General features: G+C 37.1%; 11 protein-coding genes, 1 non-coding gene and 2 pseudogenes across 13 annotated transcripts in view; 8 read left to right on the top strand and 6 right to left on the bottom strand.

Moving 5' to 3' along the window:
• Window positions 1–155, bottom strand: part of LOC125216447 (organic cation/carnitine transporter 4-like) — a 3,677-nt gene extending 3,522 nt beyond the window's left edge. The window contains exon 1 of the mRNA XM_048118161.2: window positions 1–155. This exon is cut by the window's left edge and continues 339 nt beyond it. Coding sequence (XP_047974118.1) covers window positions 1–34 — 34 coding nt within the window. The 5' untranslated portion in view covers window positions 35–155.
• A 2,134-nt stretch (window positions 156–2,289) lies between these two features.
• Window positions 2,290–4,800, bottom strand: LOC125200697 (scarecrow-like protein 21 pseudogene; annotated as a pseudogene). The gene is made up of 2 exons (XR_016135848.1): window positions 4,679–4,800; window positions 2,290–4,306 (listed from the first exon to the last, which is right to left on the bottom strand). The product of XR_016135848.1 is annotated as a scarecrow-like protein 21 pseudogene (transcript).
• Window positions 4,801–13,906: 9,106 nt separating this feature from the next.
• LOC125219675 (NAD(P)-binding Rossmann-fold superfamily protein) lies at window positions 13,907–16,471 on the top strand. The gene is made up of 6 exons (XM_048121723.2): window positions 13,907–14,097; window positions 14,894–15,064; window positions 15,252–15,472; window positions 15,566–15,725; window positions 15,865–16,075; window positions 16,152–16,471. Exons 1-6 carry the CDS (start codon window positions 13,986–13,988, stop codon window positions 16,303–16,305), a joined length of 1,029 nt encoding a protein of 342 aa, XP_047977680.1. The 5' UTR covers window positions 13,907–13,985; the 3' UTR covers window positions 16,306–16,471.
• A 2,938-nt stretch (window positions 16,472–19,409) lies between these two features.
• LOC125202430 (uncharacterized) lies at window positions 19,410–21,585 on the bottom strand. Its single transcript, XM_089063454.1, has 2 exons — window positions 20,611–21,585; window positions 19,410–20,222 (listed from the first exon to the last, which is right to left on the bottom strand). Exons 1-2 carry the CDS (start codon window positions 21,239–21,241, stop codon window positions 19,591–19,593), a joined length of 1,263 nt encoding a protein of 420 aa, XP_088919580.1. The 5' UTR covers window positions 21,242–21,585; the 3' UTR covers window positions 19,410–19,590.
• Window positions 21,586–30,081: 8,496 nt separating this feature from the next.
• Window positions 30,082–31,253, top strand: LOC125201534 (putative histone H2A.1). The gene is made up of 2 exons (XM_048099690.2): window positions 30,082–30,363; window positions 30,817–31,253. The coding sequence occupies exons 1-2, from the start codon at window positions 30,175–30,177 to the stop codon at window positions 31,027–31,029; spliced, it is 402 nt and encodes a 133-aa protein (XP_047955647.1). The 5' UTR covers window positions 30,082–30,174; the 3' UTR covers window positions 31,030–31,253.
• A 1,594-nt stretch (window positions 31,254–32,847) lies between these two features.
• On the bottom strand, window positions 32,848–34,852 carry LOC125213260 (uncharacterized; annotated as a pseudogene).
• A 1,262-nt stretch (window positions 34,853–36,114) lies between these two features.
• LOC125200643 (formin-like protein 5) lies at window positions 36,115–41,317 on the bottom strand. The gene is made up of 6 exons (XM_048098339.2): window positions 40,747–41,317; window positions 39,058–39,712; window positions 38,298–38,970; window positions 38,011–38,210; window positions 37,268–37,503; window positions 36,115–37,182 (listed from the first exon to the last, which is right to left on the bottom strand). The coding sequence occupies exons 1-6, from the start codon at window positions 40,891–40,893 to the stop codon at window positions 36,325–36,327; spliced, it is 2,769 nt and encodes a 922-aa protein (XP_047954296.1). The 5' UTR covers window positions 40,894–41,317; the 3' UTR covers window positions 36,115–36,324.
• An 814-nt stretch (window positions 41,318–42,131) lies between these two features.
• TRNAA-AGC (transfer RNA alanine (anticodon AGC)) lies at window positions 42,132–42,204 on the top strand. Its single transcript has one exon. It is a non-coding gene; the product is annotated as a tRNA-Ala (tRNA).
• Window positions 42,205–43,532: 1,328 nt separating this feature from the next.
• On the top strand, window positions 43,533–48,458 carry LOC125203049 (kinesin-like protein KIN-14C). The gene is made up of 17 exons (XM_048101351.2): window positions 43,533–43,708; window positions 44,081–44,341; window positions 44,496–44,640; window positions 44,745–44,854; window positions 44,939–45,058; window positions 45,144–45,347; window positions 45,561–45,770; window positions 45,848–45,922; window positions 46,036–46,182; window positions 46,308–46,446; window positions 46,526–46,635; window positions 46,745–46,906; window positions 46,989–47,197; window positions 47,293–47,374; window positions 47,466–47,570; window positions 47,661–47,765; window positions 48,150–48,458. Exons 1-17 carry the CDS (start codon window positions 43,664–43,666, stop codon window positions 48,330–48,332), a joined length of 2,412 nt encoding a protein of 803 aa, XP_047957308.1. The 5' UTR covers window positions 43,533–43,663; the 3' UTR covers window positions 48,333–48,458.
• An 832-nt stretch (window positions 48,459–49,290) lies between these two features.
• LOC125201809 (protein NDR1-like) lies at window positions 49,291–50,180 on the bottom strand. The gene has a single exon (XM_048100067.2). It carries the CDS (start codon window positions 50,082–50,084, stop codon window positions 49,416–49,418), a length of 669 nt encoding a protein of 222 aa, XP_047956024.1. The 5' UTR covers window positions 50,085–50,180; the 3' UTR covers window positions 49,291–49,415.
• Window positions 50,181–51,149: 969 nt separating this feature from the next.
• Window positions 51,150–56,491, top strand: LOC125201384 (Transducin/WD40 repeat-like superfamily protein). The gene is made up of 18 exons (XM_048099470.2): window positions 51,150–51,537; window positions 51,808–51,882; window positions 52,143–52,337; window positions 52,686–52,840; window positions 52,983–53,100; window positions 53,230–53,331; window positions 53,522–53,675; window positions 53,765–53,873; window positions 53,971–54,073; window positions 54,180–54,330; window positions 54,408–54,534; window positions 54,615–54,721; window positions 54,796–54,866; window positions 54,987–55,047; window positions 55,316–55,543; window positions 55,626–55,710; window positions 55,976–56,154; window positions 56,231–56,491. The coding sequence occupies exons 1-18, from the start codon at window positions 51,370–51,372 to the stop codon at window positions 56,314–56,316; spliced, it is 2,274 nt and encodes a 757-aa protein (XP_047955427.1). The 5' UTR covers window positions 51,150–51,369; the 3' UTR covers window positions 56,317–56,491.
• A 397-nt stretch (window positions 56,492–56,888) lies between these two features.
• Window positions 56,889–59,902, top strand: LOC125201387 (uncharacterized). The gene is made up of 10 exons (XM_048099472.2): window positions 56,889–57,023; window positions 57,191–57,241; window positions 57,311–57,441; window positions 57,668–57,740; window positions 58,088–58,170; window positions 58,289–58,327; window positions 58,939–59,009; window positions 59,079–59,193; window positions 59,288–59,396; window positions 59,701–59,902. Exons 2-9 carry the CDS (start codon window positions 57,193–57,195, stop codon window positions 59,354–59,356), a joined length of 630 nt encoding a protein of 209 aa, XP_047955429.1. The 5' UTR covers window positions 56,889–57,023; window positions 57,191–57,192; the 3' UTR covers window positions 59,357–59,396; window positions 59,701–59,902.
• An 886-nt stretch (window positions 59,903–60,788) lies between these two features.
• On the top strand, window positions 60,789–63,250 carry LOC125201386 (polyubiquitin). The gene is made up of 2 exons (XM_089065947.1): window positions 60,789–60,935; window positions 61,672–63,250. The coding sequence occupies exon 2, from the start codon at window positions 61,672–61,674 to the stop codon at window positions 63,043–63,045; it is 1,374 nt and encodes a 457-aa protein (XP_088922073.1). The 5' UTR covers window positions 60,789–60,935; the 3' UTR covers window positions 63,046–63,250.
• Window positions 63,251–64,000: 750 nt separating this feature from the next.
• LOC125201385 (COBRA-like protein 10) lies at window positions 64,001–66,526 on the top strand. Its single transcript, XM_048099471.2, has 2 exons — window positions 64,001–64,676; window positions 65,035–66,526. Exons 1-2 carry the CDS (start codon window positions 64,097–64,099, stop codon window positions 66,441–66,443), a joined length of 1,989 nt encoding a protein of 662 aa, XP_047955428.1. The 5' UTR covers window positions 64,001–64,096; the 3' UTR covers window positions 66,444–66,526.
• Window positions 66,527–68,073: the final 1,547 nt, after the last annotated feature.

Raw genomic sequence — 68,073 nt, 5'->3', positions numbered from 1 at the left:
GAAGCCCCGCCTCCGGTGCCGAGTTTTTTGACATTTTGTGTTTTTTTTTGTTTTGTTTTAATTTTGAGTTCAGGAGCGGCGGCTGAGGATAGGAACTGAGATTTTAAATGTGGGAATATATAAGAGAGATACTAATTGTATGTGTATCCACATAGACATGGAGTAGTTTTTAATCGTAGTAGTAAATTGGTAGGTACTCTCTCCGTCCCACTTTAGTTCTAGTCACTTTTTTTCTCTCATTTTATAGAAATAATAATAAATAATTAAAGTAGAGAAATAATAAAGTAAGAAAAGATCTTTCTTTTAATTTACTCTTTCTCTTTTTTAACTATTCCCTCCGTCTCATATAATTTGTCCCACTTTAATCGAGCATGGGTTTTAAAATATGTAATGAATAGTGGAATGTGGGTCCTATTTTTATATAATAAAATATTAATAAGAATGAGTTAGTGGAATATGGGGTCCATTACCAAATATAGTAAAAGTGAAATGAGACAAATTATGTGGGACAGGGTGAGTATTTATTACTCCCTCTATCCCTAAAAGTATGTATTATTTCTTTTTTCGTTAGTCCTCAGAGAGTATGAACATTTCAATTTTAGAAGCCCTCTTCTCTCTTAAAAAACTTTATCCACAAAACGTTCTCTATTTATCTCTCTTTTGCTTTAATAATAATGCATTATATAATATATGTCGAATCCAAGATTCATAGTATTTGAAATCAAAGGAGCTATAAAATGAGTGCGGACAAGTGATTGGAACTCCTAAAATTAGACTAATGGAGTAATTAATACTATATGGTGGTGTTCGGTTTGCAAGATAAAATAATGCGAAGATACAATCTAGGATTAAGTTGTGAGATTATTTTAGTCATAGGGGGTTGGCTATGACTAATTATCACATGATTATCCATCTAGGATTGAGTTGTGGGGTTTAATCTCATGAACCAAACACACAACAAATTTGATCTCGGATACAATCTTGCAAACCGAACACCCTCTATGAGTAGTAAATTGGATCATGACACTAGATTGGAATAAAAATTTGATGGTCAGGATAAGTATCTAGTAGTTAATAACAATTGTAAAAATTTGTATTTCTTTTTTATTATTATCTCATTTTGCAAATTGTGATTAGCTACGGGTGACTGTCAAATTTTACCAATCAAACAAAATTAAGTGATTCACAAATAATATCAACTAATAACAATTGCGTAACATTCTTTTTCACCTCCTTTTTTTTCACCCATGGGATGACATTTGATTAATATAGTGGACACGTGGAGGGATCATAGCAGTTCGATTTGCTAATTTTGTTTAGAGAAAATCTGAACCGCCGACTTTACCTGTCATGGATGTGTACAAACTCTATTAAAGTCAAAATTGATTATCGATTAAAACAAAACAAAAATACAGTAAGAATTGAGATAAAGTTCAGTACTTGATACCGAATATTCCGAATTCGAGTGGGAAAAGGGATGTATCAATTTGATATCTTAGTTTGTCTGTCAATTGGCAAGTGGGGGACTTTCATAATATATCACAAATTATATTCGTAGATCATATAATAAGACAACTATAAAGTGTCAAAAGAAACTACCCAAAATATTTAATTCTATTCAAAAGAAAATTATTCGAATAAAGGAATACACTCTCAAAAAATATGCATTTTGCATTCACCACGAATTTTAATGTAAAATCAAGAAAATAAGAGAAAAGTAGAAAATAAAAATAATAAAAATATTGTTAGTAGAAAATGAGTCTTGTGGGCCAAAGGGAGTATATAATGAGGGTCCCACTGTCGACCACCTGGCCCATACCAACACTATGCAACCCATATCTGCATCTTACCCGCAACCAAGCAGGACCCAAACCCGAAGTCTAGCACATAGCTCGAGTAAGCCCTCGCCCTCACCGGCTGATCAATCCACTAACCAAACTCTTGTATTATATCTCATCCACAACATATTTTATCTATGTCTTTAGAATTGAATAATCTCGGGATTTCTTTGTCGATTCTATTCCGAATGTGGATAAGGTTTCGCATATACTGAATCACTTGTAGTTATTCATACTCAGTGTAGTTATTCATAGCTAATCAATCAGCTACCAATTGTTGCTTCCATTGTGATTTCTTCCTCCGTTTACCATGGAAATGGAACTGGATTGCTTATCAATTGCTGGTTCAAACAAAAAAAAAAAAAAAAAAAAAAAAAAAAAAAAAAACTCACCATCAAAATCAAAACTTGGTGAAGAATATACATATAAATATAAAATGAGACGATGGGAATATTAAAAAGAATGAACTCACTATAGAATCGAATAAATATTACAAGTACATATATTATCGATGCATCAATAACTAAGACCACGACATCATCATCCAAATCCTAGAAAAAGAAACCTTCGTAATTTTCCTACGAACTAGAGGATCAACAATGGTTCCCCATTTACCCGATCATTCTCAGTGCCACGCCGACGCCGACACCAAATTCCGGTCTTTCCACCCTAACAACATAGCTCCATCCTTCTCCACCAAGGTGTAATGCTCCGAGTAGCATCTCAGCAATCCCCTAATCACAGAATTCACATAAGAGCTCAGCGGATACTGCCGGAATCCGGCCATCGTAAACCGCAGCCTCCACTTCCCGAACAGCTCGTGCCGCTCCACCCGCTCCCTCCCCTCGCACGCCACGATGTTCACGATGTCCCTCGCCAGGCACTGCTGCTCCACGTTGATCCGCTCCCTCCTGTCCCTCGGCATCGTCACGTCTATCGACTCGAACATGGCCGAGTAGTAGTCGAGCGTCTCCTTGAACCTCGTCGGGAACGAGGCCGTGTTCGTGTTCGACTCCTGCTCCACCAGAGTCACCACCTTCGGGTTCAGCGACCTCACCATCCTCAGCAGCCCGTCCCTCGGGTTTGACACATCGACGCTCTCGTCTGGAGTGTGGTGGAGCTGCAGCGGGAAGTTCACCGCGAGGCCCTCCCCAGGCCGGACGTCGAGCATCTCTTTCGTGATGTCCGGGGCGAAAACCGGGACCGCGTGGAACTCAACGGGAATGTTGAATTTCTCCGAGATCGCGGCGAGGCGCCTCTCCACCGCGGATAGACCGTCCCCACGGGCGTGCTTCGAGACCGGATCGTCTATCCCGGTGATACGGACGTGCGGAGGGCCGCTAGGCCGGGCAGCGAGCGCTTGCAAGAGAGTCATCCACTGCGTGCCTTGCGAGATCTGGAAATCGATAATGTGGATACGATCCTCGTTCTTGCACGCCTCGGCTATCGCCCCGTTCGCGGCCATGTAGCCGAATTTCAGATACGGGCATATCTCGTACAGAATGTGCATATACGAGAGCAAGTCCTTGCTCTCTGGCTCGTTGCACTTGAGGGCGCGGTAGATGTTCGTGCCAGACGACTCTCTCCGTGCGACCAGCCCTTCCACCAAGTACGCGCCTAGGCGCTGTATCGGCTCTCCAGTGATAGACACAGCGCCACGAGCACGTTCCACGAGCTTCTCGAAATCCTCCAATCTGTTCTCATGGAGTGCTCTGGCACAGGCCATCAACAGCCCCTTCAGATCATTTGGGGGAAACCCTTGCAACGCGAAATCCTCCATCGCTCCCCCCATACGATTCTCAGCGTAAACACCATCATTCACCGAGGCAGCCATCCAAGAATCACGAGGCGATCCAGACACATACGAACGAGACCCCTGCGCCTCCTCCTGCCACGATCCCACCCTCTGCTCGGGCGTCTGCGACTGCCGGTAACTGTTTCCCCCCAAACACGGCTCCGATTTCACAACCTCCTCGTCCATAAGAACGCTCTCCAGTTCCAGCAACGCGTGTTCTATGCTGCGATTGCTACTTGCATTTGAGTGGAAAGCCGAGGCAGCGGACGGGCTCTCCTGGTGGCCGGTGGGAAAGGGCCTCGAGTGATGCAAGTTGACGCTGTAATCCACTGAAGAGTCCGACGAATGAGTGGCCTCAGAGAGGTAACCGGACGGACTAAACCGCTCCTGACTATCACTATACACGGTGGCGACAGAGTCGGCCTCGAACAGAGAGGCGAAGGGCGAGTTGGGTGAGCTTCGTGAGTCGAATTTCAGAGATTCGAACAGCCTTGTTGGTATAGAGGAAACAGTGGGATATGAAGAGTAGGATGATAAGTCTGCTTCACTATATCCATGATAACCAGAGCCCATTCTCAACAACAAGCATTTGCTTCTAAGATCTCAAGCAGATTTCTCAACTCTTTACCAAAATACAACTTTAAAAGGCAATTAATTCCCTCAAATTATCCACCTGAAAAAGCAGAGAAACCATAAATATCAACCAAATCCCAATTTTAACTGCACAAAATCCCAACAAAATTCCTCTTCATAAATCAACACAAGATTCAAACTTTCTACTAATTGAGTAAAAAAATAGAGACCCCATATCAAGAAAAACACCAAACCCCAAATCAAAAACATCATTAATTCTTACACAAAACATGTAATTGAAGATCTAGAAAAGCTCCAATCAAATCTAAATCACAATACCCCTTATTGTTTTTCGTTCTCCTCAAGCAAAAAAAAGCGAAACGTAAACTAAAAAACACTACATATTGATAATGAAATTGAATCAAGCAGCAAGAAATGAAGCAACAAATGCGAGAAAATGTGTGAAGGTTACCTGATATTGCGTGTATAGATGGGATTTTAGAATTTTTCAGTTGATGGGAGTTTGAAGAAGAGAGAAATTGATTTAAGATTGAGTCGAAAGAATGAGCTGACGGAAGGAGGAGAGTTTATATATAGGAGGAGAGATGGTGCGCGGAAACAAGGAAGAAGTTAACGGTGACGGTAACGGCGGGCTGACTGGGAGTGTCGGGTTTGGATTTATGTTGACGAAATGGCTGACGAATTATGGATGGCGTTCTCGCCGTCCACACGGTCAACGTTGGTCATCAACGTGTTCTTTTACTCGCCTATGCTTATTAGGATTACAGCTCTGTTATTTATTACTCCTATGTCTTTTAATTAGTACTACTAATATTATTTTAAATACAAAATATAAGGAGTATATATTTATATATATTCCCTCCGCCTTGCTCTAAGTGGTTATTCTATTCGGGCATCGAATTTTATGTAATACTACTACGTATTATTAATAAAGTAAGAGAAGGGAAAAAGGTAGAAAAAGTAATGTTTATACTTTTAGTGGTGTGTCATTTAGAGTGGGACATTCAAAAAAAAAATGATTCACTTAGAGTGAGACGAGGAGAGTATATATTAAGAATAAAGAACAAGAATTCATAGTACGTGTATTTCTTTTACAAAATTACAATAGTTGGAATTTAGCATTTGCATGGAACGCTCGGTTTTCGAGTTTGGCAAGAAGTTGTGGACTTCCACATTCTATGTGATTTCATGAACTATTTTGATAGTTGAGAAATAAAGTTATGTTTAAAAATATGGAATTATAGTGAAATATGGAAAAGAAGCTTATTCTTTGGAGATTGAATTCGTGGATCAAAGAATGGTGCTCAAATTTCTTTTTTTCGGAGAATAATTATTCAAAGTTAGAAAGTGGTGAAAAAGTAATATAAGAATTTGTCGGTTAGTACAGATGTGATCCTACTCTCACTTATGTGTAGAGAGTGCTTGTTCTTTATTAGTAGTAGTAGTATTTTTTTTCCTAGTTTTTACTATCACGAAGTATATGTCGATCTTATGCTTGTGTTTGCTTATTGTGCTTTACAATTTGAGTCTTTTCAATCTATCAAAAAAGTATCTAGAGACTATTCTAATTACGTAATACCTTCATATGACTGCTGAGATGTATAGTAGAAAAAAAAATTTAACATCAAATTTGTAGCGCAGACTAATTACTTTCCAAAAATGGGAATTGAATTATGGATAGCTAGAATATCAAGTTATATGGTATAATTTTGATGATAAATGAGAAGAAGTTAGTTAGATAATGAAATTTTATTGCAAAATAAATTTGATATATTTTAGAAAAATATGTATAGCAAAGGAGGGAAAATGACGGTAACATGACGGGACGTGACGGTTGGATGTTGTATAACTCACGAAAAAAGTTGACGGGTGTACCCGACAGTTTCGACACGTCAGCCTTAAATCTCTTCGACGTTGACCATTTTGACCTGACGTGGCAACGCGGTATGACTGGTCTTTCTCTCTCCTCTCCTCTTTGTGGGTAACCCTACTTCGAAACCACTTGACCCCCTCAACGTGATATTATTCTTCTAAATCCAAATCCAGACAAAGAAAAGTTGCTTTTGATTTTTTTATTTACAATATCAGTATTTTTTAGAATAATTTAGTGTACAAGTATACCACTCAGGAGTTTGGACCTAACATTTTATATTACTATACATTAATTTAAATGGGTCACCTTAAAAGTAATGAGAATATCGCTTTTTTGTCTAATTTTGAGATTTGGAACATGGAATTTTATTAGTACTATTAAAGAAGAAAAATAAGTGTTCACACTGTTGCAAGCATATACAACTAGATCAAACCGCCTAACTTTATTAAAATCGGATAAGGGTTGTTTAATTTTTATATCAGGTGTGTCTAGTTGTATCAGAACATGGATTTTTGAAGTACGACGGAAAAAAACTGGTTAGTCAATGAGATATATGGATGTGTGCGGCGCGGTGCGGAATTGACGGCGTCATGGTGGAGTGGCCATCGTCGAGTCGACAGTAGTGCAGCGCAACATCACTGTGAGTGTCGATTCACTTTTTTACATATGCACCTCGATCTATGTTTAATAGAGTTAGTGCGAAAGTATGAATAAATAATTTATCTGGAGTAATTAGATTAAGAGTTGTGGATAATAAACTTTTAAAATTTAAGTTGAGTATAAAATTTAACTCATTCCTCTTTGGTTAGCTAAATAAAAAAAAATAGTACTCCCTCCGTCCCATATAATTCGACCCTGTATTCTATTTCGGGTCGTCCCACATAATTTGTCCCACTTCACTTTTACCATTTTTGGTAGTGGACCTCATATTCCACTAACTCATTCATACTCACATTTTATTATAAAACTAATACTTTAAAAGTAGGACCCACATCCCACCAACTTTTTTAACTCATTTTTCATTAGATTTTTTAAAATCCGTGTCAGGTCAAAGTGTCCCAAATTATGGAAGTATATTATATAGAAATTTCGTAATTAGAGTTGGTGATAATTTAATTTGCAATTGCCAGGCTATGAAATATGCTGTCAGAAAATATACCATAGAATAGGTAAATGATTAAATGTTGTTGAAGCATCCATTGATAATGGTGATAATTATTAATGTTGGTTGAGTAGATCACAATCAAGTATGATTGTGAAATGAGTATTCATAGAAAAAGTGAAAATTAATATTTAGATTATAATTTTTGTTGATTTTTGAGCCAATCCTATAAACTTTAAATTAAAAATTACGGTTATAATTCTTGTATTCTTTTCTCAAATTTCTCATAGTAGTGAAAATAAAACTAATGTAGTAAAAACAAATTGATATTGTTTCCGATATATCTGCGTCTTTTGATTAACATTTAAAATATAATAAAGTCATTTTATAAAAAATAATGTCGTTTTTTTGTCATATCATATGATATTGCCATGTTAGTTTCAATTGATTGCTATTACATGACAATTAAGAAAATTTTAAAAATTATGAGATTGATCAGAAGTTAATGAAAAATAATTTAAATGATAACGATTCCAAAAAGAAATTGCAATGTATGATTTCATGATATTCGTCATAATATGTCTATTTTAACAAAAGAAAAAAAAAACAAATGGAGAAAATGCAGTTTCTTGAGAAAGACAAAAGTAATTGACATTTTGTAGAGTAACCTAACTAATATGTACAAATTGTAATTAGTTGCACTTGCAAGAATCTGTGGGTATATATGAACTATGCTGTAATGTCTTTACTGTAATTGGGTGCCCCAAATATGCAAGTCTATATAAATCCATCATTTCATACACAAAATGGTGTATATTTGGGTGCCCCAAATATACAAGTGTAAATCCATCATTTCAAACACAAAAAGGTGTCAAGTCATTCATCAGTAACAGTATCTAAGTATTCCAAGTATTTTTCTTCAATTCATCTTTCTTTCCCCTTTTTTCATTTTATGTACTCACTGGTATTTTCTGTTCTTATTAGCTAAAAATCATACTCCACTACTACAGTGTACATTAAATAAGTTTTTGTGTTCATTTGTTAGGTTCGGACTAGTAGAGATACTGATGGAAATTTAACCTGACACCTTTTGCTTCGTGCAATTGATGAGATGTATTCTTCAATTTCGTTTTTAAGAGTAAATGACATAAGTATCATATCGTACCTTTTAATTTGAGGCAAATTCGACCTCAAAATTATCCAAATTAAATTACATATATATTTGATCAAAGCTAGAGCATTTAATTAATTTTTTGTGATAAGCTTTTCCATTTCATAATATTCATTATAAAAGGATATTTTAGTGTATCACATTAGTTTTCCTATGGTTGAAAAGTTTTAGTAGTTCCATCACTATAATACTATTAACGAAGACTAGCATTATTGCAGATTGAGTTGAGATTAGCATTTGTAAATTACGCCTTAATTTCTCTCATTCTTGACTTCTTTATATTTCCGTACAGATTTAGGTTGGCTTGATTTGAACTTTGAACTATATACTACTTATACTATATTTATCCTTTGAACTATATATAATATACTATATTTATCCTCGTTGAAGTTGGTGGACAAAGAATGAATTTATAAAATAAATTGATTTGTAGTATATATATATTGTTTGTTTAAAAGTGAACAAGTCCACTAAGTTGGTAGTCGTAATTCTTTGGAAATTGCCATAAATATTTTATATTAAGTGGACTGAATATTGTCTAGTTTGAATTATCTTTGTTAATTATCATTTCGTAAAAGCAATAATCTAAATGCGTGATCCAATAATTCTATATTTTCTTAATTAGCTCTCAAAAAAAGTCCTCTTGTATCAGTTAATGTTCGATTTGATGGATCGAATAAAACTGAATCGTATGATTTATATATTAATCACAGTTAATTTCATATCAATTCAGTTTTCAGCAATTTCGAAACAATTTAATTTTAATAACGTGTTATTGTGACATGACACGTGGCCAGTGGGTGAGAAATTAGAGAGAGGAAAATCTTAACCCTATTTCAAATTTAAATATTTGAAATAAAAAGTCCTTGTTCTATCATATTTATTCTTAAAATTATTTCTTGACAATTTCTGTATATTCTAGTAATAAATTAAAGATGGATACCCACAGTTTTTCCTATTAAAGGCTGAGGAATTAAGATGGAAATTACAGTTGGCGTATTTAGAGTCTTAAAGGTTGACGTTTGACATTTGACCAAAATTAAATAAAATTCCTAAGTTCACTACCGCACTATGCTATTGATATACACCACATAATATATTATTTTCATCGAGACCAAATGCACTACAACAAAATATGCTGTTTGATATCGATCTGACTGGTCAACACAACTTGGGAACAAGTGTTAGGGCGTACTATTATTTAACATACATATTTTTAATAATATATTTTGAGAAACATGTATGTATGTATATACTAACAGTATAACGGTTGTAGGTCATGTGCTGCACGTCAAAATAATAAATTAATCATATATATATTGACTCAAATTAATCTTGGTACTACAAATCACAATCTTATGTAAAAATAAAAAAAGTGAGTGAAAAAGGACAAAAAGTGTAGACTTTTTGCATTTTTCATTTGCACTTCAGTGTTCAGTGTCATTGATTATTACTCCAAGAAATTGCCAAGAGAATTCTAATCAAGAATACTCCCATGAATTGCAATAACTGGTGTAAAAGTCGCGTAGTAGGTTACACCAACATATCATGTTACAGATTACAACAACATAACCAAGATAAATTGAATTTTAATTTAAATAATTAAATAAAGGTTATTCAAGTTACTTAATTAATGTTGTGGAGTACTAATTATTATATAACTACATATTAATTATTTTGTAATTATAGTACATATAATGGATTATTCTAAAATATTTTTAATGGAGTAGTATATATTAGTATAACCAAAAATGGTCCAATTGACTTTTTCATTAATAGAAAGTGGGATTTTAGCTGAAGGGATCAGCTAAGCCATTTTATCAAACATTTGCTGCTACACCAATACTAAATTGACATGTGTACAATCTTTAAAAAATAAAAAATAAATTAATTCTTGCGTGGCATCTCTTCCTCGGTCACTCACGCTTAATTCAACTTTTATTTCATCTTCCCTTGCAACTCTACGCATCTTCCTCACAAATCTCTTGCTGAATTCAACTTCATTTTGACATCTTCCCCACAAATCTCTCTAAACCCGGCGGTGCACCTGCGGCGGGGAGGGAAGTTGCAGTCCAAGCGTCAACTTCTAGAGAACAGACCAAAACTTAGGGGTTGTGATAGATCGGGGATCGGAGGAAGTCGTCGTTGGTGGAGGCGAGGAGGGCGAGCCTCTCCGGTGACGACGGAGGATTCCACGGGGATTCTCGGTGTGATGAAGGGTGCCGGAGGAAAAATCTGAGCAACCAGTCCAGGCGGGCGGTGGGGCGAGCTGCTGCTATTTGGTGGAGATCGAATCGGCGGGACGAATTGTAGGTGATTCGAGAGGTGGTGGTGGACTGGAGGAGGTTATCGGCGGGGAGACGTAGGGGAGAACGTAGTTTGGAAGGGGGGCGAGAGAGAGGCAGACGTGGTGGTGCTTTGGCTTTTTACCGGCGGCAATATGATGTTCAAAAGGTGGAGAGTTGTGGGGAAGTTGAAATGAATATTGAATTCAGCTAAGTGTATGAGAGGAGGAAGAGAAGAATTCAGCGCAATAGTGTGAGAGGAGGAAGAGATAATTTTTTAAAGATTGTACACATGTCAATTTAATATTGGTGTAGTAGCAAATGTTTGATAAAATGGCTTAGCTGATCCCTTCCGGGATTCTAGTGGGTCAACTACTTAAAAATAAGTTTGGTCTTGGTTCTGCATTAAGATATTATTAGTATATAGTTATGAGTCTTATAACCATATTGTTTGGAAAAATATTACTGACTCATGGTTTTTATAGTACTCCATGAGTTTTAATAGAATAAGTAAAAAGTTTGAGAGTGAATAAAGTGTGGATTAAGATTATTGGCCATAAAGATATTTATTAAATAATGAGTATTATGAGTGTAAATATGAAAACTCGGAATATTGCATATATTTATTTTGAACACCAAATAAAATAAGTGTTGCACGTTCCGAAATTGACATGTCAATTGTCAAACCTCATTACGTATTGATTTCACAAGCATTATCGAATACTAATGACTATTAGCACGTGATAAGCATGAGTAATTACAAAATTAACACATGTGAACATTTAATTACATATAAATATATATACGATTAATCACGTCGGCAAGAAACTATATTTCCAGAAAGTTCTTGGTCAAACCCAACCATGTCAAAATACAACCAATATATTTCCAGGTGGGAACACAATTATTTAATAAAGTATATTGCGTTCACACAAAAAAAAAGTCTATTTTTTTGTTGTTTGTGAATTACTAGTATTAATTACTATAAGTTTATATTTGACTAATCAGAACCACATGTATTAACAAAAACTCGAATGGATAAGGAAAAGTAGAAAAGATATTATCATGAATATATTGAAAGTAGGCAATCTAATCACTTTGGATTATTCCCAAGACTAGACTATTCGAGAAGTCGAATTCAAATATATCTATGTCACATACTTTATGGAGTAGTTTCTAGTTTCTACTTTCCAGATTGATTTCCCATTATCTATAATCCTTTTATGAGTTTTGATTATTTTTACAATTAGAAATTTAGAACATGGGTACGAAATAAGTAGTATGTTAATTATTTTAAAATACTGAAATTGGCTTCAATGATGATTGCAAATTAATCAAACAACTTTGCTTAATGGGAGATTCAATTATGATTTTCTATATTTCTATAAAAACGTTAAATTATGATAGTAGTACACTAGAACTCCATATTTGATTTATATTTTGAAAATATTGGATAAAAATGTAAATTTTAATACTCACTGGATATCTGAGTCTACTAAAGGGAAGGCCCAAAGCATAATCCTTAATAAAGCCCAATAGCAAATTTTATTTGTGACAAGAGCGTTTGAGCATCGGGTTTATGGTGTATTCTGTAAGTATTTGGATTTCGTATTCAATTTTTGCCTATTTCAAATTATTCCAAAAACTCATAGATTGAATTTTGCTATGGACCAAAATATTCAAAAATTTAAATAATTTTGTAAAATAGTTAAATCCAAACTGAATACATAAGCTCGACGAAGTGAACGAAATAGGTGATCTTGCACAGAAGTGCGTGAGTCGTGATGCCGTGGAAAGGCCATGGATAAGGGATGTTGTTTACTTATTGTCGATGATTCTTGTTGATTCAATTGATCTTTACATTACATTTTAGGTGGTCGATAAAAATATATACTAGTAATATTTTCATTTTTTTTTCTTTATTAATATAATTTCTTCTTTTGTAAGAAAATTAATAGAATTGAATATTGTCTAAATATAGGACTGCCCACTAATGTTTTAACTTCAAAGAAAGATCTCGAATATAGTAGTATTAAATATGGATTACTCTACCTAATTTCCAACAAACCTTTGTAACTTATCCAAATGCTTAACAGTGTTTTTCTAAAATGTTCATTCATTGCGCCTTCTAAATACACCAGAATTTCTTTTTATTTTGTAAAATACGTAGATTAAATAACTATAGAAGAAAAGCAAACGAATATGTTGGCGCATTAGCACCAACTTTGTTCACCATAGAGAATTGATCTCATAATTATAAAATATATGACAACACACATCAACCAAGCAAACTAAATTTTAAATTCCTGAATTTGTTTTGAATAAATTTAACAGATGGATGGAGTATTTAATAGAGTGGAGTATAACTATAATTACAATAATAATAATAATAATAATAATAATTGTATTATTATTATAATATTTATAATTGTGATTATAATTACTATTATCTTATTACATAAATATAATATAATTATTTAAATTGCATATCATATGGTAATAAATACTACTCCATTGTTATTAATAGTAAAATATTATTACTGTAATACTATAAATTAACATAATCAACAAAGCATTAAATGAAATTTCAGAATTATAAATTTTATTCAGTTATAATATTAATATATATTTATTTATGATTATAATAATATAAATAAATAAATAAAGAAAATCTTAATACAATTATTTAAATTATCTTTATAATAATAAATAAAATTATATATAGTATTATAATTAATTTTGGATAAGTAATTTATTAAGAGAATCTTATTATAATATTATTATTATTATCATTAAATAAAATTTAAAATCTTCATATTAAAGTTGTTAGAAATCATATTCCAAGATTCATTTTTTTAGGAATTATTTTTCTTGCTTTTACTTTCCCAGCAACTTAACTTACTCAAAAGCGTAACCATGTTTTTTCTAAAATGTTCATTCATTGCACCTTCTGAATACACCAGAATTTCTTTTTATTTTGTAAAATATAAAGATTAAATAACTATAGAAGAAAAGCAATTAACATGGTGGTGCTTTATCACCAACTTTATTCACCACATTAACCAAGCAAAATAAAAAAGAAATAATATAACACAAAACATTAAAAAAGAAGCACAATAGCACATTGAAAATAAAATAACTAAACCATATCAGCCTTCAGCCAACAGTTTTCAAGAATTTAAATACCTATGTGTGTTGACCCACCTGTCCTTTCATATCCCACTTCCAGATTAAGACATTACACATAAATGCATCTTTCCTTAAAAAAAACACAATCAAATTGAAGAGTACAAATGCAGTGGAAAAGAAATTGATGATCTTAAGAAGATGGAGCAGAAGACATACTGTGTGACTGGAGCAACTGGCTACATCGGATCATGGCTGGTCAGCTCTCTCCTCCAACGAGGCTGCACTGTCCATGCCACTTTCCGCAATCCCGGTTATCTTCTTCCTCAATCCATTCATCATCTCATCACCTTCACTTCTTACAAATAGTTGCAACTTATAGAAATGGAAAAATTTTGGATTGGGATTGTTTTATTACAACTATCAAATCATGTCTGAAACTGAGGATTTCATAGGTGTTTCTTGGATTGTGATTTATGGCATTCAAGATTTATTTGTGTGATATGTGTTTATGACTTATGATCATCATTTCTTTTTGGAGTTCTCTATATTGCCTATATATAGAGTTGTTCTCTCATTGTAACTTTCGATCGGAAATTATGGTAAAATTTCTGGCTTGGTACGCCCTGAGACGTAGATATACATAGTATCGAACTGGGTAAACAGTTTATGTGTCTATAACTTATAATCATCATCTCTTTTTGGAGTTCTCTATATTGCCTATATATAGAATTGTTCTCTCATTGTAACTTTTGATCGGAAATTATGGTAAAATTTATGGCTTGGTATCGCCCTGAGACGTAGATATGCATAGTATCGAACTGGGTAAACAATTTATGTGTTTGTTTTGTTTATGTTTGTGATTGCTTGTGTGTTTATTTTCCTAACATCTCTATCTTGTATACTTTTCTATTATTTCAAATTTTGTGTTTTTTGCAAAATTAAAATGTGTTTCATCTTAATAAAAGTGGAGAAGAGTAACAATTGTGCAAGAGGTGATGCCACATTGAGACATTCATTATGTAATATTAGTAAATACTACTATCATTTGTAAGGTTTTAATTAAGGTTTAGGTTTGATTTTTGGCAATTTTGATGTTTTCTTTGTAGAAAAGGTATCCCATTTCTTGAAGGTGTGGCCAAGCAGGGAGAGATTGAGGCTCTTCAAGGCTGATTTGCAGGAGGATGGCAGCTTTGATGAGGCGATACGAGGCTGTGATGGTGTGTTTCATGTCTCAGCCTCGATGGAGTTTCGGGTGTCGTCTGCTACACAAGATCTCGGTAATGTCTATCTGCCCCTTTCCGCCCTGTTTGGAGGCGTTTACTTTCGATTGACAATACATAGATTGAGTATTTGATGTATAACTTGTTCAATGTGGTGTGGACGCCCTTGTAGTCTCTACGTTGCTCGTACTTTTAGGCATACTTCATGACGCGTACACAACGCTGCATTTTTTCGTTCTTACAGATAACCACGTCAAGACACAGATCACAGATCCGGCTATTGAAGGCGCTCTCAATGTACTAAAATCTTGCTTAAAAGCCTCTGTCACCGTTAAGAGGGTTGTGTTCACGTCATCAATAAGCACATTGACCGCAAAAGACAGCTCGGGAAAATGGGTGTCCGTAGTGGACGAATCATCCCAGACACCCGTTGATCAAGTTCTCAAGACTAAAGCCAGCGGCTGGGTAATCATCCCGTTTTCAAACACTCGGATACACATCCTTTTTTCAGTTTCTGTTCACTTGCTTATTTTTGCGTTGTGAAAATTTTTCGTTCAGGTGTATGCGTTGTCCAAGCTTTTGTCAGAAGAGGCGTCGTTCCAGTTCGCGAAGGAGAATGGTATTCACCTGATATCGGTCATAACAACAACTGTTGGTGGTCCTTTCCTCACTCCCACAGTCCCATCGAGCCTTCGAGTCCTTCTTTCCCCTCTAACAGGTTATCTTTGAACAAATCTGATATCGAATATTGGCAACAAAAGATTCTCATGAACACTTCACAATAACATGTCTAAGATTGTATCAATATCAAAAACTATGTTACATAACTTTCCAACACGTTTTTGTGGTCCGTTTAGGTGATCCGAACTTTCTCCCTATTTTTTCTTCTGTTAACGCAAGAATGGGGTCGATTGCTTTGGTTCACATCGAAGACATATGCAATGCACATGTATTCCTCATGGAGCACGCGGATGCTGAAGGGCGATACCTATGCTGTGCTCGGAGTTGTGTAGCATCCGAACTGACCGAGCTCCTCAAAAAAGTGTATCCTTCTTCAACTACACTCAGGTTGCTCATTACTTATAGAGATCAGCCTAATATGTTTCTGGAACTTTCTAATTCATTCTGTTCGTTCGCGTTGTAGGGATGAGGGCGTCGCGAAGGACTCATCAGCCCCGAGCATAATCTCTTCGAAGAAGATTAGAGAGATAGGATTTGAGTACAAGCATGGCGTTGAAGATGTGATCAATGAAACTGTCAAGAGCTGTGTGGATTGTGGGTTTCTACCACCCCTTTGAAGGTGATGATACTAGAGGAAATTATATGTGCAAATGTAGAGAAACGGGATCAGTGGCCGAGTTGTGAATTCGTGATCGGTAACGTGTCGACACGATTCTAACGGTGCGTTTCTCTTTTGTTGCGAATTTATCATAAGAAAATATGGAAAAAATTTATGACATTTTAGTTTTCCTTGTCATCTTTACTATCTCATGTTCTTTGTCGTGGAAAAATTATAAAAATGGGGAATATGAGAATCGAAATGGAAAAGAGTACAATAAATGAAATTATTTAATTCAGTAGTATAATACGACGTCGTTTCGTTACCTACAACGTGACAGTCTTTTAGTTAACGTGCGACTGTACTTCCACATAACTAAATCACCAAATCATACATCAGAATCTTTTCATTGGTTGATGAATCAGAATAAGTCAATAAACCAATAGTTCAATAATTACATGCAAATTATAAAGTTTGCTTTTGACGAAAGTTTTAAAATTTAAAGACAAATATATAAAAATAATTAATATATTAAAAATAGTTGTTCTTGTAAAAACAAATTCTGTTTAAAAATGTATGAATACAAATATTTAGACCGGTGGTTCAATTTGCTTAAATTGACCGAACAACGCATCGGCTCACAGAATCGACGGGTCTGGTCGATATATGCAGGGGCGGAGGCACGGTGGGGCCAGGGGGCCCCTTGAGCCCCTCACCCATTTGCTTATTTAGTACTCCCTCCGTCCCACAAAGATTGTCCCATTTTAACCGGGCACGGGTTTTATGAAATGTAATGGAAAGTGAGTTGAAAAAGTTAGTGGAATATGGGTCCTACTTTTATATATTAGTTTTATTTTATAATAAAATGTGAGTAGGAATGAGTTAGTGGAATATGGGGTCCACTACCAAAAATGGTAAAAAGTGAAATGAGACAAACTTTGTGGAACGAACCGAAATGGAAAAATGGGACAATCTTTATGAGACGGGGGAAGTATATAATATAATTAAGTAGCTTTAACATTTTGTAACACTAGTGCAGTTGGGTAGAACTCTGCCTTCTTGTTCATGGGGTACCATGTTTGAACCCCACTTGGGCTTTTTTGATATTTTGGAATCTATTTTTTTTCTATTTTATACTCCCTCCGTTCCATAGTAATGGATATTTTGGAATCTATTGAGTGAACTTAAAAAATGGTCCCTGGACTATAGATTTATCTCGAAAATGGTCCCTGGAATTTAAAAATATCACCAGTAGTCCCTGGACTAAGGGTTAATATCAAAAACAGACATTTTGCACTGTTTCAAGACGAAAATGTCCTTTTGAGGGATTTTGGGGGATTTGGGCAATTTGGTCTTTTTACACTTTTAACATTTTAAATCTGATATTATTCCAGTTATGTACTAAATCTGATATTATTTCAAAATTATCATTTTTCTCCCCTTTTATCATTTAAAAACTGAAATCTAAAATTTAATTTTGTAAAATTAAATCTAATATTGAAATAAAGAAACAAAGTGAAGGATGACAAAAGGGAAGAAGAATGATAATTTTGAAATAATATCAGATTTAAAATGTTAAAAGTGTAAAAAGATCAAATTATCCAAACCCCCCAAAATCCCTCTAAAGGGCAATTTTCATCTCAAAACAGTGCAAAAGGACCGTTTTTTATATTAACCCTTAGTCCAGGGACTACTGGTGATATTTTTAAAGTACAGGGATCATTTTCGAGATAAACCCATAGTCCATGGAGACGTTTCTTTTCGGCATGAAGATTAAGAAAAATTGTGTTAGGTGAGTTACGTAAAGTGGAAAATTTTGATATTTTGGAATCTATCTTTTTCTATTTTATAAGTATTCGGTTATGTTTTATTTGATTTATACATTAGTAAAAATATTTCATAAAATATTAGTAGTAAAATATGTGCCATGCTCTAAAAATATATTCACTAATTAATTTTTCCATTATCCATTTGTCACGCGAGGCTTTTATGTTGCTCTTGTTCAAGTTGTTTCCGCATCGTTAGCACTGAACACACTTAACAAATTTTAATGGTAATTTGGGTCCCCCGTCGTTAAAATTCTGGCTCCGCCACTGGATATATGTGTGTGAGAGAAAAAGGGTAAATAGGGTGAGAGTTCAAAAAGGGTGAGTGAGACAAAAACAACATTGCATAGACAAGGGCCACATGGCAATACTTGTTCTTTTCTAGATTTTTGGTTCTATATTTCGAACTCGACCACCCAACTAATTCTACAAGGACCACATGCCTTTGCAATAACTATTTCATTTCCTTTTCCCCAATGCATTTGTTGCTCTATAGTCACTACAAACACATGACAAAAAATTAATTCTCATCGTTTTCAAGAGAGACCCATTTAATTATTAATCACATGGACTAACATCCAAAATTATATACGTCTCAAACTCTCAAGTAACGAGAGGGACAATGACTTGACTAGGCCAAGTTGGTTGGTGTGCATGTATAAAAGCTACATTAACTTTATGGATTTTTAGTACCTATGTTCATCCAATTTGTCTTCCTATTGTAAATGGTGTAATTTTCTTGGTAGAGAGAACTAGGGTTGGTGCTCACCTAGCTAGTACTGGACTTAGGCAATTCAATTCGGATTTACTTCGTGATATTTTGAGATCATTTTGTCTGTGACGGCATTCATCTATTCTCCGAGAATAATCTAACGTTTGATTTTTGCTATTCAAAGTGTTCAATTCTAATTCTATGTAAAACATCTAGTGTTTGTTTTATAGTGTCTAGACTCTAGAGAGTATTTGTCATAACAAATGAAAATATCACCGGAGTAGTCCTTTTTTAAAATTTGGCCAAATGAAAATTTGAACTTTCACTTTTTGAAAAGCAAATCCATAACAAATGAAAATGTCACCTGAGTAGTCCTTTTTTTTACTGTTCCGTCAAAAAATTAACGGTCAACGCTATTTACATAGTGGCATGACCATTAGTTTTTTTACGGAACCGTAACTCCGACAAGAATTTCATTTGGTATGAAACTGTTTTTCAAAAAGTGAACGTTTTGTTAAATTTGTATTTTGATTATATATTTAGGACAAAAATTAACGTGTAAACTTGGAAAAAAAAAAACAAAGGTAACAAATCCCAACTAGTTAGAAAGGCTTTTCAATGCAAGTGAATCCAACAATCATAACACAAGCTGCTGCTCATCACAACTATAAGCAGAATGCTATACACATATCATCAAACAATGCAACAAACCTCAAAACCAAAATCTTGCTAAACAACAATGTCAATTATGATATTTTGGGATTGCTCAGCTCTTGCAAATAACCACAAAACAAGGCAACAAAGCCTTGTGATTGAGCAAGTAAAGCTCCTCAATGTTGGAGTAGAGCCCAACTTTCCCCGCCAGCGAGTCGAACCCCGTCTGCCCGGCTATGTCCCCGATGTTCTCCAGAGGGCGGTGCACCCTCCCCGCGATCACCCTGCACACAATCAACGCCTTCCTAACACCAGGATCCTCATTCGGGATCTCAATGGACTCGAACGCCCTCCCACTCGTGGAGGTCGTGAACACTCCCACCCCACCCTTGAGCTCTCTCTTGGTCGAGAACCCCTCCCGGATGATGCGACACACACTGCACTTCTCGGAGATGCAGAGGCTCGACGAGCCGCTCAGGCCGAGGGAGCAAGTTAGTGTGGTGCCGTGGAACCTTAGGAGCTCGTTCCCGTCGGCCAGGCAGCGAGGGTGCTTCTTCGGGAGCTTGCTCGCCTTCGCCTTGACGCTCTCCCGGTAGTCCTCGAATCGAGCTAGGGTTTTCTGCATATTGTGGACTTTCAAAACCCTGTCGATTCTTACGCAGTGGCTCTCTGTTTTTAGCCAGCTTGATCTGCAGATTATCTCTACTATCTTCCTTGATGAATCCCCCTCTATTAGCTCTGTCACTGTAAAACACCATAGCTATGTTAATTACATTATGAAACAAATCCATTTTCTTTCCCCTCTTTTGGTTTCAGGTTATTGAAGAAAAAAATCTAGGGTTCCAACTTTTTAACGCAGACCTCTGCCTTTTCTTCAAAATTGAGAGCTAATTGAACAAAATTGTAACCCTAATTTCCAACATTCTGTGATTTTTCTACAAATTGAGGGCTAATTGAACAAATTGTAACCAAAATTTGGAACATTCTCTGCTTTTTCTTAAAATTGAGGGCTAAATCTCCAGTTCTCCTTCAAAAAGCAGACACACTTTTTGGGAGAGAATGAAGATAAAGAATAAAGAAAGCAGAAGAGAATTTAATTCAACACAGATTCGAAGAAGGAAAAGGGAATTACCAGCATGGTTGGAAAGGTGATGCGACTCAAGAGCTTCCCACTTCGAAAAATGCTCTCCACATTTGTGACACGTCACGCCATTTCCGCCGCCGTTGCCGCCGTCTTTCTCAAAAGAGGGCCGTTTCTGCGGCGGAAGCCCCTCCCTCTCCGCCGCCTTCCTCGGCGGCGTCGCGGAGTTCCTAAACGAAGGATTGAAGTAATGCATCGTGGGGTGGCCTCCGGGGCCAGGCGTCCCGGGCCTCAGCGTCCCAACATACGTCGACCCACCGCCGTTTTCTCCGGCGGCGGCGCCGCCACCGCCGCCGCCGAAGCCGGTGATCTTCAGCTCGCACCTCGTGTTGCTGAGAATGACCTCGTGAGCAATCGGGTTGAGAAACTCGCTGCTCCCGATGGATCTAGGGCTGCAGCTGGGGGGGCGGTCGAGGTGCCTCTTGCTGCCGTGAATCACATCCTTCAAATTCGCAATCGACCTCGAGCAGCCCGATCTGCCGGATTTCCTCGTCAGGATTGAGCTCAGCTGCTTCTTCGTCTTCGGATTGTGGACATCCGACGGCTCCGATTTGCAGTGGAGCGACTTCTTCAGGGAGAACCACACCGTCGCCGGCGTATCCTTCTTCTTCTTCTCCCCCATTCCGAAATCAATTCAATTCATCAACATTGCTGCAATTCACACGAAATTGAGGTGACCTAGAATTGAATTTGGGGGAAAATGAGGGGAGAAGTGAGAATCTTTGTAGATGATGACAGATGAATAAAAAGGGTTGGGCGCAGTAAATAACTGGATTGCAGAAAGAAGAGGTGCAGATACTACCTATGGTGGTGGGTCAGTGATGCAGGGTGGTGGGTGAAGTAGACTGTGGATTGTCTTTAATGCAGCTCACCTCAAATTTGAATTCAATGGCTCAGTGTAATGAATTTCACTCTTGCTTTTGAAGAACCAGTTACTCCCAGTTTTGGATTTGCATGGTGGGAGATCTTTGTCGTCCACTGGCCGCTCCGGTTCTCGTTTCAAAAATTTCTAACCCTCGCGGTTATTAGTTTCGTCTTTCACAGAACCAGAACCGGCGGTTTCTATTGTGCTCTATGGGGTAATTTATCTAGTTTGTGTTTTCTCTATAAAAATCTTTGATTTTAGGAAAATGTTGATTTATGTCGTGCTTTAATATGTTCTGGCGGTGGTGTACTGAGTTAGCTTTCGGGCTATGAGGTGGATAACCGAAAATTTAAATGATTAATGTAAAGAAAATTATCCTGAATTGGCATGGATTAGTATATTTGGGTTGATTATGTTAAGTCGGATGTTCTCGATTTTCGATGTTTGTAGAAAAAGTAATGTCGGTTTATATTTTTTCTTTAGAGATTTTTAATTTTGGGGAAATGTTGATTTATGTCCTGGTTGACATATACTAGCGACAAAATATTGAGTTATCGTCTGAATTGTGAGGTGGATAACAAAAAAGTTGACGTGATTAGTGTCTAGATATATTAAACGACTTTTCGTTGTAGAACTACGATATAACAATATAAATAGATATGAGACGGTGTACTAAATTTACGCTATATCGATATAGAAAAGGTTTTATTATTGAAAAACGATAATCCATTGTATATTATGTTTCATACAATACTATCTAAATTTTTTTATATTGAATGATTCTCTACATTATCATTTATCATTTTTAATTACTACTAAGTAGCGATCGAATAGCATGCATTCAACCACGAGAGGCAAATGCCCCCACTCACCACTCACCCCCGTCATCATTCTACTTCAAAAATATATATACTTATATTTTGTTTCTTTCAAATAGTACTCCATGATTAACATCAGAGACTTCGATAAATTAAGTTCATACTATATATTAATTGTAATAAATAAGCTAAAATTGGAATTTAAGCAATACTTAATTCAAACTCTAATGATTAAATTAATCCCCTGATGATTAAATTAATCAGATTCAAACTTATATCTATGACATAGTATAATTGAAGACACTGTGATGCATTGCTTCATCAAGTGGTCCATATTTATGGTACTACAGATAGATTAATAACACATGAGTTTTTTTTTTCTAATTTAAGTCTATTAATTTTTCCTCAAGATTTCCTACTATGGCATTGCCAATTGTAATCGTTGTCTTATAAAATACTCCATGTTACTTAGAGAAAATGTCATATTTTTATATTTATTTATTTCATGAAAGTATCACATTTTTATTTTTGAAACAAGTAAAGTAAATAATTATTAAAAATATCACTTAGAGAAAATATCACTTTTTTTTTTTGAAACAAGTAAAGTAAATAATTATTAAAAATATCACTTAGAAAAAATATCACATTTTTATTTTTATTTATTTTACAAAAAATATTGCATTTTCAGTTTTGAAATTAAGTAAAGAATTATTAATGCAACCAACCAAATTTTCTCTCTCAATTAATACATAGGTTCAACTAAGGTATGTATATCTCTATTTAATGAATAAAGAATATAATTTTAATTGTATGTCTATTCAATTTGCAGAAATAGTAGCTATCCTTTTCTTCTTCTCTTTTTTGTCATTTTCTAAGTGGTGATTGACTAGATATACTATGTAATAATGCATTTGGACTATTAATTTTTTTTTTCTTGTATTTTTATAGTACTAAAATATCATTTCTTAAAATCTTGTGTCATCCACTAAATGCAACATTTTCTCCGGAACAGATAAATGCAGTAATTTTTTGTTAAAGTAATGAAACCTCATTCAAAAAATATAAAAATATACTACGCAATATTCCCCACTTGTTCGCTATAATTTTCCTTAAGAAAAAATGAAAAATTTGCAGTGTCTCCAGATCGTCAGTGGAGCACAACTTTCACTTAGATTGGCTAAAAACACTACCTCTCTTGAATCTATAAAAAATAAATAAATAAATATCAAATATATCAATTTGAGATTTTTTTATAAAAAAAATCACATGATGAAAATACTATTTAGTCGATCCAAAATAGATCATAAATTGTCGAGCTTCGGTGGAAAAGAACAATGAATACCAAACTCCAAAAACAAATCGAAATGTGTGAAAAGGAAGTACTAATAATAACATTTGATTTGAACACCGATTTCCATGTAACTTTTTCAACTTTGGGATAAAAGAAAGAGTAAAAGTGGCAATGAAATTAATGGAGATAATAATATACTAAAATTACTGGTCCCACACTCATCGATTAAAGTTGGGATATTACATTAAATATTTTTTTTTTCTTGGGTTTCTTGCATTAAATTTATCAGAAGAAGTACTAAAAGATGGGCAAATACGTGAGTCATAAATGTAAGAACATAGCATGCATAGTTATTGCTGATAAAAAGATGATAAAAATGAGTTGAATTTTATGATTTTCGCGTCTCAATAAAAAGTGATATCTTTCATGTCCACATTAATCATTAAGAAGGATATCGATTATAAGTATAACTTATTTGCTTCCTCTTCAGTAAAAATGTAAATTAATTATTCTACGAATGACATATTTGATAAGTTAGTAATACCAAGATAGAGAATTACATATGGACATTTCTAATTGTTTGATATCATAGTTAAGCTTAACTCAAAGCCTAATATAAAACCAGGGCCCTATCTAATCTTACCAAAATTATAACATTAACCTTGTTTATATATCCCACCAATTTGTCAAGTTAAGCCATGTTATTTAATATACAATACAAATTTAGATAATTTATTTTCTATCAAACAATAACGGAAAAAAATCACATCTTTGCATATCTTAACATGAAGCCCGTATTTCTTATCTTGTTTTACATATCTTCTCATATCTCATCTTTTTTTATCAAACGAGTCCTTAAGTGTTAAGAAAAAAATCTTATTATTCACATCTTGGAATGTTTAAATCATCGTATAAGAATGTATGAATTTTTTTTAGACCCCAACAATTATAGTATGTTTGACTTTCATCAAATGTTTCATTTTGTAATTTTAAATGGTATGTTATTATATGTTAATGTTTCATTAACTTTTTTCACTCTTATTTCCTAAAATACATTTCGATTTTAAAATGGGACAGTTAATAATGGCGAACAAAGGATTAGTGAGTTAGTGTTGGGCTGAAAGCATAGTTTGCGTTAGGCCCAAAATCGGGAGTTCATTTTATTAGGAGTGTTCTGTTTGGACCTTAAAAAGATAATAAAACTTGGGCTAAGACTGGACTGACAGAGATGAGCTTAAGAAGTTTTAATTTAAACTGAAAATATCACTATTAATATATATTTTATAGAAACTAATTTTGTATTTTATAGAAACTAATTTTTATGGATGAACTAGATTGAAAAAGTAAGAGTAGGAGGCCTAGTTATGGACGAAGGTGGTAATTTCTTTTGTGATCATCGTGATTTGGAATGAAAGTCAAACATTAACTTAATCTAATTGTATTGAATATCGGGATTAAGTTAATCTAATTCTATTGAATATCGGGATTAAATATGTAGTGTGTTTGGTTAATAAAATTCAATTTTAAATGGATAATCATGGATAGTTAGTCATAGCTAAATCCCTCCAACTAAAATAATCTCATAACTCAATTCTAAATTACATCTTGTATACTATTTTATCTAGGAAACCAACCACCACCTTAAGCGATTAATCGTTATACTCTCTATGTATGCGAATAGTAGTCCTATTTTTCCATTTCGGTATATTTGCAAATACGAGTCTCGATTCACTTTTATTATAAATGATATATACGTCTCACATTTCACTAACTTATTTCACTCACATTTCATTCAAAACTAAGTACATGTAAGTGAGACATATATTCCACCGTCTTTTTCTCACTAGCTAATCTTAACATTTTATAAAATTCGCGCTGGAAATAATGAGACTCATATTTGCAGACGTATGCAGAACTTAGCTAGGGTCATTCAATGCCCAAAGATAGTGAAATCTCATGAGAAAGTTAATCAAAATACTCCGACAATCTCACTTTGACTCGTCGCGAGTTTTAATTGTATATGGAGTGTTAATCTTCCCGGAATTTAAGAAATATTGTTAAGTGGGTAGATAAGAGCATCCACAGTGGTGTAAGCTGGGACAGACGCCGTCCGTGCCGACGGCGCGGCACCGCTGTGTCCTCCGCTACACTCCCGCCGCTGGCACGGCGCTGCTCGTTGCATCGAGCTCGTCTGTGCCGCTGAGCATGCTGACGTGGCGGCACGAAATTGGTCAATTTCTTTTTTTATTATTTTTTTAAAAAAAATCCGATTTAAATTTAAAAAATCGTTTTTAAATAAAAAAAATATTTTCCTACTTTCCAATAAATTATATCCGTTTTCTCCCCACTTTTAATTTATTTTTCAATTTATTTTTCCCAAAATTCACATTTTTATCTATAAATACCCCCACTTCCACACAAAAAAATTTCCACCACACTATACAATTCTCATCTAAATTTTCTCATCAATTCTCAATCTTTCACTCTTACAAAAAAAATGTCTGGCTCTGGCGATCAGCCCTCCGATTCCGGCTGTTGGAACCACGAATGGTTCGGCTCACAACCATTCCCTAGTCTGGAAATGTAATTCTCGGCCCTCCTCAAAACCAAGGTTCTCAAGTTCTGGGTGGCTACCGACCTTACCGACCCTACTCCTACTCCTACTCGTGGTGTCCGCATCCCGTACACTTCAGCGGAGATGGAGTTGTTATTCAAAGCCTATTTGATTATCTCCGAAGATTCGGATGTTGGCACGAACCAAAGTGGGGATAGATTTTGGTGGCGCGTCACTTGTCGGTATAATGAAAACCGGCCGGATGGAACCATCTATCGCAATAATAGTATAGTGCGCAGTGCCATCTTCAGAGCCAACGACGAAATCTAAAAGTTCCAGAGGAATTACCTCTAGGAAGAACGATCGGCGGGGAACGGCAAGAGCGAGCTCGACATCATCACTACGTCCTTGGCGACCTACCAATCCTTTAATTACAAACCGTTTAAGTACCTCAGCTCTTGGCAGGAGGTGCGCCATCATCAGAAGTATAAGGGTGGGTAACATCCTCCTCCAGCTCCTCTAGGAAACGGTCGAGGTCGGTATCCCTATCTAACGCCGGCGAGGATGAGGTGGCTAGCCAGCTTGCCGCAACTAACCTAGGTAGCCCCGACGCCTGCCCGAGCAGTTCCCAACTTCGGCCGTTAGGAAGGAAGAAGGCGACAACCAATCGCCGTCGTGCCGCGACTCCATCCGCCCCCGCTCCCGCTCCCTTTGTGCCACCTTAACCCCCCACCAACTCGTGTGGACTCTCTTGGCTCAACTCAATATGGCTGATAGGTCTCGAATGACTCCCAATCAACTTGATTCACATGTTGCAATGGTACGGGGTCTCCGAAGAACATTAGGGATAGAGGACTAGTCTTTCAAGGGGTTGTTTTTTAGCCTTTAATTATGTAATTTTAATTTGTAGGATTTTAATTATTTATTTTTTTATTTTCTAGGATTTTAATTATGTATTTTTATTTTTAGGATTTTAATTATACGTTTTTTATTTTTTAGGATTTAATTATGTAATTTTTATATTTTAATGTATTTTCATATTGTAAAAATGTTTTTAGATACTCAAATATTTAAATTAAATAATGGATGGTGGGACCCTTGAGTTTGTCCTTGCGGAAGAGTATTTTTAAAAAAAAATAAAAAAAATAAACTCCTATATGTAGGAGGAAATTACAAATGATGTCAAGAGAACTCGAACTCGGCACCTCATATATTGATGTATAAACTCTTTGCCGCTAGGACAAGGGCTCTGGATGTTGGAACATATATACTAAAAAGCATTTTTCGAGTTTATTTTGAATTTGATAAATTGCTTGTATATTGTAAACACTCTTCATTTAATGAGAATAATAAATGTTTTCTTCATACTGTGTATTTTACTTTAATGGGCATTGACCGTATTTAATTATATAATTAAAGCGCCGGAAAGTAAAATCAATCTAAGTCTTCTACATTGAAGGTTGGATCGTGGAACAGGTCATCACAGTAGGTGGCCCAACCGGTACCTTGTAGAAGTAAAACTTTTTCACAACCTAGATAGGCTTTGGCTACCTATCATAAAAGGTTGCAGTATCCATCCGAAAAGTCGTCTTTACCTTGAGAATGACTAGTGACACTGGTGTGGTATAACATTGAATGGATCTAAAGTATAGACACGTCTTTGTTGCTATCTACTGTAAGACGATGTCTTGGAGATTTAATATTTCCTAATCTTTGTAATAATATAGGACACACGTTATTTAATCATACGCTGCTTTGACTTATCAATAGGTGCGAGTTTTTCGTAACCCAATATTCCTGATATCTTGGGTAGTAGTAATTAATAACTAGTATGGTGTCAGTTTTATTATTACATTGAATCGTGTGCCTGCGCGGTTTGACTATATCCCCAAGAGGTGTTCGAGAGAAGTTCTATTATTCGGAAACCCGGCCGGTTTGGATTTAATCCAAGAATAAATAGAAAAGGAAAAGTATATTTTTAATATACATCTCGTACTAGACAAACTCTTGGAAATAAAGATATTAATTAATTTTAAGTCTATAGCAGACTACAAATTAATTAATGGATATAGAAAGTCTTAGACACGGGAAATAATATATTAAAGAGGTTAACCCGGATTGCTTGTAATCACGGATTGGATGGGCGGTCAATATTTCTTCTATAGTGGCACAAGAAATATTTCATTGGCCTTATAAATTATGGGTTATAATTTAATTAGTAAAGAAGGTCTAATAGGGGAGGCCCAATCCAAGCCCCATAGATCCCTAACCTAGCCCATCATAAACTCTATAAATAAGAATGTAAGAAGATGAGACAAATGTTATCAAAACCCTAGCCTCCATACTTGGCTTTCTTGTCTTCTCCTTCAAGATTCTTATAATTTCTAAGAGATTCCTCCCACAAGGAATTTAGATCTATAAAGTTAAGGGTCATAGGTTAGAAGATCTTTGGCCTTGCATTCATAATCAAGCTTCAAGATCTACACATGGAGAAGTAGCAAGCCACTTCGATTCTTTGGAGAATCATTGTTGTAAGTATTCAATAACATAATTTAATTTAAATTATGTGATTAATTGCGCAATTATGTGTTTCTACATGTTCAAGCATGAAATTGAATCGACCCACATAATCACCTAAATAGATTCTTATGTGGATTTATTGTTTTGCAATTTCCGCTGCGATTATCCCCAACTCTGGACTCCTTGCGGAAGAGTATGGATGTGGATATTGTGCTCTTGCCTAAGAGTATGGAGTAAAAAGTAAATAAAAGTGGGTCCGGGGAGGGAGTACTCTTGTCTAAACTCCTATTATGATTTCTTATTATGATTTTAAAAAGTAAATAAATGTAACTCCAAATGTGGAGGGAGTACTATATAGTATTCCCTCCGTTTCTTCATAGTTGAGTCATTTTACCATTTTGGTAAGTTTTAGTTGAATCATTTCCTTATATGGTCTCTTTTTTCCTCTCTCTACTTTATTCTCTCTACTTTATTTACTTTATACTTTATTCTCTCTACCTTTTCATCTCTCTTACTTTTTTTATCTATTTATTTAACATATTCAACATTCATTTCTAACACTTCGTGCCGAAAAGTTCTGTCTCAACTATGAAGAAACGGAGGGAATACTATGTAACATCGAGTGCTGCCTCATGAGTACATCATTTGAATATACTAATACATTGAACATATGGACTATTAGCATTTGTACTGTGTTGGGATTGACATCCCATGCCATGAAATAATGAAACCTCGCGATTCAGTTGAAGAAATTTTGTTATTGCCCTCCGGTCAACGAACTTTAGCGGCTCTACAAAAAGAGATAATTCGAACGATGAAAGAGAAATTATATTTATTATTTTGTCGCCATCATCTAATTAGATAAAAAAACATTGTACATTATTTTTTATACCTAGATTTTTTCCACGTATTGTCACATGACGAAAGGATACAAGACGATATCAATACTCATACAAATAGATAATAATGGTGACAAACAACATCCTAGAAAGTGTGTTTTAGCATCATAAATGAAAAAAGTAAACAATTTTATGAAACCAACAAGAAAATCTAATTATAAATTTAATCTATCACTTCCTTGTTTCATTACTACTACTATAATTCTTTCTATTTTAAATCCGAGTAAAACTTAATGTACTTATATAAATTCATTTAAAATACTCCTAGTATTCTATTTTTAAACGGTTGAGGGCATCCCGCCGCGGATAGTAAACGCAAATCCAAAAATTTGAAAAAATACCAAATAAATTTATTCCAAAGGCGGTTAAATTTATCCCGCGTCACCAACCATCTCCAAATCCATCCGTCCATCCCAATGCTTATCGACGGTCACAATTCACGATCCGCTCACAGCTTATTGATTGGCTCATATGCATTTCCCCATCACTATATAAACCTCTCACACACCGCAAATTCTATTCATCGATTGGCTGAATCTCTTCTCCTCCGCCTAGCAAACCTCTCTCTCCATCTCTCCAATTCTCTCTCAAACCACCAAGATATTGCAATGGCGGGTCGTGGAAAGACGCTGGGATCCGGAGCGGCCAAGAAGGCCACATCTCGAAGCAGCAAGGCCGGTCTCCAGTTTCCCGTCGGTCGTATCGCTCGGTTTCTCAAGGCTGGAAAATACGCCGAGCGCGTCGGCGCCGGCGCTCCTGTCTACCTCGCCGCCGTCCTCGAGTACCTCGCAGCTGAGGTGATTATCTTCAATTTTCGATTCACCTCTGTTTCTGAATCTAGGGCTTTGAATTTTTATTTTTCCCCCTTTTCTCCCAGTTTTTAGCTGAAATTGCTTTACTACGGTTTGAAATCTGGCTCCTGGATCCTTCGATTTCATGATTTTTGTTACTCACCGTCTTTCCAGTGCAATCAATTTTCTCGATTTCTGAAAATCCCCAAATTTTAGGGTTTGAATTCTGTTTTACCTTCTTTCACCCGGCGTAAACTTTGGCTCCTGGATCCTTCGATTTCATGATTTTCATTACTCGGCATCTCTTTGGTGTATTCAATTTTCTCGATCTTTGAAAATCCCCAAAATTTAGGGTTTGAAACCATCCCTCTAAATGTTGAATTAAGCTTAACATCGTTCTAAATTCTGGGTTTGGAACATTCATGGCGTGATTTATGAATAATTTGCATTCGATTTCAGGTTCTTGAATTGGCTGGAAACGCTGCGAGGGACAACAAGAAGACGAGGATTGTCCCGAGACACATCCAGCTGGCTGTGAGGAACGACGAGGAGCTGAGCAAGCTTCTCGGAGATGTCACCATCGCCAACGGCGGAGTTATGCCCAATATCCACAACCTGCTGCTCCCAAAGAAGACTGGATCGTCGAAGCCCTCTGCAGCCGATGAGGATTAGGCTGGAGTTTAAGCGGAATTACTTTAGTAGCATTTCTACAGTGTGTTGGTTTTGTGTTTAGATGCAGTTGGTAGGGAGTGAACTGACCGGATCTTTCTTTGCATTCAGTCTTTGTAAATGGGTGGCTGGAATCCCAATCCCTTCTTTTCTTGGTTTAGCTAATAGTAATGGAGAAAAGTTACATTCTTGAAAGTTTATGAAATCAAATTCTGCTACATTTTTAATCCTCTTTTGGTAGTCTTTGTTTGCTTTGTTTTGGTTTTATTTTGACGTTGGTTACTAAAATGGTGGGGTGGGATTTGAATGACTTGTTTATAATGTTTTTGGTTTTAGCATTTATGAATGAATTTGGGAAATATCAAAATCAACTAAATATTCGACATTAAATGTGTCAAAGTTCTAATCTTCATCATCTTTCTAATAATATTTTTAAATGATAAAAATGTAAGTGCCATTCAATGATCACTCTTTTGTACTACAGACGTATATTTTGAAATTGAGAATTATCATTAAAATGATTAATATGTTGTCAAAATGTGTGAATAAATGAATATACATGACATCATAGAGAATTAACTCAATTAAGAATTAGAGATATATTCTAATAAATTATTGAAGAGAATATAGAGTTAGAGATATATAATTATTTTTGTAGATTCACTGAACTCCTATTGGATTTTGTGGAAATAAGTTGGATTAGAATAAACTATTATTAGAAGGTTTATAAATTGTTGGAGCTTATTTTGATAGCTTAGAAGTTTGTGTTCCAAATACTTATTGAAGAATTCATAATCTCCTAGATAGGAATATGACCAAATGCAAACTCTTACTCCAATCCTCCTAAATAACCTATAAACTACTTAAACTTAAAGAGCTTATAAAATCAACCGAATATTTTTGTACCCATATTATTAGGATATTTCAAACTTAAAGAGCTTATAAACTACTTAAACTTAAAAGAACTTATTGGATAAAGTAGCAACATAGAATACTGACACACTTTAGCTACTTAACAATTTTTCATTATACATTTATGAATAAAGTAGCAATAAAGTTATCCAATTTTAGAAGTGTCAAACGAATTGTGTCAGCTCGGCCCGATACAGGCTTACCTCGAGCCGATAATTTGAGGATCGGCTTGATCAAGCCAACAGACGAAGCAGGTTAGGTTGGGTTGGGTTGGGTTGGGTTGGGTTGGTTTGAATATCAATCAATAAACCTAGACCTAGCTCAACTAGGCCCATTTCATAAGTGAATTGAGCTGGACTACACATAAAATTAGTTCTTTTATTGCATTTTTTGAATTTCTTGAATATTTTAAAAACTTATTAAATATTACTCCTATAAACTTAAAAAAGTTCTCTAGCCGGAATAGTTTGACAGAATCAGAGTCATGTAGAAGCACAAAATGAGAATGAATTCTCACAGTTACCAAAATACAGAAATGCAGATAGAATCCTCAACAACTAACCGTTTAGCTCATCCAAATATAACAAGTTTTGAAAAATGAAAACAAATATACTCTGATAATAGTCGCATGTTCAATTGCATCACGCAACAGCAATAAGGAACTCATACAAAAAATTGAATCCGGCTTGAAGCTCCGAGACATAAACCTCTTAGGCTGCATCATTCCTCGCCCTGCACTAGAAACAACGAAGCATGCGTGGAATTGGAAACAATACATGTTTTAGATTAAAATCTCTTGAAATGTTAACTTTTTGGATGCCTCGATATGAATAGACAATAACTGAAATTTAGCAAAGGCATAAAGAGTGGTGAAATTTAAGTAACAAAGAAGTTAACTAAAATCAGCAGTTTCAATATAAGTTTCAGATTAAAATCTCTTGAAAAAGACAATAACTGAATGACCAAAAATAAGTTCGAGATCGTACGGTATTAGTATGCATAAAGAATGGTGATAATATCACTAATCTCCACTTGATAAGGAATAGGATACAAATTACTAGGGCGCAAGGTCCTTCATCAATTTGAGGAAAAAATCATCTCCATCTAGCATCGAGGAAGTTGCAGAATCGGCTGAGAATCCCTTTTCACGCATTTCTTCCATGAATGATCTTGCCTTGTCAACCTCATTTTGCTTTAGCAGACTCCTGATGATGACATTGTATGTTACACGATTAGGTCCACACCCGCGACCCTCCATCTCTACCAGCAAACGTTTTACCTCCTCGAAAGACCGTTCTTGACAAAATGAACCAATGATCATATTATATATATGAACGTTAGGTTGTACACCATTTGAAGGAAGTTTATTGAAAGAAGTCTTGCAATGCCATGTTTTCCATTTTTGCATAATCCATTTATAAGAGCACCGTACGTGACTACGTCAGGGGTAAATCCTTTATCTTCAATCAGGCGCAACAATGAAACAGCCTCATTAATCTCCCTATTCCTACATAGCCCATCCAACAATATAGTGTAAGTATGCAAGTTAGGATGTACATGTTGGGCTTCCATATCCTTGAAAAGTTTCCGGCCCTCAACAAATCTATTTTTACTAGATAATCCATGTAACATGGTGGTATAAGTATGCGTATTATGCACCAAACCTTTACTAGGGATTTCAAGAAAAAGAAGCCAAGCTTCATCAACGCATCCCTTGTTGCAATATCCATTTAATAAGCTATTATAGCTAACAATATCAGGCTTTAAGCCTATCTCTACCATGGAATCAAGTAACTGTTTTGCTTTATCTATTTCACCTTTCATACAAAATCCATCAATAAGTGTATTATATATGACCACATTGGGAGAAATGTTTTGTTGCGTCATAATTTCCAATACATTTGTAGCCTCTTCCATCTTCCCTTCCTTGCAATATGCATCAATCAATATACTGAAAGTATGCACATCCAAAGATATCATTGAATTGGCCATTTCATTCAATAAGTCTCGAACATCGGTATGCGTACCATTGTCACATAGTCCCTTAATCATGGTAGTATATGTGACAACATTAGGTAAAATACCTTTGCTAATCATCTTAGGTAGAAGTTGCAAAGCGTCATCCATCTTTCCACCCTTACAAAACCCATCAATTAATGTGCTATAAGCCCAAACGTTGGGTCTCCACCCACAACTTTCTAATGCCGCAATGACCTGTCCAGCTTTGCATAACCCATCAATCAAGTGCAGAATCATAACAAAATTAGGTTCAGAAACTTTTAGATCCAGAACCTTTTGGAATAATTTCACAGCTTCGGCCTCCTTACCCTCTAAAAACAATCCTTTAATGAGAGGGCTGATTGTCACAGCATCTGGTTGGTAACCACTCTTAAAAAAGAAGGCCATTATAGCAAAACCAGAGTATATTTCTTTCAAGTGACAGCAACAGTTAACCGCAATACTCATAGTGTAGATATCAACAGGGAAACCCATGTGAAGCATTTCATCGAACATGTTAAGTGCAAAAGAATACTGCTCAATCTTTACACAAACACTCATAAGTTTGTTGTACACTCGAATAGAAGGCTCCGGCCGCATACTCTTCATTTCTCCAAACAATTTAATAGCATCATCTAATTCTTTAACAACACTGAAATCTATTGTGCGCCGCTTAGGTTGAAAAGCCTTGGAAGAGAAGAGAGAGAGGGTGGAGGAGAGAGAATACCCGTTTTACGAGACCATCGATTGAGAAATCCTCTTCCATGAACGAGATCGATTGCAGATACAGCACCCCTTCTGCTCATCTTCAGGTGAGATTGATAGTTAGGAAAGGGAAAAAATTGGGATTTGGGAATGAGACTGTTCACGTCTAAACACACAATTTGTTCGTCTCTCAATGTACCACATTTTTCAGACCAAGCGATAATTGAATTCTTTTGATTGGTTTAATGAAATTAATGCATGTTGTAAATAATTATTTAAAATTTTACATACATACTTATTTGGCAGTATTTATTAATGCATGTGTATACAATGTTTGTCAATGAATCTTTACTCATTTTGAAAATGAGAATGATCATTAAAATTATTAATAAGTTGCCAAAGTGTGTGAATAATTGATTATACAGGACATCATAGAGAATTAACTCAATCAAGAGTTGGAGATAAATTTATCGAAGAGAATTATGAGTTAGAGATATATACTTATAAATGATTGAAGAGGGGAGATGATCAAAATAAGTATTGTTGTATGTGTTTAAATCCAGAAATACGACCCAAATCTTAGCCATTGGATTAGATGATTTAATAGTCAATAATTAATCAAAAATACGAAACGTCATAATTAAGCAGTTTTAGGTCATATTATAAGATTTGAGTTTAGTGTCATGTTATCATTTTAGGTATGACCTAAAAATACACTAACCATCACTTTAGAGTTAGAGATATATAATTTTTTTGTAAATTTACCGGAACTCTTATTGGTTCTGTGGAAATAAGTTTGATTAGAATTAACTATTTTTAGAACGTTTATAAATTGTTGGAGCTTATTTTGATAGCTTAGAGCACTCCCAATGCTCTCCCTTATTTCTCTCTAACTCCTGCCACATCAGCGCCACATCAGCACCAAAATTTATCCTCAGTTTTTAGCCAACTGCTCCAATGGTTTCTCCCTTATTTCTCCCTAACTCAACATTTCATTTTTAGATCATTACTAATTTAATTGTTTTATTTTTGTATATAATAAAGCTAGCTAATTTATAAGACAAGACAAATAATAGTAATAAAGTTCGTAGTATTAAACACGAGTAAAAAATTACAACGACGAAAATTAAAAAAAAAAATAGGGGGGAAATTATTTTAAATTAATTATTAAATTTTAAATTTATAGGGGGGAAATTAAAAAAAAAAAAAAAACTATTTTTATCGCCAGATTATCGCCCACAGTGGTCGGCGATAATCCGGCGATAATCCGGCGAATTTTCGGGATTCGGCGTTAATTCGGTAGAATTAACGCCGGATTATCGCCGATTCCTCCCCATTGCCGGCGAATTTTCGGCGATAATCGGCGATAAAACGCCGGATTTAACGCCGAGTGCATTGGGAGTGCTCTTAGAAGTTTGTATTCCAAATAGTACTTATTAAACTGAGAAATATTCAGTCTAAAAACAAAAAAAATAAAAATCAGCAAGTTTGTAGAATAATTTACTGGCTACTTCAGAATAATCAAAGTCAATAACAAATCAAAAGGAAGAACTATAAACAAAACAGAGAAAGTAACAAAGAATAATGAGTAGTTAAAAAGAGGTGTAGGATCATATATTTCCAACTCCAACCTTGCCCAAAAACATGGTAGAGTGCCAATGCTCGGAGCTCGTACCTACATTTCTACGCTTCGTCGTCTGAACTCGACGTATCTACTCGCCTATCAGCGATGGCCGGGAAAAGTCGCTGTCGAGGATCCGCTGCAGCAGCCTGTCGCGGATCAGGAGGAGCAGCTGCCGTTGCATCTCCACTCCTTGGCGCTCTGCTCGGCTTGAGTGGCGCAGCTTTCACTTCTCTGCATACTTTATCCAAAATTATGAGGAAATCGCGAACAATGACGAATAGCCTCAGCCCCTCGTCCTTCCCGGAGTTCCCATGGAAGTAGTCCGCGGTGCTCTTCACTAACGCCATTATCCGCTTCTCTTCCTCGCGCGACCAAGTCACGTCGACCTCAGCGTTCTGCACGAAGCTCCTCAGCGTCTGATGGAAGCCGTTTTCTGGAGGTATGTTCTTCAGTTCTGATTTCAGGATGTTACGAGCTTTATCCAGCGCGTGGTTGAGCTTGGAAACCGTTCCTGTTAAGCTGTCGGAGTCGAGTAGCGCGGCCCTCCTGACGTTCTCGAGCTCGCTGCTCAGGCCGGAGACCACCTGGAGGCCGAGGCTCCTCAAATGCTCGTCCGAGGATTCGCTAGAGGGATCCTCGGCCGAGTCATCAGAGTTGACGCTGGACATGCTCCTCGTCTCTTTCGCTGCTCGTGCAGCTCTTGCGCCTTCGGAACGGATTATTTCCTGGACGACAAAGTGTAAAAGTGTAGTTTTTCCGTCTGTTCCTTTCACGTCTGCTAACTTGAGAAGCGTGTCGAGCTTGAACGCTTGCGCACCGCCACGGAAAGTCCCGTCATTCATACGATTCCCGGTTTTGAGAACGGCCTCCAGAAGCTTGAAAAACAATCTGTTTTGTCGCAGCTCGGAACTAGCAGCCTGAACACGCGAACAAATATACACGATGATTTGATGAATATGAACAATAAAGTGCAGCGATCGAGATTTGACTCATTTTTCTCACCTCCAAAACCGCGAAAGATTCTTTTAGCGTCGTCATCTCTTCTTGAAGAGTGCTCATGAAAAGCAAGCATTCTAGCCTCTTAAATGCAAATGGAATATCAACCAACACTTTCAGAAACCGCTCTGCGGGACCCAGCATAGAAAGCTCGCCGGCATAGAGCCTCAGTTTCAGTTCTTCGTCGGATGTAGGTGTCATTCTTAGTAGATTTTGAACTAGTTCCGAAGGAAGCTCGTGACCTGTTCAGTCAAAAAGGTCAGCAATACTTTTAATGATGTGGAATCAGTGACAGAAATCCATACTTCAAGAAACATCTTCATTGTGATCATGTGCTACCTATCTATATAATAAATAAATAAATAAATACACGCGATTGACCGCCAAGAGAACTGAACGATTACAATTTGCAAGCTCTGACCTAAGTTCATATGTATTCAATCAATATCATTACTTGGCGAGATGACACGTAAAGTGAAGCATGTGGTAACTCGGGATAGATTTTAATGACGTGATCATTTCAAGTACCATGAAAAACTAAACATGATGAATAAAAAATGTAGAAAGGGCTCGATTTTCTACAAGGCCCTAATATAAGCAAAGCTTCTTGTCTTCAGAGTTTCTAGATTTTATAATAATGTCAGGAGTTCCCGTTTGTTGAGTGCCGAGATGTTGCCAAAAAATTAGACGATACGTCTTAGGCAGACAAAAAAAATCAAATTAAGTAGAATGGCAAGGGAAAAACATACCTTCTTCTAGTGCATCACAAACTTCTTCTGTAGTAACATTCAACGCTTTAAGTAGAATCGCCAGATTCTGTGCCTTCTTGGGGTCAATTAATTGAATATATTGTGGTGCGGCATCTTGGGACGAGGACTCTTTCTTTGCTCCAGTCTTGTTATTTGCAGGAGCATAGCCAAATAGATTTTCTATCATCTCTTCACTGAACCTGCTCGTAACGAAATTTACATTTATAAGATGGGCCTAGCATAAAATAATCAAGAATGTGAGTAACGATGGAGGAAACTACACTTACTGGAAGGAACCGGATTTTATCTGATGCCAAACCATCGAATGATCAGGGTTAGCCAGCACTTTGTCCCAGAAGAATGGCTTCAGTTTAGTTTTACTACTACCAGCCTCGGTTTCTTGAGTTGAAACTGATGGAGGATTTGGTCCGGGAGGCTCAGGTCGAGGGGGTTTGAAGCCAATAGGTGGTGGCCGAGGTGGAGGGCCACCAGGACCTGGAGGTGGTGGTGGCGGTGGACCAGCCTTGGCACCGGACAGAATAGGAGGTGGAGGTGGCGGACGAGGGCCAGCGTTTGCACCATGAGGTATGGGAGGTGGAGGAGGCGGTCCAGGTGGTGGAGGAGGTGCACCAGCAGTGGATTTCATTGGTGGGACATTGGGTGGAGGAGGAGCAGGAGTAGCAGCACTATTGGCCGGATGTCGTTTAGAATCTCGCCTTCCGGGGGGTGGCCTCAATGGAAGTAAATCAGGTTCATACATCAAAGAGTTTCCAGCTAAGTTGGTAGCAGCCCCATTCCTGACTTCCAATGGGATCTCGTATTTCGAATTGCTTAGAGTATGTGATTCTCCATAGTAGTTTCCACCAACTCTGTTATTGTTTACTTTAGTATTGAATGACTGATTACCGAGCTTTTGTTCATCCACGGAACTTCCTAGACCGAATGACATCTGTGGAGAGGCTGCAGAAGTCGAAAGTAAATGAGTAAACAACGAGCGAGTGCAATACGAGATTTAAAATGATGTAGTAGATAAACAAGATATCGTACAAATAGAGTAGTCGCTTATGCTTAAGCTGAGAAGAGGCCTCTCGTCATTTTTACCCCGCCCAGGACCAATCCCGCAGCATCTGCGACAGAAGATAAAGAGCACCACAACAATGACAAGCGTCACTGAAGCTGTTACCACGACGGCAATAACAACAGTTCTGTTGTGGGATTTATCATTGCTCGACTGTTGGTTAGAAGCACCTGGAGAAGTTTGTTCATCCAAAGCTGGCGGTGAACTGGAGTTTACATCCGGATGGAAAAATGGAATGACGGGAGGAGGACTGGATGGAATAATAGTCGGAGGTAGAGGAACTGAAGGTGCTGGACTTGGTGACAAACTTGTTGGCGATGGAGCGGGTGCTTCTCCAGGAGTCTGAGCTAGCTTGCGTCTCGTAGAAGACCAGGGCAGGTCGAACATGAATTTCAAGTACTTGGTATACCGAGAACCAAAACTCTTTTCTCCTTCCACATTATGAAGCACGATACTTTTCCCTCTTGCACAATCTATAAGGAGTTGATGAACCTGAGGTAATAAGATACTGACAGATTGGTGCATTTGCGTTCTCGAAGATTTACCACTCACAAGTTCAAGATCTTGTAAAGTTTTTTGTGCTAGTTTCAACTGAGGCCGACAATTTTCGTTTAGTAATTCACCCTGCAGTACGAATACCATCAGATATTGCATAATGGATGTGCAGTATGTGTTACAAACAAGTAAAATTCTTGTGGAAACTAGAATAAATGAGTAAACGACCGATAGGAAACGCTGAAGAAGATGAAAGTTCAATGCTTAAGTAACAGTTCAGCATAGAAGATATACTCATAACAACGATCAAAAGCTTCTAGAAAGAGAAAAATATAGTATTATCCAAACGTGCCTTTTAATGGAATAGGAACCAAGCAAAAATAGCAAATATAGTAGAGATTATCAAAGTTGCAATCTATTTTAGTAACAATGGATTAGTCTATAGTATTATCTATGTATCTAGGCTAATCTTCAAATGTAAATGCCCTGATGAAGGATACATAGGTCCAAACAACAGTGAAGTATTACAACACCAACAAGATAACAAAGTAACATTTCCATAATCCCCAGAAAAACCGACCACAGCACTATTGGCTATAGCACATTTCACAAAGAACTCAAAAGCCACAAGATACCCACACTGAAGTTAGAAGTGAGGTAAAGGGATAGTTTGGAAAGCTTTCACTCATCAAACCAGTGTGCTTACATTGATAAATACCCCACCCCCTTCACAAAAATCCCCTTGATTACACATTAATATCTATAGGGGGTGTTTTCTTTCATGATTGAGTCTTTTTATCTTTTCCAAGCCTACCTTCTAATGGGATATAAATCCAGCCAAATTAGCTCAAATAATAGAATTATAGCACTGAGACATCCCAACGTTGCAATCCATTTTAGTAACAATGGATTAGGCTATAGTATAATCCATCAATCTAGGCTGATTTTCAAAAGTAACGCGGTCCAAACGACAGTGAAGTATTACAACACCAATAAATCATAAAGTAACACTCCAAATCATCAGAAAAAAAAAAGACCACGACACTTATGCACATTTCACACAAAACTCAAAAGCCACAACATAAATTTAAAAACCATATATCACACATGTTATGTATAAACATGAAACCAAACTCAAAGAAGAGCATGAGCTATATATATACCATTTCCAGATTTATGAGCCCTGATTCTACTAGATAGGCCACCAAAGGATCTTCTTCTTCCTCCATCCTGCTTTGAGCTACAACCACAGCTGAAAGCACAGCAAAAGCCACAAACCAAAACACCCATTTCCTTTCTTGAATCTTCATCTCCCCAGCTACACACAATCCTTCTCATAACACATTCCCAACAAAGAAACAAAAGCGAGAAAACGAGTCTTTTTCTATTTAAAACCGCCAAACTCCGCAGGAAACACTTCAAAGGTCGAATCTTTGCAACAGATACACCAACCCAACTCAATATTTCTCAACGATTCCGATGCCACACCTCAAAGATTCCACAAAGATAAGCTCAAATCGCACTGGGGAAAGGCGGCGCAATCTAACAAGGCTGACAGGATATAAAAACAAGAAAAGGTACTCCTTGAAGCAATCAATAGATGATAAAAAGTTGAATCGAATAAGAAAAAATCCTTGCTTTTTACATCGGATCTGCGTTATAATGTGGAAAAGAGGAAGAAGAAAAGGAAGGGAGAAATGGGCAGCCTACCGCGTGAGTTGACCTGGAAAATTCTTTCCTCCTAAGATTAATTTAATTCTTTATAATTAGATCTTTTAGAATATTTGGTCATTCATGTCTAATTGATTTCCTAACTTTTATTTTCTAGTACTATATATAAATACTATATTTATAATGGCAAGGACTAGTATTGATCTTTGTTCCTCTCTAGAATGCCATGGACTTATGTTTTGACTTATAATAATAACTGAATTTATAGAAATTAAAGTTTATATACTCCTATAATATGAGTACTAATAGTATTCCTTGTTAGCTGGACTACGACTAGTAATTAACTATAAGTAAGATGGGAAAATCATGCCAGTTAGATTGTTTTTGGCATCGACATGGAAAAATCATGCAAGTTAGATTGTTTTTGGCATCGACATGAAAATAATTTTGTCAAACATATATCTTATTCGTTAAGAAAACTCTTAACTTGGAACAATCGAACTAAAAGATTATTTGCATATAATACGAAATTGTTAGCGACAAGAAAACGAACATGCATATTATGGAGGAAATATGAGCGGCAACAACTTAGTGGTGGTGGAGGTGAACTAAAGGCTATTAATTGAAGACTTTCAAAAATTGGTAAAAGACTATAATAGATACGCTATGAAAATTGAGAAAATTAAAACACAATCGTAAATTAAAGTAAGACCAATATTATAAACTATATTGTTAATTATTGATGGTTATAAAAATCCGACCCAAACTCAACCATATAAAAACAAGAACAAAATAAAAACTTGGTACTAACATATTGGCATAATGAACAAATTTAGTTTACTATTGTATAAAGTAACAAAAGATTGTGAAACATCACGGGGATGTAGCTCAGATGGTAGAGCGCTCGCTTAGCATGCGAGAGGTACGGGGATCGATACCCCGCATCTCCATTCTCCCATTTTAGTTTTTTAAAGGTTAGTATTTATGTTATTGTTAGGTTTTTAAGTGCTATCATCGAGTCATCTAAATTTAATCTTCATATATGTTAGTAATTATTAAGTGCGTATTGCACACGGCACATGTTTTTAATTAAAATTGAAATGTATTAATGCTGGTATTTTACTAGTCTTGCTACTAGTGTTTTATACATATAAAACCTAACTATGAAAATCCCGTACAAAGTACTATGATTATTAGTACTTAGTAGTATTAAACAAGCTGATTATTAAATCTAGATATTAAAAGTAAAATGACTAGTTTTTGGATGTTCCTCAAAACTAGGAATCGTAACTAAAAAAATTATGATAAAAAGAAATTGACGGAAGAATCTCGATTGAAAAAATTGAAAGATTCGCGAGTAGTCGTAGTCGTTGCCCCACTGCCCATTCCCTTGCCTCCCTTGTTGTACTGCAAGATCGGGATATAACAAATCACATGTAAAGACTACGACAGATAAGTTGAAGAACAACGACAGTCAACTTCCTTTACCCCTTCTATTTTTTTTTCTCTGCGATCGTGATATAATAAGGTATTGGATGAAATGGCTGTGACTTGTGATAGATGATATGAATACCAACAATCACCTAGGATTCGAAGAGAATCATGCCATAATTACCAAACACTAAGTTTAATATGTTAGTAATTTTATTTTGGGCTAGGATTAACAAAATAAGAGGGTTGAATTATTATTGAATTGACTTGTCAAGGATCCAACTAGTTAAAGCTAAACCCGATACAACACGTAAACAAGATTCTTAAGCCAAATACAAACCTAACATGACACCACAATGACACAAACCCAACATGACAACCACGCGCAACGACACGAAACAATTCAGACGTGATGCAATTGAGATATGACCAAACGACGACGACATAATAGTGGAGGTTGTGGCAGTGTGAAGGCAAGGAATGAATGGAGACGAAATATGAAAAGTACAAATGATAAAGTATAATATTAACTCAACAAAAAAAAAATTAAACTAATTAATTATTAACTAGTCATCCGAATCCGACCCGAATTATAGCATGTATTTAATGGGTCAACCCAATAGGGCAAAAACACAGTAAAACTTGACACTAGTTCATTAATTTTGCACCTTTTGTGGCGTGTCAAAATTTGACAATCCTTTTATTCAACCACCACACTTCCCAATTTTCTCACATAAAAATAAAAATAAAAATAAAAATAAATTAATAAATAAAAAACTATTTGAAGTTCAATTTATAACGGATCTTTCCTCATTACCGCCACACTCAATTTTGAATTCCAATTCAAAATCTGACCCCCACTTTTTCTTTGTCCATACGCTCTTCTCAATCCGGATCTCTTCTTCTGCAGCTCCCAATTTCCTGCTAGAGAGAGAGAGAGAGAGAGAGCTTCGCTAGTACCCCCCTTCCCCCCTGCGTATGGCTTCCAAGAACCAGAACAAGCCTCCTCCCGCTCTTTCACATGTGAGTGCCGTTTCACTATCAATTATTCTTGATTTTTAGGTCATTTTGGGTTCGTTTATTGCCTCAATGTTCGTATTTCTTTAGATGCGTGTACATTATTGAGCTAATTGGGGGCAATGGTTCTGTATTTGTGCGGTGTTTGTGTAAAATTAGGGTTTAAAATTTGTGCTTTTAAGAAATCCCTCATGTTTTTGTTAATTGTGCAGTGAAGACTGCCGGTATGTTTGATTGGATAATCTGTGGGGATAGTTTTGATTGAATTACTTTTCATTTTCGATGAGGGAATTTACACACAGTTGTTTCCTCGGTAGTTTCGACGGTGTGTGGTTTAAATTTCTGATTTTGAATTGGGGTTGCTATTGGTTTATGCAGAGTAAGCCCAGTGGCGATGAGGCTACGGTGGATAAGAGGCGGCGGATTGGAGGCTCTAAAGTGACCTCTGGAACTGTGGGAAGGCCACAATCTCGGCAAGCATTTTCGGTGGTGAATGGGGGACAGGATCCACCTCCTAACAGTAAGCCATCGGGCAGCTCGGGTGCAGACTGTGGAGTTATTGAGTTCACCAAGGAGGATGTAGAGGCCTTGCTCAGCGAGAAGCCAGCAAGTAAAAATAAATTCAACTACAACTTCAAGGTATTTTGAGTGGGATTTGTCTTTTAAATTTTTAATTGATCAGTTGTGTCACAGTTTGATATGAGCTGGTGGTGGTTTGTAAGTGTCAGTGTAAATGAGGTTGAATCTGTTGATTCTATGTTGATTCGGGGCACTTCTGTTTTTTTTTTTTCAGGAAAAGAAAGAACAAATGGAGGACTGCATTAAGAGGCTTAAGCAGTGTGTTAGGTGGTTCCGACAGTTGGAAGGAAATTATGTGACCGAGCAGGAGAAGCTCAAGAATTTGCTGGAAGTTGCAGAAAAGAAGTGCAGTGATGTGGGTAAGGATGAACTAATTTCAGGTTTTTCGATTATCGGGCTTATGCTGAAATTGTTTTTGCTAATGTGAGTTTTCTTTTAACTTTAATTTTGTGAACACCGTCAGAACTGCTGATGAAAGAGAAAGATAATGAATTGAATTCGATTATCATGGAGTTGCGGCAAAACCTAGACACACTGCAAGAAAATCATACTAAAGTGCAGCTAGAGAAATCGGTATGAAACAGCCATGACACAGTAAACACAGTTTCGGGTAGCTAATGTTCCAACCACTGCAAAGAACTAATTGTTAAAATGCAGGAAGCATTGGATTCTTTAGAACGAGAAAGAGAGGCCAAACTTGCTGCTGAGAAAGTGCAAGCTTCCCTTCTAGAAGAGCTTAAGCGAACTCAAGAAGACAATGCTAGTAACATCCAGAAGGTATGTAGATGATACATAGGAGGTAAGGATTGTTTATAAATTGTTCATCTAATGTGTTCTTCTGGGTGTTTAATGTCTCGTGCAGATACAATCACAAAATGATATGTACAAGAGGTTACAAGAGTACAACACAAGCTTACAACAATATAATAGTAGACTGCAGTCTGAACTTAATGAAACTAATGAGACACTAAAACATGTTGAGAAAGAGAAGGCGGCAGTTGTGGAAAACCTTAGTACACTGAGAGGCCATCATAGTTCTCTGCAAGAGCAACTTGCAACCTCAAGGGTGCGTTTTTTTGTTTCAGTTTGTGACCTTTTACACTGAATTAAAACTGAAAGAACAAAAGTTATTTTTAATATGCTATGTGAATGCGATTGGTTTAATTACTAGATCTTTGTGTTTCTTGAATATGCTAAAGGCAATGCTAGATGCTATTTGCTATGCTGATACATTTTCATCAAATAATTACTTATGCTTGTATATGCTTGATCTTAAAAGGATTCGCAAAATGAAGCTATAAAACAAAAGGAGGCACTGGCTAGTGAAGTTACCAGCTTGAAAGGTGATTTGCAAAAAATAAGAGATGATCGTGATCAACAGCTGTTTCAAGTGCATGCTCTAACAGCTGAAGTAGTGAAGCACAGAGAATCTACTGGAAAATATGTTGTTGAGTTAGAGAGCGTCAGTGGCAAAATGGACGAGCTAGAGGTTTGTTTTTTTGTTGCTAGATATAAAATTAACGATTGGGAAGCAATTTTCTGATAGCCATTCTTTTCCTTTGTCAGTCAACTTGTTTGAGTCAAACAGTGCAAATTAGACAACTGGAGGAGCAGCTGGCGTTTGCAGAAAAGAAGCTGAAGGTTGTTCGATGTTGATTTGGAATGTCTTTGGCATATATATTTTATAATTAAATTAAGAAAATGGAGTTTTTTATTATTCTGGATTCACAACTTTGCTTTGTATATTGTGCCAGCTATCAGACATGTCGGCCACAGAGACAAGATCTGTATTCGAGGAACAAAAGGCATGTATTCAAGAGTTACAAAACCGATTGGCTGATGCAGAGTTCAAAATCGCAGAAGGAGAAAAGCTTCGCAAAAAACTGCACAACACTATCTTGGTACTATTACTACCTACACTTAAATCATTTTCCAGAATTTTTTCTTAAAAAGATTTTTGTCTATCTTAATTTCTGTAGTAGACGATGCTATGTAAATTGTTCCTGAAATCAATTTGTCAATGCAGGAGTTGAAAGGGAACATCCGCGTTTTTTGTAGAGTGAGACCTTTTTTGTCAGATGATGGAGTTGGAGCTGACACAAAAGTTATCTCTTTCCCAACAGCTACAGAAACAATGGGTCGAGGCATTGATGTAACTCAAAATGGTGAGCTTCAGATTGACTTTTTCGGTGGATTTATATTCCCTTGTTCCATTTCTCATCCATTTTTAATTCTTCTTGTCAGGGCAAAAGCTTGCTTTCACTTTTGACAAAGCATTCATGCCTGATACGTCCCAACAAGAAGTTTTTGTGGAGATATCACAGCTTGTACAAAGTGCACTCGATGGCTATAAGGTGGGTCTATTATGCACAATGTTCTTTTAGCTAGTGAATAGTTCATATTTGTAGATTTTTAATTTGCTGATAATTCAAATTGTTACTAAAAGCAATATTGCATAATCAGGTTTGTATCTTTGCCTATGGGCAAACCGGTTCTGGCAAGACGTATACCATGATGGGCAAGCCAGAATCACCTGATCAAAGAGGTTTGATTCCGAGAACATTGGAACAGGTATTTGAGACTCGACAAATTCTGCAGGCCCAAGGATGGAAATATGAAATGCAGGTGAATGTTGCTTCATCTCTTGCTTACTTCGAACATTTTTCTCTTCGTTGGCTTCAACTTATCACTATAATCAACTTTTCAGGTTTCAATGCTTGAGATATATAATGAAACAATCCGTGATCTGTTAGCCCCAAACAAATCAATCTCTGATGCATCTCGGCTAGAAAATGTGAAGCAATACACTATCAAACATGATGCAAATGGAAACACTCACGTTTCTGATCTTACAATCATGGATGTTCGTAGTAGCAAGGAGGTTTCGTACCTCTTAGACCGGGCAGCGCAGAGTAGGTAATGATATTCATGCTACCTTTATCCTTTTCTTTCAAGCATGAGCAGTTTTCAGTATCAAATTTATTTACATTTTCGTTATTCTTGAATTTTAGGTCTGTAGGAAAGACACAAATGAATGAACAATCTTCAAGGAGCCATTTCGTCTTCACCTTGCGAATCATGGGTGTTAATGAGGTATTGCTCTTCAAATTTCTTGTGACGACTCCAAACTTAGCATTCATACAACTGAACATGTATGGATATCTCTTTCTACTTGTGTTACTAGAGTACCGACCAACAAGTACAAGGTGTTCTGAATCTAATCGACCTTGCTGGTAGTGAGCGGTTATCCAAGAGTGGCGCTACTGGAGATCGGTTGAAAGAAACCCAGGTATCAGAATGACAATCATCTTTGTTTTTCTCAAAGCAAATCTAGCATTTCCTGACTCTGTTACAATCTGTTATCACAACCCTTACTCAGGCCATTAATAAAAGCTTATCGTCTCTAAGCGATGTTATATTTGCCTTGGCCAAGAAGGAGGAGCATGTGCCTTATAGGAACTCCAAACTAACCTATCTTCTCCAGGTGATTGTTCAACCAAACACCGTTTCTCTATATTATGTGTTATGAAAGCATTCATTCCACCTTTTATTAGACATAGGGCTAAAGAGAGCCAAAAAGGATCTTTCGTGTCTAATCCTGCATTATCTTGATTTTTATCAACGTAGACCAAATAAAACAATGCAAGCAAAAACTCCTAGATTCATATGCTTGCATATTCCCAACAATTATTCGAATAATTACACATCCGATTTGACCTATGGGCGAATATGCAACTCTTCCGTTGTCATTTAGATTTGAAGATTTACTAGGTTTCACTGTCATTAGATACAAACTGTTTTGAATCCCAACAGTATAAACCATTGAGCTTATATCTGCTTTGGCCCTCTGGTTTTTTGTCTGCTGCAGCCTTGTTTAGGTGGAGACTCAAAGACGTTGATGTTTGTGAACGTGTCGCCGGATCCTTCATCAGTAGGTGAATCAATTTGTTCACTGAGGTTTGCTGCAAGAGTCAATGCTTGTGAAATAGGCGTGCCGAGGCGCCAAACAAGCCTCAAGTCTTACTCGGATTCTCGTCTGAGCATTGGCTGATTTGATTTTCACAAACTGTGTGTGTATTTTTTACAAATACTAACCTAAACAATCTTGTGTGGTTTTGTATTGTATAAGGTGTCATTACATTCTCATTGATAATATATGATCAAATCTTACCACAAATTCAGTTTCTCTCCCATATTGATATTATACATGATTTAGGCCTTTTGAATCATGACCTCTTAGAGAAGTAGTGTGGTTGCTTCATTACATGAGTAGGTTTGATTAACATTCTGCTTTCATTCTTCCTGCTTCTAGAAGCTGTCCAGAACAATAACATCAATTAGCCCAACTCCAATTTTCTGGTTATTGAGCCTATGTACAAACTTTTTTCCATATGTACAGACTTTTTTCCATAATTTTAGCTCCATGTATTCACAAGTTTATAATCATGCCTCCTTATATTAAAGCTCGTCTCATTAAATATGAAACATTTGAAAAATGATACGAAATTTTATGTAGTGTTGTCTTTGAGTTAATAAAGAGATAGTAAAGTAAGAGAGATGAAAAAGTAGAGACAGAATTGTTTCCGTTTTAGTAAACGTTTCACTTTTAATAGGACAATTCAGAAAAGAAAATATTTCATTTTTAATTATTGAAATGAAGTATTCTATCTTCATCTCTCTATTTTTGTCCTTTTCTACTCTATCTTTCTTTCACTTAACTCACTTTTAACACAATTTCTTAAATCATGTGTCGAAAAGGAACGTCTCTACTACAACGGGACGTATATAACATTTTTTTCAATACATGTGTCTTTTCCTTCATATCATATTATTGATATGGATGGAGAGTAGTGTAGTAAGGGTAAATCACTATAAAAACCATAATATTTCATCAAACTTTAATTTGTTTTGCGACTTTAAAAACAAAAAGATGATTAAATTTAGACTGAAAAAAAAATTAAAGAACAAAATATAATCAAATAAAGAAACGGACCAAAATAGAACATGAATATCACAAAACCACAATCCACAGCTCTTGAATTCACGAATCAATTCATCATTCACACCTTATATCCAAAACTACAAATCATCCAAAAAAATCCATCACCAACACTAATTGAAAAAAAAATAAAAATCAACACAACAAAACAACATACAAACCAAAAATAACCACCGCCACCCAACCCCTCCGCACCTCCGCCGCCGCTGACTTAAGCTTCACACCCTTCTTGCCGACCTTCCCACCGGTGGCGTCGACTTGAACATCTCCGGCAACCTCCAGCCTCTCCCTCTTAGTATACCAAAACATGATCTTGAACTTGACCCTCGTCGCCACCCTCACCCGAAACCCCACCCCCTCCCCGCCCGCGGAGATCGCGTCCCGGGCCTCGGCCCACGGCACCCCCGCCGCGCCCACCAGGGCGCGGCGCCGCGCGCTCTTCTTGTGGCCCTGGTAGAACCCCGGCCACGCGTAGTCGCCGACGGCGATCAAATCAGTATCATCGGAGAAAGAAGAAGAAGAGTTGCGGCGGTAGAATGATAGGGTTAGAGTGGTGTTGGCGTAGTGGACGCCCTTGTCCTTCATGCCGTTGGCGAGCTTGACGTCGAGGAACACGGTGCGGTTGCCCCGGGCGGCGGGGGAGGTGTCGGAGGCGTTGAGGGCGGCGGCGTAGAGGCTTTCGATGGAGAGGGTCGGGTTGGAGGTCCGGAGGCTGAGCCACATGAAGAGGGCGGTGAGGCCGGAGGTGATGATGAAGCTGCAGCAGCAGCGGCAGCACCCGCCGCCGGCGCCGGAGTCTGTCATTTTCTCGTTGGAGATTTTTTTTTTTGGTGTGATTGGTGATTGGGTGATTTGGATTTTTTTTTTAGTCTTGGTCTTTGGTATATTTATTTATAAAGTTGGATTAGTGGGGAAGTCAATTGTTTACATAGTTATGGATTTCCATCTCTTTTCTAGGCAATATCTTGAACAATCAATTTGGCTTTAGCGAGATGGAAGCATTCGAATAATGAGAATGGATTGATCGAATTGGCATGTTTTTAATGCAAAACTGGATTAAACAGGTTAGTAGAATATGAGTTTTATTTTAAAGTTAAATGCTAATGGAATTAGTCACCAGACTGTGACACATATTTACTAAGTTATATAAAAAAGTAAAAATCGATTTTTAAAAAGGACAGGCTTAAAAGACCCAAGAGCACTCGGAATGTTACCAAAATATTACTAATATCTTTTGTTTCGTATTCATGAGTATAACAAGCTAATTTGTACTCTATTCGTCTCTAAAGAATATGCACTTTGGGTTCGACACGAGTTTTAATATAAAATTGACAAAGTAAAAGAAAGATAGTGAGAGAAAGTAACTAAAGTATTGATTTTTCTTGTATTCATTCGAAGACTAGGGATAGGTTCGTGCAAAAATGGACACTTAGGGGGTGTTCGATTTGCAAGATTGTATCCGGGATTAAATTTGTTGTGTGTTTGGTTCACGAGATTCGACCCACAATTCAATCCTAGATGGATAATAATATGATAACTAGTCATAGTTAACCCCTATGACTAAAATAATCTCACAACTTAATCATAGATTGTATTTTGGTATTATTTTTCTAGCAAATCAAACACCATCTTAGGAAATAGAGAGTAATTTTACTACATGCATTTTTTTTTAATGAATCATGTTTGAATACACAACTTTAGTGTTTTTATAAAATATCCCTAACAAAAGAAATATAAATCGATTTTTTAATACAAATATAATTTTGAAGATAAAAGTAAAAAATGGGAACACAAAATATGGTTATTATAAAATATTTTACATTTTTTGAATATATATTAATTAAATAAATTCCACATCATTAATCCACCACAAACTAAACCCTACCTATACCCTGCTATCGCTTCCGCCTTCGACTCTGAAAAAAACAGTTTGCTGTGGAGAAGCGTCCGCCGCCGGTGTCGGTGTCAGAAGCCTCCCTTTCCCTCCTCCTTCCTCCGTCCTAATCGCCGCCTAAAACTCAGATTTCTCTCTCTTCTCGGCTGCACGGCGACTCCTGCGACTGTAGTCAAGCGCTCAAACAACTATAAAATGAGGTCGAAGAGGAATCTCAACGCCTCAGACAAGAAAGACGACTTGCAGAAACGGAAGGAGAGTAATTTGGTTGAAATTGAGAAGAGGATTGAAGAAGCGGAAACGAGTTCTGATGATTCCCCCTTTGTTTCGGATTTCGAAGATAGTGAAAATGATGATGATGAAGTACGTTTCTAATCCTGCTCAAACCTAGTTCTGCTTTCATTAATTAATTTTCGTGTTTTCGTTATGATTGCGATTTAAATGTGTTTCAAATTTTTGTTAACTTTCATTTTGCCCATAAAATTGACGAACCTGCTCACTAAATGGAACCAAATGTCTATTGTTGAGCTATAGAACTTCGGCAATTCATATGTGTTGGATTGTGTTTGCTTTAGTATGCATAAATAGAATATCCAGTTCATTGATGTAATCTTGTTTTTGTAAATTTTGTAGACTCTGACTGGGGATGAAGGCTCAAGTGATGAATCTGGATCCCAAGAAAGTGATCTCTCTGTCTCAGAGGATGAGGTACACAGTTTTTGGCAAATTTTTTGTACTTTGGGTCTTATTAGAGCTGGTACCTAGATTTTTTATTATGAAGATATGCCAAAGATTACTACTTGTCCACAACTTTTTTTCAACAATGATGTCTAGGTTTTGTTGGAGGCATGGTTGTGGTAAGTAGCATGTATAGTTAATTTTGTGGCATCAATATGAGGAAAATCAGGCTATCCATTAGGTTCCTGCTTTGTTGACTTCTTATATAAATATGAGTTTTGCTGTTACAGGATGCTTTTCAATCCAGTGATGATGACGAGGACGATGATAATGCAGTCTCTCCCCACGGTGACAAAGACTCTGTTGAAAACAATAGCACCGTTAGCAAAGTTGATGAACATGATAGTGGTGGGGTTGAAGACAACACTGGCGGGAGTGATGATTCACGTGAAATAGTTGAGGAGAGTGACTCGTCTGAAGATGAGGTATATTCATGTACCAGTTTTATTTTAATATCACAAACATCTCTTCTATCTTCTGAATTCCTTACATCCCCAAGTGTCCAAAGGGGAAAAGAATAAGTAATTTGTCTATAAGAAAAGGAAAGGACACTCCAATGCTTTATAGGTGTAAGACATAAGTTTATGCTAACCTATTTTACAAAGTCCTTGCCAATCAAGATTGGTCTTTTTTATTTCAATTTAGCATGCTTGAATATCTAATCAGTGTAACTCAGTTTGTTAGGTGACTGATGAAGAAACTGTCTGAGAGACTGAGAGAATCATACAAATTGTTTGAAATGTGTCACTTATGAATTTCCTTCTTGAAATCAGGTTGCACCTCGCAATACTATTGGAGATGTTCCTTTGAAATGGTACAAGGATGAAGAACATATTGGATATGATCTATCTGGAAAGAAGATCAAGAAAAAAGAGAAAAAGAGCAAGCTCGATTCTTTTCTTGCAAGGACTGATGATGCAAAGAGTTGGTGAGTCCATATCTGAAACCAGTGTTCTGTTATAATTCTAGTGCGGAGTGCCTATAGTCAATTCCTACATTGTGTTTCTATGCATATGTACTCCTAGCAAGATGCATTGTGGTGATTAGTTTGTGTTTTGCATGGCATTCAGGCGTAAGATAATAGATGAGTACAATGACGAGGAAGTGGAGTTGACAAAAGAAGAGATCAATCTCATCCGGAGAATGATGGATTCAAAGGCACCTCATGCTGATTTTGATCCATATCCGGTGCGTAATATCCTCATTTTGTGATCAAATTTATTGGTTTTGTACTTTGGCATTTGCTACTTTCACTTCAATTGATTATGTATGTTTTGTTGATTGTGGAATCTGATTATTCTTTGTCTTGCTCTGCAGTCTTATATTGATTGGTTCACTTGGGATGGTGCCAAGCATCCACTATCAAATGCACCAGAACCAAAGAGACGTTTCATTCCTTCTAAGTGGGATGCTAAAAAGGTATGTGGTTGCATGCTTGTTAGTTCTACTACTCCATATCTACTTTCTGATCTTGTGGTGATTTGTTGCTTTCCATATTATTATCCTGTCATGCTTTGAGCAAACAGATGCAGTTGATATATTTTTAGGATGTTACGAGCTGCACTTCCAATACTTTTTGATTTTGTGTGTAACCTTTTCAATATTATAGGTTGTCAAGTATGTCCGGGCCATCAGGAGTGGCCAGATTAAGCTTGATGACAAACCAAAGGAAGAGCCCAAATTTTATGATTTGTGGGGTGAAGCCAGTTCTGCTGATAGACAGGGATTGGCATATATTCCTGCTCCAAAACCTAAGCTGCCGGGTTTGTTTGCTATCTGAAATTTGAAATGGCTGGATATTATTTCTTCAAGTTTTCATGATCTCAAGATGGATTGTGTTATATATTTTCAGGTCACGAGGAGTCTTACAATCCCTCTTTAGAATACATCCCAACACAAGAAGAAATTAATGCTTACCAGCTCATGTTTGAGGAGGACAGGCCTAAATTTATACCAAAACAGTAATTTTTCCGTGCCATGTTCCAGTAGATGATCTTTACTTCTGTCAGAAGCATTGTGCAAGGAGTTCTAATTATATTCTTTCGATGTGAAATTCAGATATACTTCCTTGAGAAGTGTTCCTGCATATGAGAAAGCTGTCCAAGAGACGTTCGATCGATGTTTGGATCTTTATCTATGTCCAAGAGTTCATAAGAAACGTGTACGTGTTTCTTACATGCTTAGATGAATTCTTAATTTAGTTTGGAAAATAATAATTGATGGTAAATGTGAGATTAATCTCAAATTATTTCCTGCTCAAATTCCAGATTAATATTGATCCCGAGTCTTTGAAACCAAAGCTGCCAAGCCCTAAAAATCTTAAACCGTATCCAACAACTTGTTATCTCGAGTACAGAGGTCATAAGGGCCCAGTGGTGACTATTTCTGCAGAGGCCACAGGACAGTGGCTTGCTTCTGGTTCGATCTCTAATGAGCTTCAAGTCTAAAATATATATTTAGAACTGGTATCTAAATGAACTTTTTTGTTAATTAAGGTTCAAAAGATGGGACTCTCCGCATTTGGGAAGTTGAAACTGGCAGGTGTCTCCAGATCTGGGATATAGGTGAACCTATCAGCGAGGTTGAATGGAATCCCGAGCTTCCTATATTAGCTGTAGCAGCGTAAGAAATATCTGAGAGCCTTAACTTAACTTGCATTGGGAATGGATGATGGTATATATCAATAATTTACTAATTTTCAGGGGCCAAGATGTGTTCATTTTGAAAACCAGTTGTGGAAGTGATGAACATCAGAAAAAGATCGAAGATCTTCTCCATGTTCAACCGCAGGTGGAGGCTGATGACTCTGGTAAGTATAACGAAGAAACTAATCAATCTTTATGCACTGTGCCCTTTTCCACATACTAACAACTTTGTATTCAGATACAAATGAATCTATTGTCAACTGGCTTCAGGACGATACACATGGAGGAATCAGACTGAAGCATTTTAAGGTGCTTTTTTGCTTTATTGTTTTCCACATCTCAACTTATATTTGTCTCATGCTGCTCCGTAATCAGTCATTTCTCAACATCTTCTGTTACGGATAATGACTTATTGTTGCTGAATTGCAGACTGTTACTAAAGTGGAATGGCATCGTAAAGGAGACTATCTTTCAACTCTCATGCCATCTGATATCCTTTTACTGGCTATATATATGCTGTAGTTGTTTCAGTATGTTTTTATTTTTTAAAATTAGGCCTCAAATAATAGTACTCCATCTGATAGTATATACTAGAGTGAATTAGAAGAGCTTGTTATATATACAAAATAGTTATATGTGTTAAAAATGCAAGAATATGTAGTTTCCTTGCATTCTTACTCCCTGTTACAGTTTGTGTCCTGGTTTTGCAATGGTAGCTATACGCTTGCTCAGATTGACATTCCTTAACTTAAATGTACGCGAATCAAGATCAGTGTTAGTTCACCAACTCTCCAAAAAACTTACACAACGGATTCCATTCAAGACAAAAGGAATTCATGTTGCAAGTGCTTTCCATCCTACACGTTCCATGTTCTTTGCTGCAACAAAAAAGGATGTCCGCGTCTATGATCTATTGAAGCAAAAACTTGTCAAAAAACTTGAACCCGGTGTCCGTGAAATTTCTTCCCTCGCTATCCACCCTGGTGGTATGTCTTTCTCTTTCTGATCTGATACCCCACCTCCACACGTGTTAGAGTACACACACACATCTGATCCCTTGTAATGCAGGTGATAATGCCATTGTTGGAAGCAAAGATGGAAAATTGTGTTGGTTTGACATGGACCTTTCATCCAAACCTTATAAAGTCCTTAGGTAATGACTTTGAGATGAGCTTGGTTATTGTTATTTGACTCTTTCTCACGCTTTGCTATGCAGTCCCGTATTGTATTTCATGATAGGGCCGCCTAGTCTAATTATCTATACCGTCAATTTCCATCTATCGTGCAGCCTTGTTTTTTATTATCATATTCATCATTTTGAAAGATTGGAATTTATTTGAACTTGCTTCTTGTTAACAATCACAAAAAAAGTTGGATCCAGATTCTTGCCTGCTTATCGAGTCTGTCCAATTTTGCAGATGCCATGGAAAAGATATCACCAGTGTTGCCTACCATCGGTCCTACCCTTTATTTGTGTCAAGCTCAGATGATTGCACAGCATACGTTTTCCATGGAATGGTGTATTCGGATCTTAATCAAAACCCACTGATAGTTCCCCTGGAGATTCTTCGAGGGCATTCCAGTTTTGATGGAAGAGGTAACTAGCGGATTTTTATATTGGTACGAGGATGTTTTGCATGTTAATAATCGTTGTATTCGGGTGGTTTGTGCAGGAGTTATGGACTGTAAGTTCCATCCAAGGCAACCTTGGCTGTTCACTGCCGGCGCAGATTCCTTGATTAAGCTCTATTGCCATTAGCTCTTCATAGACCATTCATACCCTAGGCTAAGCTCCCTTCACACCTCTCTTGAGGTTGAGGACAAGTTTTGATTTGAGGTTGTATGTTTGACGGTTATTAACTCCAGATTGTAGCATTTTGATATATTGGCATCTAAAGAAGTTACTTATATAGCAATTAATTATGTCGATTGTATCTCGGTATTTGGAATTTATCAATTTGATCACAAGTTTTCAAATTTCGTATATGAAATTTCACTCTAACCATTGTTTCCTGACATATTCAAATTAAATTTGATTACTCATGTACAATCATATAAAATAATTACTAAAATCTGTACAAATTAGAAAGTTTGTAAATAGAATCTATAAGTAGAAAATCTTGAGGTCACGGGTTTAAATCCCGTTGCCCGCTGGAAGACTTTCGGCTTTGATTTGCAAACCCGATTGAGCAGGATGAATCGGATTCTACACCTGTGGTTAATAAAAAAAAAAAGTAGAAATCTTGATAGTACAAAAAGTTTGCCTTTATATTCAAGGCTTCCTATTTATCGTTTAATTTAGTACTATTTCATTTTTTATAATTCAGCAAAAGTCCCAAAATAGGCTTCATTTATTAACAACCATTCATTTATTAGTATTCATCACTTCAACACTCAGCTCATCTCTAAATCTCTATAATCTTCTATTTTCTGGTTATAGTCGTTCGCCACTTCATTTGATCCAAGGTAACTACTTTGTTTTCTGTTTATTTCAGTGTTTTCTATTACAATTGAATTCGTTTTCATCGCTGATTCTATTCCTGTTTTTAATGTGTAATTTATCGGAATTTTGTGTTTGTGTTTGTGTTTGTGTAATCTATCGGATTTCGATGTTAATTTTAGTGCGTTTGCAGTTATGGAGCTCGCTCTTTGCTGGCCTTCTTCTTCCTTCGTTTCTGCACATTGTGAGCTTTGCGCCATAAAATAATTCGACATATTCTACCGAATAACTAACTCTTCACAATTCTTATCAGATCACAACAAAGGCGATGCTTTCAAAAGCAAATTTCCAAGTTCGTTTACTGGAAAATTGATGTACAGCAATTCCATTTCCACCAGAAATGCAGGAACAATACCAACACGGCGTGCCCTTATTTCTTCCGTGGTTCGAGATTCTCTACTCTTTTAGTTACTCAGTTTCTGCTGATAATATCTCTTTTAGTATTTGATATGAATGGAATTAGGGGTTTGTTAATTTAGAACAAGTTTTTCCATTTCTCTTTGCAAGCATAGTGATTGCAGGCTGCAGCGTTTAGGTTTAGGTAAACATTTTGGATGAATTAAATTAAGTAGAATGCAAATATAATTCAGTGTCAAATTTTATGGTGCAGCTTGGTCGGAAGGCGGTGAAAGGGACTACTGTTATTCCTGACCCTGATTATCGAATTCCAGTTGTGCTTTTTGGTAGGTTTTAATGATTGGAAGTGACAAATTATAAATGCTTTTACATATCTGCTACACAATTTGAATCATGTATTATAGCACCTTGTGTTGCTTGTCATTAACAGGGAGAAAAAAAAGGTATACGAAGCTCCTGCGTTAGGATATTTGAGACAGTTGTTGATATGATGTATAGATAATAATATGGGCTAATCCATTCATGGATTGATTAATTTGAACTTGCTTCTTGATTTCATCCTTCAAATACTCAATTACAGTAGTAGTATATTTTTATCTTTGAATCCTAATCCTACCACACAAATAGAAGTTCTTGTATGATGGTTACAGTCTGAGTTTCTGAACTTGAGCAGGAATGGCTGGTGGTTTTGTTTATGCTGATAATTTAGTAGCGGCAGTACCTGTTGGCCTTCTGGGGTTGCTTCTGCTAGTCCAGGTACTGTCAGGTTCCTTAGCTGATAAATTAGTCAAATGTTATTGCTAGATTAGAAACATATCTTCGTAGAAGTCTGTTCATATGATATTTTTTTACCTCTAGATAACTCTTCTTTCAGGCAACAAGAGTGAGATTTGTCTTTGATAAGGAAGCCCTGGTTTGTTCTCTTATTCTTAATAACTTACTTCATTTGTAACTCATATATTCATTTTGTCTTGAATTGTGTTAGTATTGTTCTTGATGGTTGGAATAGAGTTCTCCCTTTGATCTATGTTGTATACCGGTTGATAGGACTTTTGTCAAACTATGCTTCTATCTAGAGTCTAGAGACTCTAGACTATAGACCAACTTGTTTGTATTGAGACGATTTTTCAAAAGATGCCAATGTCCTGTCTGTCACATTACATATTTTCTACTAAATGGTAGAGTGGATCAGTTGAACTATGAGCCTCAAATTGAGTGTGATATATGCGTTTATGACTTGCAGTTGTGATGTTATGAATTTAGAAAGTAAGTAGTAATATACTAGTAGCAAAGGTAGCAAATTCAAATGTCTGGCATATTTGAACGCCAAAAAAAGGGAAATGACTCTACAATGGTCGAACGTCCCAAAAATGGAAAAACGACTCAACTACCGTAGAACGGAGGGGGGGGGAGTGGTTGTTTTCTCGGCAACACAGAGAAAAAAACCATCCTTTACATTTTGACTATAGTCCATATCATTCTGGTTTGCTATATATCAATGGCTTATACCAAACCTCATTACAGGAAGTAAAAGTTGGAGATCAGCTTCAAGAGTCGGGTGAAAATGTTTTTGTAGGTGGAAAAAACCGGTGGAAGTGAGTGGAACTTTTCTTTTAGCTGATTTTCTCATGAGTTCAATTTGATTTATCTCAATAAATGATCAGATATTCAACGTTTGTCAACTGGGAGCTCTGGTGGCCATCGTTCCCAATCCTGGTTTATTTCAAAGAGACACAGACAAAACCTGAAGGACAAATCCATTTTTTCCCAGTAATATTTGTAAGTGTTCTGTATGTGGTAAAGAGGCAATTTTGTTTTGAAGCATGGAAATTTGTATCCAACTTCCCATCACCCTCCTTTCGGTTTCGTGCAGAATGGGAAACAACTCTATAATGCTTTAGTGGAAAGATGCGGTCCTTCAAAAACTAGCGGACCCAGCTGAAATGAGATGGGCAACTAAACTGTGTTCAAACAATAGTAAGGTATGAAATGTTGCACTTTCACATTCAACCACTCTTTTTTGCCAGTGATATATATTTTCATCAAACCATCCATAACCATATCTGTTAATGGACATGCCAAAATTTGCAAATAGAATAGGGATGTAATTCTCCACTACTTGAAACTTGCAAATAGAATAGGGATGTCATTATCAAAATAAAAGGGGCATGCCAAAATTGATAAAACAAGTTCTAAAACTCACATAATCTATTGTGTCCTAATATACAGTATGTGCCTTCTCTCTCATGTTTTATTTCTGATGATGTGATGGAATTTTGTGGACAGAGTGGAAGCTGCTATTTGCAAAGTTGAAGCAAACCGAAGGAATGAACCAAGAAGAGGAGACATTGTAGATCAAGTGTAGATAAATAGTATGTTGGATGTAGCAACATATATCATGTTGCAACTTTGTTTATATGCATATAGAGGAATGTTATGTTGTAATTCTAAATATCTAATTTCTTATGTTAACATTGTTCATGGACTATATATCTGTGGGAGGATCAATTGGGAAAAAGAACAAAAAAGTGATAATACAAAAGGATAGATAATTGCTTGGAAATTATCACAATGGTTGAAACTTTGCCGCTACGTCGCTTTAAAAATGCATATCCACAAGTTGTTGAATGTCCAATTGTTTTTAGTTCAAGTTGCCTCTATTAAACAATTGTTGGATATCTTTGTCATGTTATCCAAAATTTGCTGAATCATAAATAGAGGTCTAAGATGATTTTATACATTAAAATGGATGCAATATAGATAAAGTTAATTGTCAAATGGCAGTGATAAAATACAAACTTAAATATCGTACAAACTATAAATTTTTTAACACAATGTCAACATAATGTAAAATTTCAAGATTTTGATGTCAATACAATGTTAACACAATATTAACACAATGTCAACCGTTACACTGTATTGATATTTTCTGTTGCTATTATTTTGTAATCTATTGACATTTTTTAACGGTCCAAATTATAATTCGAAGTTTGTGCAGTATTTAAAATTTGCATTTGATTACATTCCTCGTAGTCAAATAGGTAATCTACTTGTTTTTTTTTTTTTTTTTAATTAATGAATTTGCATTTTCCCTAAAAAAGAAAACGAAGTGTAGAAAATTGGGTGCAATGAATTAGGTATAATAATCACACATATATGGTCATAATTGGATGACATATATGATATTCCTATTAATTGATTAGATATACTTGAATATGGAAAAGGTCTTATTCGCCGCCTCCAAAATCGATAAGTTTGTTTCCTTTTCTTGAGAATATTAATTTAATAAAGTTGCTATAACAACCATTCAATTATTAGTATTCCTCAAATACTATCTATTAAAAAATTTAAAAAAATTGGTCAACCGGTTGATTCGGTGACCGGTTTGAGTCGGTCTCCTGCATATATATATATAGATGAGCTCCGATCCCTCTTCCTCATATCATCATTCAGCTCCTCTCTAAATCTCAATACTCTTCAATTTTCTGGTTATAGTCGTTCGCCAATTCATTTGATCCAAGGTAATTACCTTGCTTTCTGTTTTAGATCCGTGTATTTTCAATACGATCGAACTCGTTCTTATCGCTGATTCTATTCATGTTTTTAATGTGTAATTTATCGGATTTGTGTGTTTCTGGATCTGCGAACGAGATTATCATATGCAAACGAATTTGATCCGTCGCATATATGTTGATTTCGTTGTTAATTTTAGGTTGACTTCGTATACTTGATTTTAGCTGTGACTGATTCGCATATTTTGGGGGTTTTGGGGGAAAATAGGCGAATCCGTTCGTCTTCGGTTGTTTTCTTTGGTTTCTGTTGATTATTAGGGTTTTGTTTAGCTGCTAGTATTATTTTAAATACAGTTGATTTTTGGCTGGATAAATCTGTACATGATCGTATCTAGCTTTGTATTCTGTGTCAAGAAAAAGTTGCAACTGATTTTTATGGTCCATTTCTGATTAGGCTCCATGTGTTTCTATGCAAACGTATTTGATCCGTCGCTTGTCCATCATGTTGATTTTGTTGTTAATTTTTGTTTGTGGTTGATGAATCCACTGGTTCCCCGGTAGTTTTTCTTTGGTTTCTGTTGTTTTTTTGGATTTTTGTTTAACCACTGTTGTTTTTTTGATGCAATTGATTGTTGGCTGGATAATTCTGTATATAATCTTACCTAGCTTTCTCTGTTTCAAGAAAAAAGGTAACAAAAAGTTTGTATGATCAGTTTATGATAAGATTTGTATTTGAATTATACAGATGCAGATCTTTGTGAAAACTCTAACTGGTAAGACGATCACCCTCGAAGTTGAGAGCTCAGACACCATTGACAACGTCAAGGCAAAGATCCAAGACAAGGAGGGGATCCCCCCAGACCAGCAGAGGTTGATATTTGCTGGCAAGCAGCTTGAGGATGGCCGAACTCTTGCAGATTACAACATCCAAAAGGAGTCCACCCTTCACTTGGTCCTCCGCCTCCGTGGAGGCATGCAAATCTTTGTTAAGACCTTGACCGGAAAGACTATCACACTTGAGGTTGAGAGCTCAGACACCATAGACAATGTCAAGGCAAAGATCCAAGACAAGGAGGGGATCCCCCCAGACCAGCAGAGGTTGATCTTTGCTGGCAAGCAGCTCGAGGATGGCCGCACTCTTACTGATTATAACATCCAAAAGGAGTCCACCCTTCACTTGGTCCTCCGCCTCCGTGGTGGCATGCAAATCTTTGTTAAGACCTTGACCGGAAAGACTATCACCCTTGAGGTCGAGAGCTCAGACACCATTGACAACGTCAAGGCAAAGATCCAAGACAAGGAGGGTATCCCCCCAGACCAGCAGAGGTTGATATTTGCAGGAAAGCAGCTTGAGGATGGGCGAACCCTTGCTGATTACAACATTCAAAAGGAGAGCACTCTTCACTTGGTCCTCCGCCTCCGTGGTGGTATGCAAATCTTCGTTAAGACCTTGACTGGAAAGACCATCACCCTTGAGGTCGAGAGCTCAGACACCATCGACAATGTCAAGGCGAAGATCCAAGACAAGGAGGGCATCCCCCCAGACCAGCAGAGGTTGATCTTTGCTGGCAAGCAGCTCGAGGATGGGCGAACACTTGCTGACTACAACATTCAAAAGGAGAGCACTCTTCACTTGGTGCTCAGGCTGAGGGGTGGAATGCAAATCTTTGTGAAGACACTGACTGGGAAGACGATCACGTTGGAGGTGGAGAGTTCGGACACCATAGACAATGTCAAGGCTAAGATCCAAGACAAGGAGGGCATCCCTCCAGACCAGCAGAGGTTGATCTTTGCTGGCAAGCAGCTTGAGGATGGTCGCACGCTGGCGGACTATAATATCCAGAAGGAGTCCACCCTGCATCTGGTGCTGAGGTTGCGCGGAGGGATGCAGATCTTTGTGAAGACTCTGACCGGGAAGACAATCACGTTGGAGGTGGAGAGTTCGGACACGATTGACAACGTGAAAGCAAAGATCCAGGACAAGGAGGGTATCCCGCCGGACCAGCAGAGGCTGATCTTTGCTGGGAAGCAGCTGGAAGATGGAAGGACTCTTGCTGACTATAACATACAGAAGGAGTCCACCCTTCACCTTGTCCTGCGCCTTCGTGGTGGTTTCTAAAATGGTGGCTTTGCCTTTTGTCTGATTTGTTTGCTTCTGGTTTCAACGTTGGGGAGTTTCAGTTTCTAAAATGGTGACTTTTACCTTTGTTTGATTTGTTTGCTTTTGGATTATAATGTTGGGTTTCAGTGAATGCGATATGTAATATGCCTATATCACTCTTTTGTTCTTTGCAATTATGCATCTCAATATCTTTGGATTTTCATTGTCTTTAATAGGAGTATATTTACTACTGTATCTATTTTCTCAACTAATAATATCCTATGGTAGGTGAGTTTAAATTTGGAATGTGTCAACCGGTTTTGTTAAATCATGTAATTAAAGGATATATTTTGTCATATGACTTTTTCTCTACTCATAAATTATTAATATTATTACTAATAATATTATAAGGTAAGACTATTTGTTCACTTAATCCAATATTAAAATATGTTTCCATACTACCAAACTAACATGAATTTAAACATAACTAAGCAAATACACATCCTGCAACTAAGCAAATACACATCCTGCAAAAGTAAAACCATCAATTCATCATCACCACTCTCAACGAACACCATGCCCAAACTCACCGCTCTCCTCCGACAACCACCACCGTGACAACGGAGGAGTCGTGCAAGACGGAGGGAGCCAAGTAACATTTTATTTGCTAATGGATACTTTTGTCTATTTTTAATGACACATATAGATATAGATATACGATCAATCAATTTGGGTGCAAGATTAACTAAGAGTAACTAAAAAGAAAGGTATGTACTAGAAATAAATAAGAAGCAAGAAATACTGAAGAAATAGTTAAAATAGAAAATCCTATATCCTCTCGTGACCTCGCAACATAAAAGAGGGTCATACTTGAATATAGCCACCCACAAATTTCTACCTCTATTCTAATCCTTCCCTTAACAAACTCTCTCATCCTTTTTCTTCACTCTCATCACTTTTCATTTCCCCCCTTTCCCCCCTCCTCTCCAACGGGGCATTAGAGCCATCGTCGGCACCGTGCCATGCCCCGTTCTAGACAAATCAAATCAAATCAAATCGAATCCAATCGATGCTCATATCACAATCCCGCGCCAGGATCCCATGGCCCCTCCTCGTCCTCGTCCTCTGGGGCGTCGCAGTTGCGCAGGACTACGATGTCCCAGGCACCCCAGGAATCCATGAGGGGCCCCCTCCCCCACCCCTAGAGATTGAGCAGTGCAATGGGATATTCTTGTCGTACACGTTCGAGGGGCGGGAGAAGGAGTACCCGCACGTGAAGAACGTGACGGCCCAGGCATGGGCGTTCAAGGCCACGGCCGCGATCCTGAACGCCGGGGCCCAGGAGCTCAAGTCATGGAAGATGTTTGTGGGCTTCCAGCACGACGAGCTCCTAGTGGCCGCGGAGGGGGCCATTGTGGTGAACGGCGAGGGGTTCCCCATCCGTGTGGGGAAGAACGGGACCGTGCTGGCCGGGTACCCGCAGGCGGACCTCAAGACCGCCATCGAGACGGCGTCGGATTTCGGGCAAATGCAGGTGCAGGTCACTCTTAAGGGGACCCAGTTCGGGGTGGCCGAGAAAGCCACCCCTATGCCTAAGTCCTTGAAGCTTGTTAATGAAGGTTACAAATGCCCCGCCGCCACTCGCAAAGGTGCCTTCATTTACACGACATTTTTCAATACTCAAAATTCACGACTATATTACTATACTACCTCCGCCCCATGATAAGAGTCACTGTTATTTCGGTTCGTCCCACAATAAGAGTCACATATCACTTTTACAAGCCGGCCCCACATTGCACCAACTTATTCCACTCACATTTTATTATAAAACAAATATATATATGTGGCACCCTCAGTCCACTAACTTATTCACTTTTCTTAAAATTTGTGCCCACACCAAATGCGACTCATGTTGTGGCACAGAGGTAGTAATTATTAGTAAAGTAATTTTTTTTAAAAAAATAACCCCTACTCATTATTTTTTCTGCGTCTGTCCTTGCTCGCCAGACGGGTACATGCACGTGTGTTGCAAAAAGGATCCGAAGTTTAAGGACAAGAAGCAGAAGACGAAGTACACCCTGCGCACGTATGGTGACCTCCACTTCACCTACGACGTCCTCCGTGCCTACGAGAACAAGTACCAAGCGCAGGTGACGATTGACAACATCCACCCCCTCGGCCGCCTCGACCAGTGGAACCTCACGTGGGAGTGGATGCGTAACGAGTTCATCCACGACATGCGCGGCGCCTTCACCCACCGCAAGGACCCATCGGAATGCATCTTCGGCCCACAAGGCCAGTACTACAAAGACTTCGATTTCTCGACCGTCATGAACTGTCAGAAGAAGCCGGTCATCTCCGACCTTCCCCCAGAGCTCGAGAACGACGAAAAAGTCGGAAAACTCCCATATTGTTGTAAAGACGGCCTCCTCCTCCCCATCACCATGAACAAGACCAAAGCCCGAGCCATTTTCCAGATGGAGGTTTTCAAACTCCCGCCCGATTTGAACCGGACCGCGGTCAGCCCGCCTCAGAACTGGAAGATCACGGGCCGGTTGAACCCGAACTATAAATGTGGACCGCCGGTCCGGGTCGACCCGTCCGAGTTCCCTGACCCGCGGGGGATCGAGTCAACCGGGTCCGCCATCGCCAGCTGGCAAATCAACTGCAACATGAGCCGGCCGAAGCCGAAGCAGAACCGGTGCTGCGTCTCCTACTCTGCTTTTTACGCGGACGGGGCCATCCCGTGCAACACGTGCGCGTGCGGGTGCAACGACGAGAACCCGCAGTGCGACAGGGACACGGCAGCGCTTCCTGTCCCACCTAGCAGCTTACTGGTTCCCTTCGCGAACAGGACAGCGAAGACGGTCGCGTTCGCGAAGATCAACCATGAGAAGCTGCCGAGGAAGCTGCCCTGCCCCGACAACTGCGGCGTGAGCATCAACTGGCACGTCGACTCCGACTACAAGACGGGGTGGACGGCTAGGATGACGGTGTTCAACTGGGAGGAGGACGCGTTTGTCGACTGGTACTCGGCTGTGGAGTTGAAGCGGGCCTTCCCCGGGTTCGAGAAATCTTACTCGTTCAACGGAAGCGTGATGAGCAGAGTGGACAACACGATATTCATGCAGGGCTTGCCCGGGATGAACTACCTTGTCGGGGAGGTCAACGGGACCCACCCTGGCAAGGATCTGCCCGTGCCGGGGAAGCAGCAGTCGGTGTTGTCGTTCTCGAAGAAGCATATCCATGGATTGAAGATAGCGCACGGGGACGGGTTCCCGACGAAGCTTTATTTCAACGGGGAGGAGTGCGCGCTTCCGAAGGTGTTGCCCAAGGCTGCTGCCCCGGGCTTGACGCCCGCGACAGCAGTTTCGGCGCTCTTGCTTGCTGTGGTTGCTTTGCTTCTTCTTTTTTAGCTAACCATCACTTATTCCGTTGATTTGTTCATGTAATAATATTAAACCTAATTAATATCAGAGTAAATGCAGTCAGATGTTTATTAGTATGTTATGAGATTTATGTTTGGGTCATTTTTTTTTCATCCAATTTATAAAAATAATATTAAATAGTTAACGTGGTGGAATGTAAGAGAAAAAATAATATAGAGAAGCTTCTCTATTATTCTTTCTCTTATCAGACTCTCTTCCACTTTAATGTTTTATAATTATTTTTGTAAAACTGGTGAAAAAAAGAAAAGAAACGACACAACGAGGAATATATGAGATATTTAGTAAAAAATTTGAACAGATTGAAATGAGAACCTTCTTTGAAAAAAAATTCAAATGATTAAGATAAATATTGAAACTCAAAATGGCATTGGATAGCTAATCAAAATTGACCCACAAATTGCTAGTTGGGCCTACATAAATATGACCCACTTTTAAATCAAAATTGGGCCTCTACTTAACTACTTTGGCCCAATATCACTTTGCTAGGTAAATTATGCACAACTTAGCTCATGACCGGGCCCAATAACTAATCAAATTAATCACTCATAGCATGCAAATAAATATATAGTCATGTTTTTCATAACTTTGATTTTGCTTGAGATTCCTCGCAATTGTCAATCCCAAATAAATCGAATCATATACAGCTTGTCGGATTTATATAAAAGGCGAGTTTTGGGCCGTTTTTGAATATTTGTGAATTTTGAGTATAAATTTAAATATTTGTAAATATAGGGTGTGAAATTAAATATTTAAATAGCCGCTAATAAAATATGGAATAACGGCTGAAATATAAATGACTCCAATATTGAAACCGTTACATTCATATGAATTGAAACGGTTACATTCAAATGAACAAACTAATCAATTACAATATTATTATATTGATAGAACATACGAAATTATAAAGTTGATTACACTGTTAGTCAATAAACATTAATATGACGGTCAAATGATTAATTCAAAAAATTAACCACTAATCAATTACAATATCATAATCAATTGCATAAAAGTAATGGTCATCCTCTCTTATTTGTTCATCTACACTATAAATATGTAGTATGTGCAAGATTACAATCACTTGTTCATTGTCTTATTTTATTTGTTGAAAGCATGGAATTCATCTTCCTTGATAATCTACAACCTAGCAATACTTCGTCACTCATTCGAGTACGATGTCGTGTGTCTATGAATTCATTAAACTTGGAGACAAAACCAATGTAATATCCTTAGAATGTATTTTCCATGACAGGATGGTATGAGTGTCACTTCTTACCTTATTACGGTTTGTCTTGCGGAAAGAGGTTTTTTCTCGACCAAACTTATAGTTCGGTTTATTTTATAATTTTCATTGTAATTTCCATTTCATTTATTGTTGTTTTTTTTCTTTGATTACAATAGTTAGAGTACCGCGTGTATATGGTTCGAGAATTTTATCCTAATATTTTTTACAATTCTTAGAGATGGAAGAATTGTAACATCCTTAACTCGAAACATGTATAATATTTATCTTCTTCTTAACACAATTTATTACATTTGTATATTTATATTGTCACTGACGCTATAATTATATTAAGTGGTGTCACAAAAAATAATATTT

Source organism: Salvia hispanica, chromosome 2, assembly GCF_029641045.1.
Source record: "Salvia hispanica isolate PSC_SH4W2 chromosome 2, Shi_PSC_v1, whole genome shotgun sequence".
Taxonomy (NCBI): Eukaryota; Viridiplantae; Streptophyta; class Magnoliopsida; order Lamiales; family Lamiaceae; genus Salvia; species Salvia hispanica.
This window is presented reverse-complemented; position numbering and strand designations above follow the sequence as displayed.

Excerpts from the sequence above, each read along its gene's own strand:
- LOC125219675 (XM_048121723.2), top strand. The coding sequence starts at position 13,986 with ATGGAGCAGAAGACATACTGTGTGACTGGAGCAACTGGCTACATCGGA. Across the intron at positions 14,098-14,893 it reads TGCCACTTTCCGCAATCCCG|AAAAGGTATCCCATTTCTTG; the intron begins GTTATCTTCTTC and ends TTTTCTTTGTAG. Across the intron at positions 15,726-15,864 it reads CCTTCTTTCCCCTCTAACAG|GTGATCCGAACTTTCTCCCT; the intron begins GTTATCTTTGAA and ends TGGTCCGTTTAG.
- LOC125202430 (XM_089063454.1), bottom strand. The coding sequence starts at position 21,241 with ATGGGGGAGAAGAAGAAGAAGGATACGCCGGCGACGGTGTGGTTCTCC. Across the intron at positions 20,223-20,610 it reads TCACCTTTCCAACCATGCTG|TGACAGAGCTAATAGAGGGG; the intron begins GTAATTCCCTTT and ends GGTGTTTTACAG.
- LOC125201534 (XM_048099690.2), top strand. The coding sequence starts at position 30,175 with ATGGCGGGTCGTGGAAAGACGCTGGGATCCGGAGCGGCCAAGAAGGCC. Across the intron at positions 30,364-30,816 it reads TCGAGTACCTCGCAGCTGAG|GTTCTTGAATTGGCTGGAAA; the intron begins GTGATTATCTTC and ends ATTCGATTTCAG.
- LOC125200643 (XM_048098339.2), bottom strand. The coding sequence starts at position 40,893 with ATGAAGATTCAAGAAAGGAAATGGGTGTTTTGGTTTGTGGCTTTTGCT. Across the intron at positions 39,713-40,746 it reads GGCTCATAAATCTGGAAATG|GGTGAATTACTAAACGAAAA; the intron begins GTATATATATAG and ends TTCGTACTGCAG. Across the intron at positions 37,504-38,010 it reads TTGTGATGCACTAGAAGAAG|GTCACGAGCTTCCTTCGGAA; the intron begins GTATGTTTTTCC and ends TTGACTGAACAG.
- LOC125203049 (XM_048101351.2), top strand. The coding sequence starts at position 43,664 with ATGGCTTCCAAGAACCAGAACAAGCCTCCTCCCGCTCTTTCACAT. Across the intron at positions 45,923-46,035 it reads TTGCAGAAAAGAAGCTGAAG|CTATCAGACATGTCGGCCAC; the intron begins GTTGTTCGATGT and ends ATATTGTGCCAG. Across the intron at positions 47,375-47,465 it reads GAATCATGGGTGTTAATGAG|AGTACCGACCAACAAGTACA; the intron begins GTATTGCTCTTC and ends TTGTGTTACTAG.
- LOC125201809 (XM_048100067.2), bottom strand. The coding sequence starts at position 50,084 with ATGACAGACTCCGGCGCCGGCGGCGGGTGCTGCCGCTGCTGCTGCAGC.
- LOC125201384 (XM_048099470.2), top strand. The coding sequence starts at position 51,370 with ATGAGGTCGAAGAGGAATCTCAACGCCTCAGACAAGAAAGACGACTTG. Across the intron at positions 53,332-53,521 it reads CTAAGTGGGATGCTAAAAAG|GTTGTCAAGTATGTCCGGGC; the intron begins GTATGTGGTTGC and ends TCAATATTATAG. Across the intron at positions 53,676-53,764 it reads TCCAAAACCTAAGCTGCCGG|GTCACGAGGAGTCTTACAAT; the intron begins GTTTGTTTGCTA and ends ATATATTTTCAG.
- LOC125201387 (XM_048099472.2), top strand. The coding sequence starts at position 57,193 with ATGGAGCTCGCTCTTTGCTGGCCTTCTTCTTCCTTCGTTTCTGCACAT. Across the intron at positions 57,242-57,310 it reads TTCCTTCGTTTCTGCACATT|ATCACAACAAAGGCGATGCT; the intron begins GTGAGCTTTGCG and ends AATTCTTATCAG. Across the intron at positions 57,442-57,667 it reads GTGCCCTTATTTCTTCCGTG|CTTGGTCGGAAGGCGGTGAA; the intron begins GTTCGAGATTCT and ends TTTATGGTGCAG.
- LOC125201386 (XM_089065947.1), top strand. The coding sequence starts at position 61,672 with ATGCAGATCTTTGTGAAAACTCTAACTGGTAAGACGATCACCCTCGAA.
- LOC125201385 (XM_048099471.2), top strand. The coding sequence starts at position 64,097 with ATGCTCATATCACAATCCCGCGCCAGGATCCCATGGCCCCTCCTCGTC. Across the intron at positions 64,677-65,034 it reads CCCCGCCGCCACTCGCAAAG|ACGGGTACATGCACGTGTGT; the intron begins GTGCCTTCATTT and ends CTTGCTCGCCAG.